At 47.7% G+C, this 61080-nt stretch overlaps 1 protein-coding gene across 1 annotated transcript; it reads right to left on the bottom strand.

The window, feature by feature from the left end:
- Positions 1-23257: 23257 nt before the first annotated feature.
- Positions 23258-36435, bottom strand: SPATA3 (spermatogenesis associated 3). The gene is made up of 5 exons (XM_044240873.1): positions 36151-36435; positions 35871-36078; positions 32445-32619; positions 30180-30323; positions 23258-23607 (listed from the first exon to the last, which is right to left on the bottom strand). The coding sequence occupies exons 1-4, from the start codon at positions 36298-36300 to the stop codon at positions 30218-30220; spliced, it is 639 nt and encodes a 212-aa protein (XP_044096808.1). The 5' UTR covers positions 36301-36435; the 3' UTR covers positions 23258-23607; positions 30180-30217.
- Between the last annotated feature and the right edge of the window lie 24645 nt (positions 36436-61080).

Here is a 61080-nt window from a genome sequence, read left to right as displayed (position 1 = left end):
CAAAGACCCTTTTGGATCAAGAGCTTGTTCATGCTCAGCTCTCTCCTTCTCCATATAACCCCCAATCTGCTCTTCAGTAACCCTATTTCCGGTCCCATCTAATTATGCTGAATTATGTCCTCCTGGAGAATTTATATGTCCATTCAATAAAACACACCTTTTCTTGAACACCTACTGGGTGCAAGCAGTGGGGATTGGAAGATGTACACACAGCACCTCTAAGTCTAATTATCCAACAGCTGTTTTAGCCAATGTCTGGAGTAAGGACCCTGTATCTTTGTTGTGAGTCTAGTTAATATAAACCTTCTCCCTCTGTGTATGGTCTTTGCTCAGGGCAGAGATCCAGGGGATTAGGTGGGAAAAGCCCCAGATTTGGAGCAAGAAGCCCTGAGCCAGAATCAGAGTTGGGTTTTAATACCAGGTCCCACTTGTCTTTATTGAACATCTCTGCCAGGTACTGCCGGTGCTGAGGACACAGCTGAGAATAGGCCAAAATCCTGCCTTCATGGAGGAGGGGCTGCTTTAGGGAGGGCTGGGAGAGAGAGAGAAAAAAACAAGCACATAACTAACAGCTTCAACTGGTGATGGGTGTTATGAGAAAAGTAATGCATGGCTGACAAAATGGTCATGTACTTGAGATGCTGGACCCTTCCTGTGGGTACAATCCTGAAGATACCACAGATGCAAGAGAGACTTTGGTGAGGATTAAGAAAGGAATGTAAAAACCCCAGAGAACCTGCCCTCCCCATCCTACCTTCTGGGAGGTAGCAGGTGGTTTGGTCCTGGAGTGTGGGAAGGAAGCAGCAGCCCCTCCCACGTGAGGGCTGTGCTATAGAAGGGGATAGGTTGAGTGGATGTCTTGAAAGGAATGTGTACTTCTCTTTGCCCACATTGGCTTGGATAGATCATTGCCCAGCCCCAGCCCCAGCCCCAGCCCCAGCCCCAGCCCCAGACTTATCGTAGTCATTGCCATGGTGCTTTGAGGCAGAAAATAGTTGAACTAGCTGGGAATGGTAACATTAGGCTGGGGGTAGAAGCAGAGAACAACGATCAGACCTGGCAGCCAGTAGCAGTCCTGGCTCTTCTTCCCACTGCCTGTGTCAGGGCATTCCACCCACATGACCTAGCTCACAAAGAGTAGTGGTCAGGAGAGAGTGCCAAGAAGTTCCCTGAGAAAGGTGCCCGTTAAGTTTGGGGGGGGGGTGTCAGAGGCATCCTGGGGGTGTAGCCCAATTTACATTGTAATAGCACAGGCAATTGCCCTGTCTTTACCCCCACCTTCTTTGAGCTCCCCAAGAGCAAACAAGGTAGAATTTAGGCTTTAGCCTCGTTCAAGGTAGCCAAGGTAGGTGATAACCAGGAAAACGTCAATCACTGGGAAAACTAATCAGAAATCTGGAAAGTTTAAGACGAAGCAGATTTACACAATACATGAATTAAGATTCATTTCAGATATTAATAACACAGATTCCAAATAATAGGCACTGATAATGCAGACTCCAAACACAATGAAAGTTTATTTTCCCTTTTGTAAAAGTGTGGAGGGGGGCCGTTCAAGGCTGATAGAGTGACTTTGTATTACCAGTTCTTTGAGGGCTCAGGTTTCAATCCAGCTCACTATTCTCCCATCTCATCTTCATAATCCAAACTGGCAGTGAAAATGCCAGCCATCACGTCTGTATTCCAGGTACCTGGATCACAGAGGACAGACGAAGGAGCAAAAATCAGATTGCCTTCCGATTTCTCAACAGCAACACTGAATTTAAGATGATAGTTGAATAATATTTTTAAAGTATTACAGAAAAAGAACTTTGAGCCCAGATTTTGATTTCTGGCCAAACTAGCAGGTATTTAAGGACTCAGAAGGTGTCTCACATAGGTCCCCTCTTGGAAAACATCGAAAACACTGTTAGAGGAAGCACTCCCAACAAGAAAAGAAATAAATACAGGTGTGTCCCACAGGAAGAAGAGGAATTCAGTCACTTGTTTAAATCACTCTTGTCTAAGTAAATGGGGCAGTGCAGGACCAGCAGAGCAGAGCAGAGCATAAAAGATGCAGAGGTTACAGAGGTGGGAGGTGGGGAGGGGAGGTTGGGGGGTTGGGGGACCAGTCCTCCCAAGTGAATGGAAAGGGAATTGACCCCATCTAGGTTACAGCTTTGAGGGAGAAAGGAAGACACAGCAGCTGGCAGAGAACTGGTTTGAGTTTTGGCACAGACTTTTCTAAAACCAGCACGTGGGACACCTGGATGGCTAAGCCAGTTTGCCTTCCTCTCAGGTCGTGTTCCAAAGGTCCTGGATTGAGTCCCACATCCTGGCTCCTTGCTCAGCAGGGAGCCTGCTTCTCCCTTGGCCAGCAGCTCCCCCTGCTTGTGCTCTCTCTCTCTCTCATTAAAATAATATAATAATAAAATAAATAAAACCAACACAGTCTGCCTCGAGCTATTTATTCTCCGGCTTGAAATTTCCAAGTAACAATTCCAAACCTCCCAGTGCTGGGATGGAGGATGAATCAGAGAGGGGGTGGGTATTAAGCAAAGGTCGGAGTCCAGGCCGGTACGTTTTATCTTTACCTGTGTTATTTACATGGCAAAGGTTTAGGTATTAAATTAACAGGAAACTGCAAAGACCTTAAAAGGGGTGGGGGGCAGGAAACCAAGATGATTTTTTCCTCCTCTGTGTCCATACCCTTGAAAACATCATAAAACAAATAGGCTTTTTCTGATTTCCCTGGTTTTCGATGAAGACGTAAAGTGAAACTGGATTTCTGAAGCAATTTGCTTCTCTGTGATCCCTCAAGGAGAACCTGGTGGGAAGAATGATAGAAACCTATTGATCTGAAAAAGAAGGAGTGATCTTGGTCTGGTTTTGGGTACCTCCTTTGCTCTCTTTTATCCCTGTCTTTCACGCTATCCTTCCTCAATCCTCTCTCCTCTCTCCTCCCTCCTCCCTCCTCCTTTTCCCCTCCCCCTTCTTCCCCCTCCTCACTCCTTCCTTCCCCTCCTTCCCTCTTCTCTCCTCCCTTCCCTTGTCCCTTCGCCTTTCTCCCTTTCCCATCAATCTTTCTTCACTTCTTTCCTTCCTTGCTCTTCTCTCCCAAAACAGTTGTTTTTGGAGCTTTGAGGAAGGAGGCACTGGAGGAGAGTGTGTGGGCTCCAGGGGAATCCCTATAGGGGGAGAAATATCTTAAATGTGTAGGAGTGCCTGGGTGGCTCAGTGGCTTAAAGCCTCTGCCTTTGGCTCAGGTCATGATCCCAGGGTACTGGGATCAAGTCCCTCATCATGATGAAGTTCTAGAACCTAGGTGAGGTTCGGTGGGCTGAGGTCCGGAGCCGATGACCAAGAAAGAATTCTTGAGACATCTTTGGAGCAAAATGGTGGTTTATTAAAGCACGGGGACAGGACCCGTGGGCAGGAAGAGCTGCTGCCCTGGGTTTTGAGGGATGGCAGGTTATATACCTTGTGGTTGGGGGTGTGTGAAGGGAAGGCAGATTCTTGGTGGGGTGTTATCATCCTGCTATCATTTACATTCCCTTCTACCTCAGCCTCCTCCAGTTTATGGTGGGGAGGGAGACATTAGGGCTTCAGGAACTGAGAGTTATTTGCTTCTGGAAATTTGTGCTATTGATAAGGTAACCTCCCTATTTGTAGATCTCTAGGACATCTGTAGAGCAAGGGAGATTCCTGTCCTGCAGGACTGTGATCTCTGCAAGTTAACTATTTATCATTTTATGGCAGTCAGGGGTGCCTGAGGAATGCTACACATATTACGGAGGGGAGCAGGTGGAGAGGGGGTGCAAGGTGCCAGCTTTTGCTGTCCTCAGCCAGCCTCCTGCTCCCTCATCAATCAGGCTTTCTGCTCAGCAGGGAGCCTGCTTCCCTTCCTCCCTCTCTCTCTCTCTCTCTCTCTCTCTCTGCCTGCTTCTCTGCCTACTTGTGATCTCTGTCTGTCAAATAAATAAATAAAATCTTTAAAAAAAAATCTTAAATGTGAGGAAGACTATGAACAGGAAGGAAGCTGGAGGGGTACCCAGGACCCAGAGAGGACCAAGGCTGGGGTAGGAGGAGGTTTCCAGACTGGGTCTGACTGGGGCCTGTGGGTGGGACAGTGAAGCAGCCCCACTCCCTTGTGTTGTGTCCTGGATGCTGGATGGCCCCAAGGGTAGCGCTGTACTCAGACTTAATTTCCTTGTTGTCAGGGTGGAACATTTCCATTTATTTATTTATTTATCTGACAGAGAGAGAAATAGAGAGAGGGAACACAGCAGGGAGAGTATTAGAGGGAGAAGCAGGCTTCCTGCTGAGCAGCAAGCCTTATGGGGGAGGGGAGTGGGGATCGATCCCAGAACTCTGGGATCATGACCTGAGCTGAAGGAAGGCAGATGCTCAACTGACTGAGCCACCCAGGCACCCAAAGCGTGGAATATTTTCCTTTTCTCCCTTCTAGATTCTTTGGCTGGTCTAAGAATTAAATTAACGTAAGAGAGATTAACAGGAGCCAAATAAATTTAATTACATCTATACTGCTGTCCCACGAAGACATAAGACTCAAAGGCTGTAGAACAATTGAGGCTCACATGATGTCTTGAGCTGAGAAACGGGACAAGGGATCTGGGGCTCCAGAGGGAGGAGGACAAGTCCCAGGAAGATGAGAAGAGCAGGTGTTGGGTAATCGGGTATTGGCCCTGTCATGCTGGTAAGTCTTTCTGACAAAAAACCAAAAACCAAAAAACAAAAAACAAAACAAAAACAGAAAAAGCTATCCGGTAATAGCTCTCTTTCTGGGTCAGGCTCCCTATCTAAATTCTTCCAGGCAGTTAAAGGAGAGGGAAAAAGCTTTTCCTGGGTCTTTGGGTCTTGATTGCCTTCAGCTCAAATAATCCACATGCCAAAGTGGCACATTTTGGGGTGACATCTTCTGCTCCCCTTCATCCCAGCCCAGCCTGATGGTTCCTGTTGGGTTCCTGGGAATGCAGATGTCTCCGACAGCTGATGCTCACAGGAGGATCAAGCAGCTTAGTTTTACCTGAACGTTAGGTAAATGAAGCTCTGTGGAAGTCTGTTAAGCTGGCCAGGCAGAAAGGCCCTTGCTCTCATCCCTGCTGTACACTTGCTGGGCCCAGGATGGGTCAGTGGTGTCTGGAGGAGAGTGGGCAGGCCCCTATCCCCCCTCCCAGGGCACAGCTGCACAGGCTGAAGGAATTGGGGGCCAGGGAGGCAATCCTCCACCTGCAGAAACACACCCTCAGCCTACCCTTGAGCTTCCGACCCTATCCACTGCCACAAGTAACAGCTGAAAGAGCATCCATGCAGAAGTGGGGAATGGGCTTGGCTCTGCCTGGCACCTGGGAACAGGTGACCAGCCCACCTGAGCACTGCTGGCAGGCCTACAGCTCCCGCCCAGTGCAACGTTGGCCAAATGCTGCTCCAGCATGCAACCCTGGGGAGGCTGTCTGCACCTGGTGCCCTGGCCTGGGCACTTCAAGGTCACCTCAAGGTGACTTCATAAGAATCTGCTGGCGTCTGGTCCCTGGCGTGGCAGGGAGGGGAGTGACAGCTGACTTGGCCTGCAGTGACACAGGGTGACCTTAAAGCCACTCAGCCTGGCCCTCCTTTACAAACCTCCTAGTCAGGGCAAGTTTGAGTTTGAGCATTAGTCTCTAAGATCTGGCCTTGCAGGAGGATGGCACTGGCCCAGAATGGCCAGGAAGTGGCTGTGGACTCTAAAAGCTGAATGGGGCTATTTCCTACCCTAGCCTCATTCATGGTGGCACCTTAATTGTCAGGCTTTCTGAGGTTTGAGTGGATCAGAAGGGGGCTGTCACTAGAGGGATTCCCCCTTCCTCACCCAGGGCTCAGCATGCACACCCCTTTCTAGGACAGTCTAATAGGACATCCGCTGTCCTACTGGGGTATCCGTGGGGTGGGCCTCGGGGCCAGCGCTCACCAGGGACTCCCTGACCAGGTACCTGTCTGTCTCATTCTGCACACTTTCAGCTTCCCCTTTGTCCCTGGCTGATAAGATCTAGAAAGAGTGTGTGTTTTTGGGACATGGGCAGTGGGGTGAATTTCTAATCGCTCTTCACAGGGGCCTGGCATCGGACAGGGTAACCATTAAATACTGATCTTACAATGACATTGTTTGTTTCTACCAGCTCTTGGCCAGCACCTCTCCTGCCCAGAGAGATGAATGGAGGATTCGGTCAGGATCCTGATGAGTGCCCCCAAACTCAGGTGTCATCGCCAGATGACAGATGACAGAGAGCTTCTGTGATTACTGACTTCAAGACTGCTCAGCTCCCCATTCTCAGGCTTTGCTGGGCAAAGGTGAGGGGGTATTGCCGATGACTGGAGAGTGGCATGACCCTGGCCAGGGTGGGGGGCAATGAAACCCTCACCATGTAGGTTTAGAAGAAGCCTCTTGTCACTTATCCTTGGTAGCAGAAGCAGTGCTTGCCAATAGAATTTTCTGTGATGATGAAGGTATTTTATGTTTGTGCTGTCTGGGACAGTAGCCATGAGCCACAGGTGAGCACTTGAAATGTGGCTTGTGTGACTGAGGCACTGTTTTTAAATTTTTATTTAATTTTAATTAATTTTAAGTTTAAATAGCCACAGGTAGTTAGTGGCTAGCATATTGGGCAGCACAGATCTAGAAGTAATGCCATCATTGGCTTACAAGGATGATTTCTGTGGCTTCACTGACAATTTAGTTTAGATTGGTTTTCACCTAGACAGGGACAGGACGAGGGTACTGGCTATAACAGACATCTACGTTTCCCTACTCACTGCCCCTCCATGAGCCCTGATCTTGTTACAAAGGGCCAGGGGTTGAATCACTGGTAGATTAAGCCACTTATGACACTCCTGCTCCTCTTTGTCGGTAATTGGTCTCAGGGTGGGTATGTAACTCAGTGTCCCCTGGAGATACTTCTGGGAACGATTTTCTTTCCTGAATAGGGAAGGTGAATAGTCCTTTTTAGCCCACCGTCTTCCTTCTTTTTGGGACACTGTTGTGTGGATTTGATATTTGGACCTGTGGCAGCCATCTTGTCATTTGAAGGCAAAGCCAAGACAGTCAATTTCTTTCTATGGATTGCTGGTAATATTTGGGGAAAGTCAGTGAACCCATGTACTATGAGAGCATCTAAGGCACCTCACTAAGTCTAAGCACAATATCATCAATGCAGTGAACCAGCATTATGTCCATAGTGAGTGAGGTGGGGAAGTGAGGTGATCAAGGCCCAGGCAGTCCAAAGCTTAGAAACAAAATGAAGGAGACTTGCTGTGTCCACTCCCTCCCCATGCTTCTTCTGCACTGGTTGGATAGGAGAGTTATGTAGGACTATAAGAGGAATCATCGCCCCAACACACACACACACACACCCCTTCAACACGTTTGCAGCAATACTAATAGCGATTTTCCCTTCTGGGCTTAGAATTTCCTTCAGATTTGCTGTTTGTTGGGGAGAGGGATTACAGGGGCTTCTCCCTTGTCCTTCCTATCATAATAGTCCTTATTTTTGGGTCATAGAGCCAATGTGTGGATTCTGCCTGAGGTTTAGGATATCTATTCCAACCCTACACCGAGGCACTGGAGAAATAATGGGTTCAAGATTCCAACAGTCCTTCTATGAGCAGGACTCCAACCAAAGCTCCATTTATCACTCAGTCTGGTGCTGTTCTGGTCCCCCTAGAATTACTGTTGGTTTGAGCTTTGTCCCAAATCCCCTGAAAGTTCTGATTCATTCCTTTCCCCAGGGCAGTTTCCTTGATATGTGGTCAAATCCCCTGTAGGAAAAGCAGGAGTAAGACAGGCAGAATACATTTTTGATGCTATCACATGGTGTTTTTTCAAGGGGACCCAGTCTCCATTCAATTTAAGGGGCTGTGAACCGATATATCAGAGAAGCCACTCTGCCACTCTGGGACCTTCTTCTGAAACAAGAGAGACCATTTTGATGGCAGTATCCTCCCAATAACAGTCTGCCTGGGAAGCTGACCCTGGCATTACTACTGCTCGCCCCTCAGGATTATGCTGTTAAGCTCTTAACTCTGCTGCAGCCACTGTGAATATTATCTGACTGACCACAGGGCCTTTGCATTACTCCTTCACAATTCAAAGTCCTTGGCAGGAGCACCTACCTGGCTAAGTTTGGGTTACCTGATATAAAGAAGCTGAATGAGAGAATATTTGATTCACCTTTGGCTTCCATACAGAGGAATAGAGGCTGGGAAGCCAAAATATTGGTGATTTTTTTTTTTAAGATTTATTTATTTATTTATTTGACAGACAGAGATCACAAGTAGGCAGAGAGGCAGGCAGAGAGAGAGAGAGAGGGAAGCAGGCCCCCTGCCGAGCAGAGAGCCCGATGCGGGGCTCGATCCCAGGACCCTGAGATCATGACCTGAGCCGAAGGCAGTGGCTTAACCTACTGAGCCACCCAGGTGCCCCAATATTGGTGATTTTTAAAAAAGATTTTATTTATTTGGCAGGGAGAGAGACAATTAGGGAGGGAACACAAGCATGGGAGTGGGAGAGGGAGCCACAGGCTTCCCACAGAAGCAGGAGCCCAACGTGGGGCTTGGTTCCAGGACCCTGGGATTATGACATGAGCTGAAGGCAGACAGTTAAAGATTGAGCCACACAGGTGCCCCATTATTGGTGATTCTTATCTTCACTTATTGCTTATCTATGTAGTTAGGTCTTTCTTTCTTTCTTTCCTTCTTTCTTCTTTATTGAGGTACAGTTTGTCGGGGTGCCCAGGACCCCGAACGGAAGTATAAGCCAAGATGGCGGCTGGCGACATGCCAATACGAGCGGTTTAGGAGACAAACAAGTGTCGTCCATTAAGGAAGTCGCTCTCATTGGCTTGAAAAGAGTGTGCTCACTGCGTGATCCCTGCATGCCCCCATAGGCTTCAATACACTGTCCACGTGCTTTTCACATGTACCTCTCCCTGATTGGCTCGCACAGCCTTTATTACTAGGGCGCTCGCTGAAGGCGGGGAATTTTTCCTCCGGAGAGTGTAGAAGAAGGTACGCTGAAATAAAGAGCTCTTAACATAAGTGTGTCGTGCTTCTCTGTGGGCGGAGAACGCGCGATAACAGTTGACATGTACCATGTTATTTTCAGGTATGTAACACAATGATTCAATATTTGCATATATTTCAAAATAATCTTGATAATTCTAGTTAACATCAGTTACCATACAGAGTTACACATTTTTTTCTACATTTATTACATGCATAGTTTTTAAGAAGGAGTCTGTCATTTTATATATTCTTCAATCAGCCAGTCCCAAAGTTATAATTACTATACATGTTCGGGGGCGGGGTGGACTAAAAATGGTTCTTGGACCTGAAAAGGTCAGGAATACTAGCCTAAGAATTTGAGGTGTCAGTCATTTGTGTGCGAGGATGAAACCAAAGTGGTCCTGCCTGGTCCTGTCTGGCCTCTGTGGGGGGACATCTGAAGACCTTGACTCTCAGAAGGGGTTGTTAACCCTGCCTTAGCTCAGCTGCCTGTTTAGACATTGACATCTGCACTCAACTGTCAAACAGAGACCATTAAGGGTCCTTGCCAGATCAGAGCCATGACCTCACACCCATTCTTGTTTGATACTCAGCAAACATTTGGTTGAATTAAACAACATTTAGTAAGACTTGTCTGAACGGCAGTCACACATTCAGTCATGTATGAGGGCTCTAGCCTTGTTAGCATTTACTTTGGGATTATATGCTACATCTCAGATGACCACATGCTCTTTGCCCTCAGGTGCCTTTGTAATGCCATTGACTTAAAGAAGGGCGACTGTTGACACCAACCCATGGCACTCATTGTTTTATTTACAATAAGGATGTTTTTAGGGCCTTGCTTGCTATATTACATAAGCCCTTTGTATGAAAGCATATGGAAGACATTCCTTTCTGGTCTTGGAATTAAGCACTTGATTTGTTTATATCTACTGAACACTGTGAGTAATATGGCTGGACTTGTTTCTTTCTTTGCATGGACTGCTAGTAAGTTCAGAGTCAAATTGCAGCCCATATCTAGTAAGTGTAGAGGATTTTCATGGTAAGTATTTTGTGTATCAATCTTATCTCTGGCTTCACATTATTTCTCCTAATCTAATCTTTTCTTCTTCCTAATGATTCCTGTGACTTTTTAAAAACAAGATTTATTTATTTATTTGAGAGCCAGTGTGTGCGTGTGTGTGTGTGTGTGTGTGCCTGCATGTGCATGAATGGGAGAGGGGTGGAGGGAGAGGAGAAGAAGACTCCCCACTGAGCTGGGAGTCCTTTGCAGGTGGGTCTCCATCCCAGGACCCCGAGATCATGACCTGAGCTGAAGGCGGATGCTTAACCAATTGAGCCACCCAGGTGCCCCATTGCAAATTTTGATGTGATTATATAAAGTACTTCTGTCCACAACCTTACACTAAATCTGCTCACTGATGCTTTTGAGGTGTGCTCAAGTCATCCTCAGATGCACCAATGTGGAAAATTGACCCCACATCACCAGTAATCTTTGTGGATTTTCTAACTCAATGACGTTGGCTGTACCTTTTGTACACAAAGTCTGACTTGCTCAGATCTAGCTGACCAGAGCTGCTCGGGAGATGACTGAAGAAAGTGTCTGATTTCATCCTTACAAGACGCTTAACAATTGAGCCTCCTAAGCGCCCCAACACCATGGATAAGTTAAAGATGCATGTTTCAGTTTTTAGAAAAAAAAAACAGCTAGAAGTAATACGAAGAAGCTTAGCTAAAAAGCTAATAGATGAGATAAGTGGCATAGCAAATGATAGTGCCTCCCAAGAGTGGCAGAAAAGGATAAAGAGAGAAAAAAACAAATCTCAGGGACAAATGAAAATCTAAACCAAGATGGTAGACTTAAACCCAACCATGTTAATAGTTATTTAACATCAATGAAATAAATACTTTTATATACAAAGTTGAGATTGTCAGATTGTGTAAAAAAAGCAATCAGAACACTCACCAAGAGAGACCATAGTCTGGGCCATAAAACAAGTCTCAATAAATTTCAAAGGATTGAAAACATGCTGAGTACATTATCTGAGGTATTAGTCATCAATCGCAGAGGTATCAAAATTAATAATCAATAACAAAACGACATCCAGAGAGTTCTCAAATATATGGGATTTTACATAACATCTTAAAACATCACATGTGAAATTAGGAAATAATTTTACTTGAGTTAGAGCAACAATAAAACACCAAAATTTGAGAGAGGCAACTAAATGTGTATGTGGAAAAATTTTTTGTTATTGTTATGGGCTTGTCATTATTATGTGCCTCCCTTTCCCGCAACTTTTGGATGAGAGAGTATCTATTATATTTTCCTGTCTCAGCCTTCCCAGTAGTTGTCAGGTGTGTGTTGGGGAGACAACTGGTCTTCGTAGTTCACAGGCCTCTGCACCTAAGAAACCAAACATGAAGAGCTACACTTGACGAACCACACTATGAAAGTATCATCCCACCTGGGTCTAATGTTCATGGTGAGATCCCGGACCTCAGGCCTTACTGTGGAGCTGGCATGGAAAATTACTTTGGAAGTTCTGTTTTGTTTTGAGGGGTGACTCTATTTCACAAGTGGATACAAATTATTAGGATTTGGAAGCTAGACTGGGGTCAATTGTGACACTGATGGGCCCCCAGTCCACCGAACCTGCTGGCATTCCCATCCTCATATAGTTCCATATTGACTCAGGCTTGGCTAATGTGACATTAGCAAGAATGATGCAGGTAGAGGCTTATTCAGGGCCTGCACAGTGGGGCTTGTCCTCTTGGAACATTCCCTGGAATTCAGCTGCCATGTGTAAGGAAGCCCATAGAAGGGTAGTTAACGTGGAGAGGACCCTGCAGGATAAGAGATGAATGTGTGTGTTCCAGCTGCCACCACACTGCTGACTCGATGCACCTGAAGGAGTGACCTCAGCTATACCATGAACCATCTCGTTGAGCCCCATCAACCCAGAGAAACACGGGCAATAACCAATCATTGTTTTCTGCCACTAAGTCTTGGGGTGGTTTGTCGTGTGGCAGTAGACAACTGGGACGCGTGGGGAGTTCTGAGGCTGGGATAGTCTTTCAGAGTTGTCTCAAAAAGAGACCCGAATCCAGGCCTTTTTACCCCCACATGAACCTGAAGGCAAGCAGAAGCAGAATAGCCCTCCCCCTCCCCAAACAGCTTGCAGATTATTTTGAATGCAGGCAATCAAGTCCCGACAGACTCAGGAAAAGCTTTTTTTTTTTTTTTAAACCTCTCCCTAACTGCTTCAAATAATTGGCACAGGGGTCCCAGCCCAGAGAGGGAGCTTTTATCAGTGATAACTCTTTTTTATGCGAAAGACATCTGCATGGCGGGACGTTTGATTACTAAACATCTGCTCTTCTCATCTTCCTGCGAATTTTCTTTCTCCCCTTTGAAGCCCCAGGCTCCCTCCCTTGCTTTTGCTCACCATGGCACAAAAACCTCAATTGCCTGACTGCATTTGAGTCTCCCATTTTTATGGGGCACCCATACATATGTAATTAAATTTGTTTTCACCTATTAATCTGTCTTATGCCAATTATTAGACCAGCCAAAGAACCTAGAAGGGAAGAGGGGAATATTTTTCTGTCTCTGCAGACCCGTCCTTAGGTTCATCTTGCCTCTTGGTGGTCTTGGGGGAGGGCATGATCTTGGGTGAAGCAATATGTTTCTCCCCTCCCCTCCCCTCCCCTCCTCTCTCTCTCTCTCTCTTTCTTTCTTTATTAGCTGAGGGCAATTCCCAGAGACGGGCACAGCTGTGAGCACTCAGGGGCCAACACTTCTGGCATCTAAGGGAATGGGTGTCTTGATCGAGTAGCACAGTACGGCATTCACTACCGTCAGATTTCTATCGACTTCCTCTATTTTCCCATGGGTGGGATAGAAGGGGCTACAGATATTTTATCTGATGCCAGGTCAGCCTGTAAGATGTGCCTGGCTTAAAGGAAGAATGATTAATTAGTCTAAAAAGACATGGTGGGTGGGCCCATGAGGGTATCTTTCTTGGATTTCTGGTCCGAGGGGAACACTTTCCCCCTGTAACTGGATGCCGTGGAGTGAGAATTGGACATCACATTCCCCAACCCTAGAAGGCCACCCTGACTCATTTCTGTGTTCATTGCTCCTGCTATGGAGGTCATATAAAGAAGTTTGATCTTGGGGCCACAAACTCACCAAGCAAGGGATCAGGCAAGTCTGAAGAAGGTACGGGGGGAGAAGTCTGGTAACAGATGAGCAGGTCATTGAGAAGAAATCTTACGCAAAAAGTTGGTATCTTTAGGGATGTTCGTTGTGATGTGAAAGGCTGGAGAAACTCATACACCCATCAGCAAGTGAACTGCTAAAAAAAGGAAAAACCAATTGAGAATCAACATGTATTGATCACCTTCCCAGCATTCCAGTCTTCCTTAATTAAAATAACCTAATTTTCATTTAGATATTCTGCCTTCCCTAGTGCCCCCTACTCAGGGGAAGCTAACCTCAGTCCACGCGGTGACTGGGCCCTGGGTGACCTAAGCCAATCAGCTCGGTCCATCACCGTGGGTCATGTGAGGCAAGGCGATCCAATTAGAGTGAATCGTAGGGCTCTCGCTTGGAATGCTGGGAAAGGGAGAGGCCGGTGGCAACTCTATTAGGATAGAGGCCATAGCCTGCTGCCACTGTAGGCGAGGCAACACTTCCCTTCTAGCTTCTTAAGGTTATTTTTTTGTTTGTTTGTTTTTTGTTGTTTTTGTTGTTGTCTGAAACTGAGAATTAGACACAGAGGGCAGGTTGGTGGGTGAAAGGCATACACATTTATATAAGTTTTATGTGACATGGGAACTCTTAAAAGGAAGTGGATACCCAGAGAAATGGTGGAAAGGACTTATTTTTCCATCAGGTTGAACAAAGAGAGACAACTGTGGGAAAATTGCTAAACTGCGTGGGGAGGCTAAAGGAAGATAAGAAGTATCTAGACAAAGGCTGTGGGTATAGAATTCTCTAGGTCTCAACTACTTGTCCTTGATGATAAGAATGTTACGTTCCCTCTGGTGGAGAGGGAGGGCATCTTTCACATATGGGTTTTTAATCTTCCAGAGAGAAAAGGGGAGGTCAGAATGCTTTTCCTGGAGCTGCATTCTTTAAGTGCTTTTGACTCAAAGTAATCCTTAAGACCAAAGTGGCATGTTTGGGGTGTCATAACCAGGCACTCTTCAGAGTCTCCTTTGATCAATTAGGAAACATTCACATGATGGGACATTATGCAGCTGCTGAAAACGAGCTATTGGAAAGATTTCCATGAGAAATGAAAAGAATAGGTCGCACATATGTAGTCTGAAGTCCTTATATTATCAGGGAACAAAATGTTCATTTTAACGAAGTGATCAGCTGGTACGGGGTAGGAAAGGTAGTGGGGGAAGTGGGGGGAATCCTCTGTTCCTCAGTTACCTCTGCTTGAATCCTGTCTGATGTTTGAGAGAGGAGAGGGCACCCCCTCCTCCAGGGACAGCCCTTTGTGGGAGGAGGGGCACCCCAGGAAAACTGGCAGAAGGTTGAGCCTGAAGTACTGGAGAAGGGGCTTCGTCTACAAATACAAGACCTAAAATACCCAATCTTATTGACACGGCAGTCATCCCACCACTGGGATTCGGTCCTCTGGGGAGTGGCTGAGACTAGAACTTCTGGGTTCTATGTAGTGAAAGGAGCAGGCGGGCTCAGGACCCCAGGAGAGAGGAAAATTTGCTCCTTTAGAGACCTGTCAAGCTCTGTGGATATCAGCTTCTGGTGGGCAACAGTTCTGTCTCATTGTTGGGCCCATCACCCAGGACTAACGTGGGCACTGGCACAAGGTGGTACTGAAGGGAGGAGGCAAGGCCAAGTTGGGGGAGGGGCACCGACTGCAAAAGTAGGGGGCTTCCCACCTGTGCACCCCCAATGAGGGGAGGCCCAGAGAAACCGCCTTTGGTTGTCTAGACTGTTTGCTTTCTGGCCGATTCCGACGTTCCTCCTTTAACCATAAATATTTTTAAGGGGCCTCCAGCCCAGGGAAGTCTGGGTCTAACTGCTCTCAGTGGGAATAAGCAGCTTGAAAGTGTTTGAAAAGAATCCACTTCGGAGGAATTTGCATTTGCAGAAAGCTTTCAATAGAGGACCAAGCGATGGAGCCTGGGAATAAGGTCTTTCTGTGTTTGCGGCTCCATGTGAACAGTGCAGGAGGAAGAAGAGGCACATTGCATTCTCCCCAGCAGCTGTGGCTGAGGGGGTGGGAGAAGGCGCATTTGCCAGGAGCCAGTGAGGATTCTGGGATGTGTGTGTTGAGTCATCTCTTCCCTGCAGGTTTCCAGGGAGCTGGTTTGCATGAGGTAAACTCGCGACCTGATTCCTAATTCCAAGGGCCATTCTTTCTTGCTCTCCAGCTTCCTCTTGCTGCAGGGATACAGCCTGGAGGGGAGGGGGAGGGGGTGTTGGGGCAGAGCCCGGCTGCTCTGTTGCTTATATAGAATTCAGCCCCACACTTGGATGGGCTCCTTTTCCACCCTTCTCCCTTCATCTGGGACCAGTGGCTGCTGTGGCCATCGGAAGCCCTCACTGTGTGGTTTGCTAATGCTCCCTTGGGCCCCACCCCTTGTTCATCTTCCTTCTCTGACAATGCTGAGAGAGAAAGTGGTTTGTCTTCAGTGTCTGAAGAAGCTGGGAAAGAAAGCCTAGGGGAGGAAGGTAATTTTAGAGCCCCACCTGCCAACGGTTAGCAGAAGGCTTCCTGCCCCCAGTATAGGAGCCCATCCTGGGTCCTTGGTTCATTCCTGGAAGCTCACCCTAGAGGTCCCAGTGACAAAGAAGGGGTGTTTGCCAACACTCCTCCCCGCAGGAGTCCTTTCCCTGTGGTCTGCGGTCAGCCTGTTGGGTATGTCCTCTTGGAAGGACACAGACCGTAGAGTACCAGAGGGACCCCCAGACACTGTGGGGTTGTCTCAATTCTTACCGCAGTACCTTTGAGTACTTGGAATCAAATTGCTGAGTGGGTCCAGGTGTGTAACTCTGAAGCACTTTGAAGTGACTGACATGCATGAGACATCATTTCAGGTGAGCTAACCCTAAGACCAGCCTATACACTAGACCAAGAAATTGCTCTTGCTTTTATTTCTGATATTAACCAAGCAAGGTAATAGACAACAAACTAGTAGAAGAAAAGTACCTCCAGATGAGGCCCCCTTTCCCCTAGAAAAATGTTACACTATTCCCCACTCTTTCTTCCTCCCTCCCCACCCCTTCCCTCTCTCCCTCTCTGCTTCTGCCTCTCCCTGTCTTTCAATTCAAACAAAATATTATTGACTCTTCCTATATGCCATTTTTATAGGAGCTGGCAATGTATTTGTGAACAACAAAATAAAGAGATCCCTGGTGGGTAAATCTTACAGGTTGGAGGAAGGAGATGGCAATAAATAATCACCATGAGCAATAAGTAAATTTTACAGCATTTAGCAGAGTACTGAGGACTGTGGGAATAGAAGTAAGCGGGGCTTTGTAATTCTAAGCAGGTGGTTAGGGTGGACCTCATTGGGAAAATGACATTTAAGCAGACTCAAAGACAAAAATGTAGAGGAGAAAAAATATCTTTCCTTCTATCCACTGGGGCTGCTGTAACATAAAGCCCATTAATAACAGAAAAGCATGAAACTTATTTAATCTCAGTTTTATTTGACATGGGAACCTTAATCAGGAAATGTAGACTTGAAGAAGGAGTTAAAACTGAGCCTTTTTTTTTTTTTTTAAAGATTTTGTTTATTTGACAGGGAGAGACACACTGAAAGAGGGAACACAAGCAGGGAGAGTGGGAGAAGGAGACGCAGGCTTCCCACTGAGCAGGGAGCCCAATGTGGGACTTTATCCCAGGCCCCTGGGATCATGACCTGAGCCGAAGGCAGATGCTTAACGACTGAGCCGCCCAGGTGTCCAAAACTGAGAATTCAATACTAGGTTTGAGAAAGAATGAAAAGTTTTAGAAAAATGTGATTGGACATCTGTGTCTTGGAGATAAGGATGCTCATTTCCTGTAGGTATAAAGAGACCAGCTCTCACCGGAGGGTCTTTATGACCTGCTTCAGGGAAAGATCATGGAGTCCTTCCTGCATCTGCTGTTCTTTAAGTTCCTTCAGCTCGAGACTAAGGGTCTCACAGCCATGCTGGGTTACACAGCCATGGGCTACAGGTAAGTGTGTGCCAGACACAGGGACCAGCCAGCACAAAGGCCTAGTGTGGGAAGATGCCTGGCACTGGCAAGACTCGGCAGGGAGGTCCCCACAGCTGGAGCGTGGTAGGTGGGGTAGAGCAGAAAATACAATTGAAGAGAGAAAGGCCTTGTAAGTCCCCAGACCACTGGGGGATTTTTAAAACACTTAAAATTTAAAGAATAAATTTAAAAATTAAAAATGTCAAGAATAGAGACACCTGGGTGCCTATTAAGCGTCTGCCTTCTGCTCAGGTCATGATCTTGGGGTCCTGGGATGGAGCCCTGCATGGGGCTCCTTGCTCAGTGGGGAGTCTGTTTGTCCCTCTCCCTCTGCCCCTCACCCCTGCTCAAGTTCTCTCTTTCTCTCTCTCGCTACTCTCTCTCTCAACTAAATAAATAAAATTTTACAAAAAAATAAAATGTCGGGAATACACTGGCAAAGGCTCCCTTCTTGACCTAATTAGAGCCAGGCTCCTCTGGCCCAGACCTTGGCCCTGCTCAGTCTGGTTTTAGTGGGAATCCTGCTGGGTCAGTTTACAGAATTTTCTACCTTTGGTATCTGACCACTCTTGATATCTGATCAAATTCCTCACCCATCCCTCTTAACATCTTTCACCAAGATCTTCAGCAAGAATCTTATCCAGTTGGTTCAGCCAGAATGTTCCCTTTTCCCCCATGTTTCTCCTTAGTAATTTCCTGTCCACTGACCCCACCTGGCTCCTTGGCTATAAATCTCCACTTGTCCTTATATTCAGAATGGAGCTCAGTTCTATACTGAGGTCTCTCCCCACCAACCCTCGCAATATTTCCTGAATAAAATATGCCTTGCTTGCTTTAATTTCCATCTGGCTCTGGTCTTCCTCCAAAACAAAAGTAGAGAAAAGAGTGTGATATCTTCAGCATGCCCCAATCACACAGGTTCCACAATGACCCCCTTGTGGCCACCTTGTGTCCTCTGCTCCCTGTTGTCCATCTCCTTGACATCATAGTGTTTCATCCTGGGTAAGTATTTCTGTGTATATCTCTGATGAGGACTTCTTTTAAGCTGAACACCAAGTCATTTTCACACCTAAAAATTTGTAATTGTTCCCTATTATAATTAAACATTCTGTCGTTAAGTCATTAGAGAGTATTTTACAGAGGAGCGACATGATTTGATTTACCTCTCTAAATGTTCAGATTACATGGCGCACCCAGAATTTTTACAGTCTAGTACAGGAAGGTCAGATGGGGGAACCACTTTGGAAGTATGGCAGTTCCTTGTCAGGTTAAAACACTTGCTTACCTTCACACCCAGAAATGCCCTTCCTAAGTACTTACCAAAGAGAAATGAAAACTTTAGTCTACCCAAAGAATCATACAAACATATTCATGGCAACTTTATTTTAAAATTCCAAATGGTAAACAACCTGAATGTCCATTATAGGCAAGTAGATGAACTCATTGTGGTAGGTCACACATGGAAATACTCAGAAAAAAAAAAGGAATCAATTATTGATATAGATGAGAAAATGAATCAGGTTTAAAACATTGTTGAGGGACTCCTGGGTGGCTCAGTGGGTTAAACATCTGCCTTTGGCTCAGGTCATGATCCTAGTGGTCCTGGGATGGAGACCCACATGGGGCTGTCTGCTCAGCCGGGAGTCTGCTTTCCCTCTTCCTCTCCCTTTGCCCTTCCCCAAACTTGTGCCCTCTCTGTCAAATAAATAAATAAAATCTTTTTAAAAAATGGTTGTGCAGGGACGCCTGGGTGGCTCAGTTGGTTAAGCAGCTGCCTTTGGCTCAGGTCATGATCCCGGCGTCGTGGGATCGAGTCCCACATCAAGCTCCTTGCTCGGCAGGGAGCCTGCTTCTGCCTCTGCCTGCCATTCTGTCTGCCTGTGCTCGCTCTCCCTCTCTCTCTCTCTGATAAATAAATAAAATCTTTTTAAAAAAATGGTTGTGCAAAAGAAGCCAGCTGCAAGAGTGCATGCTGGCTGATTCTACTTACATGAGTTTCCAGAGAAGGCAAAACTCCGCATCTATGTGTCTATGCTGACAGAAATCAAACGAGTGGTTGTCTTGGGTGAAGGGGACACAGATATTGACTAGAGAGGGGCTGGTAGGTGGGGAGACTTGGTGCTGTGGTTAGACGACAGAGAAGAGTATCAGGGAAATGTGAGGTGATTCAATCCTGCCAGCTCTACTTAGAGTTCAAGGTCATGAATTTAGAGTGATTCCAGCAGCACAGTTGTGTTTACCCAAGTTCCACTGGACATATACAGAGACAGAGAACTGGATTGAACAGGGTACCTGGTTTTGCTAAGTGAGTAAGATGAACGGAGATGGACAAATCAATTCTTAATCCCACCAGAATGAAAAGACTTTTCTTTTGCTTGTTCCTACAGAGAAAGCAACATCCCCAAATATGCATGAAGCACAAATCAGCAAAAGTGCCAAGTAGACCCAAAAGGATCCCCTGTCCCACTTCTTCTAGTCAGCTCTGTCTGACTCCAGGGCCTCACCCAGGGACCTGCTGGGCTTTTTGAGCAACTCTCTATCTGTGGGATTCTTCTGCTCACAGGACCTCCTTGAAGATGCTTCATTAGCTCATGAAAAGCATCTCCTACCCCACTTGCAGAATCAGGCACCAGCTGGTGAAACTCAACCCCAGTGCCATTCCACACAGACTGCTTGCTGTCCAAAGAGCTGTGTCAGGTATAATCAGCTTTCCCAGAATGTGTACAAGCAGTTCAACCTTTACCACTGGAGGTAGCCAGCCAAGAGAAAGGCAGAAAGAGTGGAAGGTGGGAGGAGGAGAAAAGTATAAAGGAGAACACAATCCCAGGGGTTTAGCCTCTTCAGGAGTTGGTCCACACAGACCTTTCATCCTGAGCCTAATGGAATACAAGCAGACTTTCCCGTTCATCTGTTTTATGAACTTCTTCACTGGGATCGGTCACCCCAGACTGAATAGAACTCATTAGCTCTCACCCTCCAAGAAGGGTCTGAACCTGGATCCCTTGCTTCAGTCCTGCAGCTGAGACCAACCGGCCCTCTTCTTTGGATACTTCCCTCCTTGGCAGCCGACAAGCCTACATTCTTAGCAAGGAGGTGACTCATGACTTCTCAGCTCCAGTCCTTTTACCAGCTCATGGCTCGGTTCCTGGCTTTGGCCAGGAATGTATCATGAATCGTTCCCTGAGGGCACTTCGCCAGTTCAAATTTCTGCTCCCAGTCTCTGGGACTGCCTGTGTGAAATACGATAAGAATATAGCGTCTGCCTATTATTAAGGTAGATGCCGTCCTTGCACATGCTAAGAAGGAGGTGTCTGGGGAGAGAAGGTCTTCCAGAGTCTCCTAGTGAAGATAGAACTTGCAGCCGCTCCAGGCCTGATTTACTGCCCTGCCAAACATGGCACTGAGCCTGGAACCCCAGAGGCGACAGAAGAGCCTGCCCTTAGGTGTTCCATCTCAGTTTTATGATTGGATTTACCAGTTTAGTTTCCTGGATCCTGGTTACTCATTCTACCTGTAACCCACCAAGCTTCTTCATGGTCTTCCACTCTTAGAAGGACCGCTCCAGTGGGACAGATGACTTTCTCATTAACAGCCGGTCTATGGTCTAGAAACATTCAGAGCCAAGGTCTGAGTCCAACCTGGGGAAGATGCTAGACCCACAGGCCTAGCCTTGACCAGGATGACCCCAAACTCCCAGCCATAATAGCCTTAGTTAGTACACTGTGTTCAGAAATACTTGGTTGCGCTTCTTTTTAGCACAACATTTCCTTCTCCAAAGCCCCTGTTGGGCTGTTGCTTGTTGGTGGTAATGAAAATGTCTCAATCCAATGATCACATTTATAGACCACTCTGAATACAGTGGTCTAACCCAAATCTCAGCTTATCAAAAAATGGCCTCAGTCAGGGCAGCCTTATTCATTCTACTCCGATGTGTCAGGAAGGATTCAAGAGAGGAAAAACACCTGGGGGATCTGCCTCCAGGACCTAACCACAGAGGAAGGAGGTAGACATGCCAATAGAACGGCTGGATGAGGAGTAATGGGCAATGCTCAGTACGTGACCATTTATCACACATGGTTTCCACTCTTCAAGAGTGATGCCCACAGCCCATGACAAGTACTACAGGGCCCCGTGCAAGGGCAGGATAGGTTGGGCCCCAGTGGCACTGATGGCCAATGAAAATACTATTGGCGTTTTGGGTGGGACAACTCTTTGTCATGTGGGACTGTCCTGTGCTTTGCATTCTCAGCCTTCATCGCTGACAGCTCATAGCATTCCCCCAGTGACCGTGACAACCAGTCACGTTTCCCAGAGGTGGGAGGGTCGGACTGTCTAGGTCACGACTGCCCTGAGGAATCCGAACACCAGGGGCTGTGGCTCAAGGCAATGGTGAATTCTTGGCTCCTAGCTACTCAGGCATTCATTCTGGTCAATTGGGGAGGAGGGGGCAGAGGGGAAGGGGGCAGGCGTGGATGGAGCACCAGGGCTCTGTCTGTAGGCCCAAATCCAACTGGAATGGATTATCTGTGGTTTTTAGGTGTTTGGCGTCTGTTCCTACTTCTTTCGGTAACAGGTTACCAACATTACTGTTTGGCCTCTTCCTGTGGGTCAGGAGGGATGCAGGACCCAGTGAGAGGCTGATCAGATTCTTTGCTGCTGGGAAGCAGACCACCTTCCTGCCAGACTAGACCTTCAGAGGTGGGCGGGGAGTCTCTCCCCGCCACACCCCAGCCCCGGCCCCCAGTTGCTGCTGAGGCCGTATGGACTCCCTTGTGGGAAGAGTCTGCCAGAGGATGGAAGCTACCATGCAAAAGCAGGTAGAAACAGGTTTGGGGGCACGGCCTGAGCCCCTTGGAAGAGACTACATCTGAGCTGGAATTCTCTCTTGATTTTTATAGGATTTAATACATCCCCATTTGTTCAGGCCAGTTTGGGTGAGGTTGTCCGACATTTATGAAAAGGGACCAATGCCGAGGCCAGGAAAAGGAGTTACTATCTTCAGTTGGAGGACCCAGGGTGAGCAGAGGCAGAAGCCATGGGCCCCAGTCCTTACCACCCCGTTTCTGGTCCCTTTCATCCTGACCGGTGGGACAGATCAGTAATATGACCCTGCCCCACCTGGGACATCTGTATTCTTCCTGGGTAGGCTGCTTCCCAGGGGAGGTGCTTTTCAGTTCCTGTACTCTCTCCCCACTGACTGGTGCCTGCTTAGGAAAGGAAATCCTGGGATTGGGAGGTGGTGAGTGGGGTGCAGGCTTCCTGGGAACTGGCCTGGACCACCTTGCCCAATCCTACCTTTCCCATTTCGGGTAGACCAGCTCCCTGCCTCCTCAGGGGCCGTCGTGCTGGCTCCCAGCCTGACCAGCTATTGGAGGGAGCTGCAGATCTCTTGGACAGGGCTCTATGCACTCACTTGAGTTCAGAATGGTTCTCCTCCCCATTAACCACCACCTGGTATCCCCTGGCATGACTGAGGGCTTCAGTGCCTTCTGGACTTCCAGTGGTAGCCATCTACATTTCTTTGTCCACGGCATCATTTCTGGAGTGAACAAAAGTCCCAGGGAATTAACCACCTCCCTTCCAACACCCCTTAACTGAGGACCAATGGGTTGGGTGTATAAACATCCAGCTTTCCTGTCTCTGCCAGGATTACTCTGAGGTTTATGGTCTCCCCTTCTCAATCACGGCACCCCCATACCCAGGCTACCCCAGCAGATCTAAGCTTCAGTTGTCCCCAGTGGCCACTGCTCTGAATTGACTGTCATCTCATTTTGCCTCAGCTGCTCAAGGATCCCCAGAGTCTAGAGGGGGGCAGCGAAGTTTCGGGATAGACCCCAAGGCTTCAAGTTGCTCCGTGCCCTGCCCCTGTGCCTCTCCTATCACAGGTGAAACCAAATGAAGTAATTTCTCAGAGACAAAGTGTTCCCGGGCATGGATCCTCTGTTCCCTAAGTTGCAGGCCTGGAAAGGGGCCAGGGCATCCCTCCTGTTCCCACTAACCGGGATCACCACTGGACAGAAGTGCATTTGACTGGTTATGTTAGGTACTGAATCGAGTTGTATAATTCTTGCTTTTAGAGTGGGGAAAATCAGAAGCAGTTTGTTCTGTGAGTATGGGCAGAGAAAGTTGCCCCCCTCGGGTCCGTGGTCCCCAACAGGAACAGGAGGACCCCACCCTCGTTTGCCTCTTGCTCTACAAAGTCATCCCACACTTATCTCCCAAACCCATTTGCCAAGTCCAACTTTGTGTCTCTGGGTAAAACACACTAATGAAACAGAATTCTTTTTTTTTTTTTTTGTTCTATTTTGGTGACAAGAGAGATCCTTGATGGAAACTGGATCTGTAAGAAAAAAATAAGGATAGAGCCGTTAGCTTGGACAACATTCCATGACCTTGGAATTTTGGTGGCTTTCCAGTTTTACAACCCCATGGGTGAGGAGGGTTCAGCCGTTGAGGTCTTCTTGGGGAAAAATGAATTATATAGGATTCAAATTTCTTCCATTCTCTTGTCCAGTCTCCTTTTCATCCAAATAGCCACTTGGAGCCTGGTGTTCCCCTTCAGGCTGTAACGCACTTATGCAAAATGCCTGGCTCACACTTGGCTCAGTCAACATTAGTGTCTTCTATTCTCTCCCCACCCCCAGAGCCCCTAGCAGCTGCGGTGGAGCCTCCCTTCCCCAAAACTGGGCCACGGCAGTGAATTTTACTGTGCTCGATGCCCGAAAGGCGAGGGGAAACAGCCCCTTCCTTTCGGTGCCTCCTCATTTCCAGTGGGATGCTAAGAGAGAGGTTTACTAAGCTTTAAGAAAGAAGGTTCTAGAAACACCTTTTACCACATAGGGGGTTTTGCCACTGCCATTAGATGGTTCTTTAGGCTCTGGACTGAGGAGGACACTAAACTATTTCCCTTCTACAAGGTCTAATTGCTAAGCCTTTGGAACTCAGGATGTCTCAGTGCACCTCCCCCAGGCACACAAACCCTCATGGGGCTTTCCGGGGTTCAAGCACTTGTCCAAGCCAACAGGTCTGGACATTGGAGTTCATCTGTCACTCTGCTACCATATCACCTTCTAAAAGCACCCTTGCCTCTTGTCGGTGCTGCTGGCAGGGTTCCCACCTAGTTTGCTCTACTCCTTTGTGCAGTAAAGGGAAGCAACCTCAGCCCCAGAGTTGGGGTAGAATAGAGGGGAGCTCTGGATTGGTCTAATGCAGTCAGGGTAATTTAACTCCCCTCTGCCATTAATTTGTTGAAGAAGACACATGAGACCCAATTCAGGGGTATGCCACCCCAATTAGAGGGCAGGTATACCAGGGGCAGGGGCTTCTGGGAAAAACGTAACACAAGAAGAGACATAAAGAGGAGGTGGCCTTTTCCCTGACTTCTGAGGGTCAGGTATGAGGATGAAATCCTGGGAGCTCTTCCAGATATCTGCCCGTGAGGGGGAACGAGCCCCTCCTTTGCTGAGGGGTGTCAGAGCTGAAAGCCAGATTAGTCCCCAGGTCCCTGCTGACCCTGTTGAGTTAACCATCCATGTGCTGCTTCCCAAGTGTTCCCTGAGATAATTTCCCTGTTGCCATTTAGAATTAGGTGTTCTTGAAATTTGTAGCACCAAAAAATCTTAAGCCACATTCCACTTATCAAATCAAGTCTTAAAATGCCTCGTGGCATTTGGAAACCTACCAAGTCGCACTGAATTAAGGGGAGAGAAGTCCGAGGGGAGCACTTTCCTATTTACCAAGCACCTTATCCATTAGAGGTAGGTATTTTTCACCCTGCCCACAAGTGAAGGCATTCTTCTCACGGGGCAGTGAAAGCTTTTTGATCAGGAAGGATCAGCATTGAGGGCAATGGTCAAAAATGCAGGATGTGTAGGAAGTAGGAAGGGCGAGTCTAGGAAGCACCTGGGTCAGCCCATCCATCCCAGGAGGGGAAGAGGCTGTGAACCTGGGTGTGGGTGCAGGGTCCCCCCTCTGTTCACTTTACAGATGAGGGTGGGTCCCGGCCACAGGATAGGGAAGCACATGTCTGTCTGTCCGCACTCTGTGAGGCACAGAAGAACAAACAGACATGTAGTAGCAGGTCCTCACAATCAGGTCTCAGCCCTGCTCACCAGCGCCTTCTGCTGAGATTCTCTCTTTGCTGCCTTTTCCTACCTGTGGATACCACTTGTTGACCTGAAACCTACCTGCTCTTCCCTATCTCTGAGAACTTACTGGGACCCTGCATGCTTGCCTAGACCCAGAGCAAGCCCACGGCAGGTGTCTTCTCCACTGGCACCTTCCTTCACTACCAGACTTCTAAATGGCATCTTCCTGGCCTCAGTTCCAGGCTCTCGGCTCTATCTAGGTCTTCTCCCTGCGTCATCTTAGCCACTGCCTGTGGCTGTAGATTTCAGCTCTTATATATCACTCCCTTGCTTGGAGCTAAGACCTGGCTTTTCCAGTGACTTCCATATGTCCATCTGCCTCTGTGACATGTCCCTTTGTAGTCCAATACCTCAATAGTAACAACAGAATAGAACAGAACTCTCGATTTCCATCCTCTCCTGCGCCTTTTGCCTCTGGCAATGGCACCCCAAGGAGTCATCCTTGAGGCTTCCCTTTCACTCATCGCTTCATCCAACCTATCAGCAAGACTTGCTGGTTCTGTAATGTCCCTGGTCACTTCTCCTCTGCAGCTATCTCCTTGATCCAAGTGCCATCTTTGCTTGTCCAGCCCAGTGCAGATGATTCCCACCTGGTCCTCCTCCCCCTTCCCCATCCTCTATCCAACAGGCACTGCGATTGTTTTGAAATCTTTGAAATGAAAACCAACAGCTTGAGAGACCTCTAGAACACGAAATCTTCAAGGCTGTACCTGACCTTGGTCTCCCCTGTGATGGCATCCCAACCGCCAGAGCTCCAGCCATATTGGCCTCTTCTCTGTCCTAAAACATGTTACGTTCCTTCCTGCCTAACTGTTGGATCTGCTCTTCTGTCTGTAAGCACCCTCTTCCCCCAGATTTGCACTGTCTGTCTCCTTCTGCCCTATATGTCTCAGCTTAGAGAGGCCTTCACAGACCAGCCCATTGCAAGCAACATCCCTGCCTGCTCACCTGCCCTTCTCTGCTCTTTATCAGCTCTACTTTATATCTTATTTCCTTGATAACACTTGCCGCCAAATCGAGTGATCTTGTTTATTCATTAAACGGGTCAATTGTCTGTCTGTGGCCATTGGAATGCAGGCTCCCTGGGTTGGGGGATGGATCTTTGGTTCTGTCTTGGTTTACTCCTATAGCACAGTGGGAGGGACCCAAGAAATACTAATGAATGAATGCAATATTTAACCAATGAACATGCTCTCTCGTCATTTGGACTCTGCCGTCTAGCTTGGGTGTCCCATAAGCATTTGTCTCCATGGGAATTACTATCCCCTGCCCCCTTTGCCTGGGAGCCTTGGCCAGTCTAGATCCACAGACTTTACCGGACTTCCAAGCCCGAAGCCCTTGCCTTGGCCTGTGGGTGGGTGTGGCCAACCATTTCCCGCTGTGGTCATCGTGTCTCACAGTCCCCAGTGTGGTGCCGGGCACATGGTCAGTACTGACACACGACAGCTGTGCTAACCCACTTGCCTATTTACAGGGGTTCCTGCGGGGAACCCCAGGGTGTTGGGGTGGGAGACCCCATGTTTGACTAGTGTACAGGAATTGTCACTGCAAGTTCTAGGCTTTTAGAAAGTCCTCTCCTGACCCCTGCTGGTGGCACCATAATTAGACCTCAGACTCCTAGTGTCCACTGAATGATGGGATAGGACACTGGAGTGCGGGCTCTGGCAGAAGCAAGTCTGGAAGAAGCCAGGTCTTGCTGAGGGTCAGTTAAAGAACATTTCAAGGGCCCCAAAGCCAGTGAACACCCCATCCCAGTGCTGGAACCAAAGTTCAACCAAAGCAGTGGGTCACGTGGGGGAAAGGCCACTGCATCAGAATTGCCAGGCATGGGCTACAGGGCCTTGGAAGAAGCCTGTCTCAGGCGGCAGGTGCCTGTCTCTTCCTCAAGGGACACTGGAGTGGTCAGGGGACAACTATGGCTGGAGAAAAGAAGTCCATTCCTGGGAGGACCAGCCTGTCGGATGTGAGCTCTGTCGTTGGACTAGTTTTATCTGGCCTGGAGAAGGCAGGTCCCCAGGCCTGCCTCCAGGCAAGGGGTCCACCTTAAGAAGACATAAGGAGTCACCCTTCAGAGCAGAAGGAAGAGGTGAGCGGTGCCAAGTTCGGGCACAGCATGCATTGGTCAGTTTGTTAAGTGAAGTCAGCAGTACAGAACCCCACAGGCCACTTGAACCCCCACCTCCAACACACTCACAGCCTCAGTCTCTGGGGAATCTTGTTGGCTTTGCCACCGATTCACTCTCAGTGGCAGGGACGTGACCTACTCCAGGCCCTGGATGGGGTTCCACTCTACTCCCCTCTTCCCGTTTTCCCCCTCCCCATCCCCTTTACTCACCCTCCTTGCTGTCTATAAACATCTCCCTCCTCCCCTCCCTGAGCCCCTCCAGGCAGGGCCCCCGACGCCACATTAAGTCGCCAGGATCTCTGCCACTCATCTTTCAACGCTGGTTAAAGCAAAGACAGCGTCCTGGCGTGCAGCGGCCGGTCTTAGGGTCCAGCACATGTCCTTGGAGCACACAGGACACAGCATTGAAAGCTGAGCCTTTCTTGGGCACCCTCCTCTCCTAGAAGTCTATGACATTTGGGATTCATATCTCCTGTGAGTCTTTTTATGGCAAGCAATAGGGTTTTCCATTTATGGCCACACTTAAATTTGCCTTGAAAATAAATGCATGTAAGTTCAAAAGAAAGCTAATTTTAAAAGGAGTAAGGCTATTCCAGGTGTCAAAGTTGGCCGAATTTGGGGAACACTGAGTTACGAGGCGGTGTTGATCCAGATGGGGCAGCGGCTGTGTGGAGGGCCTCATCTGGGCAGGGACCTCTGCTGAGTGTTTGACATGCGTGTTTTTCACCTACTCCCTCAACAACCCAGTGAGAGGGATACTGTTATTACCCCCATTTAACAAGAAGGAGATGGCAGGAGTTGAGGAAAACTTGCTCCAGGCCCTAGAGATCTTGGATGTGGGAGGGGAATCCAATCTCAGGCTTGCCTGCCGCCAGTGGCAGAACCCAGGGGGACACCATGGCCCCTGTTGTAAGGAGCCTTTAGGACACAATGCTTTTGCTCAGGGCCATTCTTCAAACTGCTCATCAACACCTGTGACCCAGCCTGGCGAGTCTGAACATCCCCTCATTAAATCCTCAAAACCGCTGCCCCGGGAGGTAGTTATTATTCCTCCTTCTTTAGCAAGGACATGCCTCTTACAGAAGTTAAGCAAGGCATCCCCGAAGACCCAGTTACCGGGCCCCGTCTCCGAAGCCTGAACCTTTCTGACCACTTCCATGATGGTCATAGTCACGAGACTGGCCAGCTGGCCAGCCCTGTCCTCTGAGCACCCTATCTCTGCCTCTCAACAATCTCAGGACAGAGGTCCCATGACCTTCCTGGTTTATAGACCGGGAAACTGAGGCCCTCAGCTACTCTGCTATTTCATGAAGCTTAAGGTGCTTTTATTCTTCCATGAAAGTCCCTTGATCAGGCAGCAGAGCCCCAGAGTGGACGGTGAGTTTCCTTTTTGGGTTGGGCTTCTGAGATGCTTTGAGAATCTGTTCCCACCACATGCCCTACAATGGCCATTCCTCGTCCACTCCTATGGCTGGTGGAGTTTGGGAGTGAGTTGAACAGCTGCCATTACTATTATCCCCCATTATTAGGCATTCACTGCCAGTGGATTTGACAATGGCAAAAACCATGGGTGCTCTTGGTGCCCACCTAGATCCTCTTTCTGGGCAGGTGCATCCATTCCCCAGCTCCTGTGAACTGTGAATGTTGGCTGCTAATCACTCAGAGCTGCCTCCTTCCCCAGGATCTTTCTCCAAAGAGGGCAAATGAGATCTGCTTTTCTCCAAAGACATACACTCCTCACTCCTACTGCCAATCACTCAATGATGGAGGAGCACAGAAGACCAAGCTTCTCGCTCCAAGGTGAGACCAGCTCTGTGGTTAATTCACATGCCAGAGCTCCCCTGGGATCAGGCTGAGGCTGGACTCCAGCCTCTTCTCCTTGTCCTACTACTTCCTCTGTCCTCTCTCACCTCCTTCACTCCTATTTTCCCTCATAAATCCTATGCACCAAATCCCTGTCTCAGGTGCTGCCCCTGGGGGCCTGGCCCAAGACAGGGGAGGACTGGAGATACCATGTAAGGCATACTCCTTGCCCTCAAGGACTGTGCAATGTAGTTGGAGAAACAGGCCACATAGGTACCAAGAAATCGCCCACAGTACAGGGTAGAAAAGGCTGGAGAAAACAGTGTTAAAAAGATGGGGAGATCACTGGAACTGTAGGGGGGAAGAGCTTATGGAAGAAATGGGACCAGGTCATGAAAGATAAGTAGCACTTCAGAAGGGAAAGTTCTCTCGGCAGAGAGAAAATTCCAAGGGAAGTCCTGAAGAGAAGTGGGAATCTCTGTCCAACCTCTGTCCAACCTCTCCGGCTTCATCCTGCCTGGGATCTGTGACTAGGGACCCCCCCCCCAGTGAATGTTGGGGGAACTCTGATTTGACAATACCAATAATGGGTCTAGCATTTTCCAAGAGTGTCAGGGCTGCTTGAGAGAGCCATGTCAGATGACCCTGAGGCCAGGAAGTCACTCAGTTCTTACGCTTTCCCTAAGAGGCTGGAGGCTTGGTCCACCCATAAATTATTCCTCCTTTATTCCCAGAAGGGACAGATACTCCCTCAGCCCTGCACTGCAGGCATGGTGACCCAGTGGGCTTGAGCATTACCTGTGCAAGGGGACGGAGACACAAAGGGGGTACACGTACCTGCCGGACCGTGGGCCTGGGGGGTTGCTTACAAGGATTCAGTGGTGTAATAGGCAGCTCCTAGGGCCCCCAGAACTACAGCAGCAGTCCCGAGAGCTTGGAGCACGCGAATTACGATGAGTGGAGTGTTTCCTTGTAGGTTTTCTGTAGAGCAAAGCAGAAAGCCCACAGGTTGGGAGAATCTGGACTCTAGTGCCTGTCCACAGACAGGGGAGGCAGAAACTGTAGGATCCCCTCAGCAGTTCAGAAATGCCCATCTCCCCACTACTGATGCTCCTCCCAAGGGAAAACAGCTCTGTCCCGCCTCCTTCCGGTGACTCCCTGCCACAGGACCCCCACCTCCGAGGATGGGCAAGCCTGGGATGCCAGCTTCTGGGGACACTCAGGAAGCAGGATATGAAGGCAGGGAAGGCTGTGGTGTGCAGGCCCGAGCTAAACATCTTACACCCAGTGTCTTCCTCTAGCCTCAAAACAACCCCGTGAAGTAGGTTCTATCATGGGCCTCTATTTTGGAGAAGAATCATCTCAGGAAGCCGCATGGGATGCCCACCACACAGGCAAGGAAGATGGACCATTGTGCCAGCGACTGCGAGGAAGGATTTCCCAAAAGGCAATATCCATTTGGACAACAATCCTGCTGAGGTAGGGAATCTTCTTTGATGTGAATGTGTATTTAAAACCAAGATCCAACATTTGGCTCACTGAGAAATGTAAAGAATATGGAAGCTGATGGTGTGATTTGAGTGGAATTAAGACTAGAGTTCTCACCCGGGCCAGGCAGCATCTCTGCCCCTCCCTCTCCTTCCCCTAATGGGGAACCACCTTGCTTTCACCTTTCCCTCCACATTTTCACAGTAAGCCAGTGGAAGATCCCAAGACCCTTCAAGACTCAGCGCAGATAGATACCATAGACACTATAAAGTCTCTGTGGACCCCAACTTTGGAGGGAGCTCCCCTTTTTTTCTGAAGCTCTTTGAACTTCTAAGAAGCAGGGCTCACTTCTTGGCTCCCATCTTAGTTTCTGAACGTACACATCTCACCTTGCCACATAGACTGCACGATTTTTAAAGGGTCAAGTTCCCTGTTCTGGTTTTCCTCACAGTACCTAGTTTTCTATGCCCAGGAGGGGTTCTCACTTGTTGGTTTTAAAGCGACATGAAATCTATGGCATGGCTCGACAGATGGACAGATGGACGGAAATACTAAGTGTGTGTGAGGAAAATCAGTAGAGGTGAGCGGCGGGCAGGTCGTTCCTTGATGGGACTTACCGGACTGTAGATTATTTTTAGCTCTACACATGTTCTCTCAACACACTGGGCTACCTGTATGCCTCTCTCATGTCCGAGAGGTGGTGATTTTCAGGGATGGACAGGAGAGTGGATTTGGTGGGGGAGGGAGCAGGAAGAGAGTGAGGCATCGGTTCTGCTCCTGGAGTAGGGGTCTGAGATCCCCAAGAAGGGAGTCTATTCATGGACATTGGTGAGACCTTTGAGTATAGGTATAGCTAGTCTGGGGCCCAGCCCTGGGGACAGAGGGAGGCGTATCGCCTTGTGCTACGGGGAAAGTGGACTGACATCTTTAGTTCCGTTTTCTGTACAGGGTTCTTCTCATGAGTGGAAGCAGCAGCCACCAGGTGACTTTCTCCTGATGGCTTCGTGGGAGAGGAAAGGAAGGGCAGGTACCTCGGAAGATGCTGTGGGAGCCTGGGGGCGTGTCCCCTGTGGAGACTGTCAGAAATGGTTGTGAAACGTGAAACCCTCTAAATGGGGTGGAGGTCTGGCTCTTACCAACCGGCCATGTGAGTTCCAATCAGTATTTATCACTGAATTCTGGGGGAAATTCATAAGCAGGTCAAGAACCTGAAGCTCTCAGGTATGGCGTGGGCCACAGAAGGAGGCTGGTGGCCCAACAGAGCACTGAATCACAGTACTCTGAGTGAGAGGGACTTTTCTAAGGGCTGCGAGGGAGTGTGCTCTGAGGAAGAAGGGGGACCATGGAGAAAAGAACCACGAGCCTCCTAAAGAAGTCATTTCCGGTAAGGAAGAAAACTGGCCCCTCTTTGTGCAGATGGGAGACCCCTGGGCATGGGTCTGGTCAGAAAGGGCAGGGCGCCAAACCCCAGGAAGTGGCCACCCTGGAGAGGCTCCCTTTCCGCCTGGGATTCTCAAGAAGGAGTTACAACATGGCAGCTAATAGGGTCCAGGACAGAGCCAGGCCCTGGGACCCGAGTGCCCCGAGGGTCCAGCCCCCCACGCGCTCCAGAACCTGTAGAAAGTGAGGAGGCTTGGGGATCCTCTCCCTGGCATGGTGGGCCAGACCCGAGGAAGGAGGACATCAAAGATGCGGCTATGACACAGGCCCAGACGACGCCAGCAAGCAGAGCTGCCGGGGCAAGTGGAACAGGAACAGAAGGCCCGCGGGCCCGCACGAGTCACAGCCCCTGGATGGACAGAGAAGGAGAGAGATGAGGGAGCCCTGCCTCTAGGAGGCGTGGGAGAGCTAGGTAGACAAGGGAGGGAAGACTAGGAGGGGAACCTGGTTGTTTTAGAACCTGGAGCTCCGTAGGCCATGTTGAAATAATGGCGCTATTATTTTTTTATTCTCAGTTTATAAACAGGGAAACTGAGGTTCAAAGAATAGATGGGATGTGGCCTTGTAACACAGAGTTTGGAAGAAGTGGGTTTCAGCTCAGGGCTTCTAACTCGTCTGGTGCTCCATCCATGGAATTCGCAGAAAATGACAGCGGTAGGAGAGTGACTCTGAGATTCTACTGGAACATGGTTCATTCTTCTGCAGCTTATTGACTGATCCAGAAGACAGTGGCTGCTCCAATTTACAGTCCTTGAAACACTTTCCCAAACTTCTCTCCCATTTGTCCTCTGCTGAGGATGCCAGGAGTCCTCAGATATGGCGCCGTCTGCTGTTACACAGGAGGACTTCCGGCGGACAGTTTCCTCCTCCTCCTGGCTTGGGTCCTGGCTTCTTGACACAGCTACACGTTCTTCCAACATAAGCTCCCCAAAGCCAGTGATCAGTGGGGCAGACAACACACACTTCCTCCTTAGACCTGCCTACCACTGTTATTTTCCTGGAATGGAGAAGGAAGGGATTCTAAAAGGCAAGCCTTATCTTTTTTCTTTGTTAATTTTTTTAATAGACATTTAATTTCTGTGTCATAACATTTATTCTTTAAAGTGTTCAGTGGTTTTTGGCATATTAACAAAGGTGTAAATCCATCATTACTGACTAATTCCAGAACATTTTCATCTTGCGCTCCAAGGAAACCCCATGGCCATTTGCGGTCACTCCTTTCCCCACCTCCCCCCAGTTCCGATCAATGGATTTGCCTATTCTGCACATTTCATAAATGGAATTGTGTACAACATGTGGGTTTTGGAGGGCTAGCTTCTTTCACTTAGCCCAATGTGTCTCAGGCTCATCCATGTTGTAGCATGTGTCAGTGGTGCCAAATAGGATTTCATTGTATGGACATACCACATGCTGTTTATCCATTCATCAGATTGTTGATATTGAGTTTGTCCCACTTCTTGGCTACCATTAATTAATGGCGCTGTGAACATTCATGTGCACGTTTTTGTATGGATGTTCTATTTTTAATTCTCTTGGGTATGTCCCCAGAAGTGGAATTGCTCGGTCATACAGTAACTTCGCATTTGATCGTTTGAGGAACTGCCAGATTGTTTTCAACAGTAGCTGCACCATTCTGTGTTCCCTCCAGCCATGGATGTGGGTTCCACTTAGATTTTAGGGGCACCTCGGTGGCTCAGTTGGTTGAACGTCTGACTTGATTTCGGCTCAAGTCATGATCTCAGGAATCGGGCCCCACTTCAGGCTCTGTGCTTGACTCAGAATCTGCTTGAGATTTTCCCTCTTCCTCTCCCTCTGACTTCCCCGCTTCAAATAAATAAATAAATAAATAAATAAATAACATCCTTAAAAAAAAAAGATTTGGATTTCAGAAAATGGCGCCCTTACGTACAGGCCCTCATCCCTTATCATCCACCCTTTTTCACACTCTGGCTTGAAGGAATAAAATTCCCCTGGCAGAAAAGTGCAGGGTGTCCACTCTAACCACGGGCAGGCCACCCCTCTCACCTGTGTGGCCTTCTCAATAAGCAGAATTCCTCCCCAGGGGTGAGCCACATGCATTCCTCAAAAGATGTGGGGATGGAACATTTTGCTTTCTACAGATATCAGTTCTGAAGGCCATAATCCAGAAGTGTTTCCACCAGTGGTTGATGATCGCAATATATGCAATATGTAACACTCAAAACCATTTCTACATATTAAGAATGGGTTGATTCTTAGCCACCGAAATACCATTGTCCATGCAATCGCTTGGGGCTAGCTCTCTCACTCACACCTCACTTGCAGTTTATATCCACACCATCCCTGAGGAATAAGCTGTGGCCCAGAGAGTGTGGCCCATTTGGGATCATAAAGCCACTGGCACTGGCTCATGGTGAAGCCAAAAGAAGCTCAGAGAAGGGTGTTCTTCCTCCTGGGGAAACTTGGGACTCTTGGGATCAGAAGGTCAATGCTGCAGTTAAGAGTGAAGATTATAGAGTCAGAATCGACGGAGGTCCTCCTCTTGGTGTTACCAATGCCTGCTTGAGAGTGTGTTGTTCGATTTCTTTGAGCCTCAGTTTCCCCATCTATGAAAGGGAGACCATGATGATAATATCTCCTTTATAGGACTGTTAAATGGGAAGATGCACACTGACAGCTGAGCTGAATGCTAGGTACATGGTAAATGCTTGGGGGTAATTGTTAGTTCGTTACTACCATTATTATTATTATTAGAAGTAGTAATATTAACCAGCCTGTCTCCCCAACTCCACTTAATTCCCTCTATGCAATCCAATGCTCAGTCAGATTCTGGCTACCCAAGAAGATGGAGGGCCACTTTTCCTAGACAGCCATTCCATTTTCAGACAGAACTAATTGTTGTTAAATGTCTTCGTGTTGAGCAGAAATCTGCCTGTCTCTAGTATCTTCCATGGGTAAGGCTGCCAGATTTAGCAGATAAAAATACAGAATGCCCATGCAATACCTGGGACTAGAAAATTACTTGTTTATCTGAAATTCAAATTTAACTGGGTGTCCTGTATTTTATCTGGCAACCCTGAGTCAGACCTCTGAGACCAACAAAGAACAAGTCTACTCACATCTTTTACTTGACAAATTTCCTCCAATTCCTTCAACCAAATCTCATACATCACACGGTTCTTGCTTTCCCAACCCCTCAAACCCCATTATCTTCTTTGGACTAGATTGCTAGGCATTTTTCACAGCACACAAGAGTATGAATGACCACCTCCCTTGTCCTAAACCATATACTTCTATTAACACATCCTTGGTTTTTATTTTTGAGCAGCCACAGGGTGCTTCTGACTCCTAATAAGATAGTATCACCATGGAGCCAAGCACAATGTTGATTGATGTGTATGTGTGGCTGTCTTCACTGAGACGCAGGGTGGTGAGGACTGGCAAAATCCAGGAATCCTGAAGTCCTAGGTAACAACAAAACCCCAAACCCTCACATTTCACCAGCACGTTCCAGAATACACATCAACCATGCACCATTACCCGAAATGAACCCGCCTCCCAGGGACCCTAGGACTCCACCAGCAGGAAAGCTAGATGTTCTTGAGTTAGAAGCCTGCCCACCTGTTTTCCTGGATCGAGAGGATGCTTTCGAGTTAGTGTCCTGAGGTAACAGGCCCCGGGTGGAGGAGTTGGTTTCGGTAGCTGGGAGAGCCTGGGGCGCAGACTGTCGGGGGGTGCTTACGGAGCTGGGCTGGGGGGTAGATCTGGGGCTGGCCTGCTGCGGGGTGGAGGCGGGGCTGGGCTGCTGTGGGGTGGAGGCGGGACTGGGCTGCTGAGGGGTGGAGGCGGGGCTGGGCGGCTGGGGGGTGGAGGCGGGGCTGGGCTGCTGAGGGGTGGAGGCCAGGCTGGGCTCCTGCGGGCTGGATCTGGGGCTGGGCTGTTGCGGAGTGGATGCCGGGCTGGGCTGCTGCGGGGTGGACTCGGAGCTGGTGCGCTGGGAGGTGGAGCCATGGCGTCTGGATTCCGGCTTCTTCCTTTTGCCCTTCCTCATGGTGGGTTCTCTTCACCTAAACGTGGACCTACATGGAGCTGCCTAATCTTCCGGCTCCCTCCTGGAGGGGCCGTTTGCCCCTGCCCTGGGGGAAGGGTCTGGCCTCGGGAGGGACCTAAGCCCCGCAGAGAACAGTCACCTCCACCCCTCCTGTGAGGTCACAAACCCAGGGTGGTTCCTATGGCAGGGCTCTGGGGACAGTCTTCTCTGCCTACGCCAGCCTGCTGTCCTCCCTCCTCCCCAGCAACCGGAATAGGCAGAAGGCCCTCAGGGACCTGGGTCAGCCTGGCTACGGGAACGGGGACATCCTGGACCCCCCAAGATGTTGCGACCAGAGCGCCTCCTTCAGGCACCTCTCCGCTGGTGCGCTCCTGGGTCCCTAAGCGCTCTCTGTTCGCTTTTAGACACCCCCACCACCCCACTCTGAAGCTCAGCTCTGCTAAGGGTTTCCACAACCCAAAACAAACTACTTCACCATGCATCCTGTGAGTTTTAGGTAATTTTACTGAAGGTTTGGGGGCCCACGGGAGGTCCGCAGGCTTCTCCCATCTCAGCTGTTTCCTCCCCATTCAGAAGATCTTAAAGTAGCTTCACCCTTCTTCCAAAACCTGCCCTCCCCACTGTAGGAAGGGGCTAGGGATCCGCAACTTGGATAGGAAACTCGCTTTTGCAAAAGAATTTCCCTTATAAGACATCACAGTTTGGAAAACTACACTTTCTTTTAACTCAGTCGCGGCAATGATGGACTACCTCTCAAACCCCAAACTCGTCGGGTCAATTAGGAGACTATGAATATTACTTCAAGGTAAAAATATGATTTTCCTTTCAGGATGGAAGCGGAAAAGGCGTTTTTAAAAGACAAGCCTAAGCTTCACGCTGTGACCGCAACACAGAATGTGCTCACCTTAGAATACTCTACCTCTGCCATAAATGCATCAAAAGGTGGGTGAGTATTCAGCAGCGAACCTCATGCTCTTGGGGATAGGGGTGTGTGATGCCCTTGGCCAAGGATAGGGTTTAGGGCAGACATTGCTAGAAGGCACCTCCATGCAAGGCCAGACCCGATGTGAAATGTGAAATGACAGAAAGTATTTTGGGATTCTAGATCCTGAAAAGACCATAATGATTCTCTTTTTCGCAGAAGAAAAACTGAGGGAAACTTAGGGAAATTAAATCACCTTCCAAGATCACCCAGCTAGTTGGAAGCATTGACAGGGCGAAGTTCCCATTTCATTTCATGATTCCAGAAAGCAATAGGGAATCAGATCATTCTACAGGCCTTAAAAATCAATGGGCTAGAAAGATCCCTTGAGTGAGAAGACTGAATTCTTTTTAAAAAAAGGCACCAAGAATTAGAAGTGGAATATCCCTCAGATCAATAAAGTCAGATTGGATTTGGTTGACCATCAGCACAAAGTAGTTCAAGGAGCAGCTGAGTCTACAAGAAGGTGGTAATTCTCTAGAGTCAAGAGCAATGGATCCCTCTGGGGGAGTCAATTTAGAATCAGAGAGACTGGAAACTGGGGTCAGGGACCCTGTCCAGATTTAACAGACAGGTCGGGAACTCCAAAGGCATTTATCTCTGCAAAATTAGATTTCCAGACACCAGTGGGCTTTTGCCTGGGGCTTCAACCTGATTTAAATCAGGGGTTCTCAACTTCAGCTCTATTGACATTTGAGGCCGGATAAATCTTTGCTGTTTGAGCCGGATGATTCTCCTGTGTATTGTAGGAAGTTTACCGGCAGCCCTGGTGTCTGCCACGAGATGCCAGTAGCAACTGCTTCCCCCACCAAAAATGTCTATAGACAATGCTAAATGCCTCCGTGTGTGTGTGTGTGTGTATGAAAGAGAGAGAGAGAGAGAGAGAGAAAATTGCCCCTGGTTGAGAACCCTGTTTTTTAAATGAATTAGATAAGGGGCGAACATGCATGGGTAGTCTTTCCTGGTAGAGATTAAAGAAGTGTGTCATTTCACACCAAGGAGCCAAATGGCACAGAAAACAGGTCTCTCTTCCTGAGGAAAGTGATGGAGAAAACATAGAGGCTCAGACTTCGGGAGGAATGGAGAGTTTTTCTACGGCAGTGGAAAAAAATATGGGTGGGTTCTTTCATAAGGGTGATTCCAAGAAGCAGGGAGACAGCACTCATGGAATGAGAGTTTGGCCCAGAGGGATGAGGAAGAACAGCACTGTGATACTTTGCTAGAAGGTCTTCCTTGGCCCCCACTGCCTTCCCACTGGAGCACAAGTTCCCGGCTGGAAGTCTGACTTCTCTATAACATGGTCACAGACCAGCATCCCAGGTATACTGACCAACTCTCTGCTACCCTTTCTAGCTCTTGCCAGCTGTGAGAGTGGAGGCTTGCTTTCCTCCATCTGTGAAAGCCCTTCCCCTCTCTCAGGCCCCTCCCTCTCTGTCATTACACTTCCCATCATCAGGTTCCATCCCAAGTGGACCGGTCTCCTTGAGGTCCCCAACTGGAAGAGACCCTTCCCTCCCTGAGTCCCAGATCACATACCACATGGTGTTAGAGTGATGGGTTTCCTGTCTTCCCTCGAGTTCCCTACTCCCAGGCTGTGAGTACCCTGGAGGGCTCGAGTCCAGAGAAGAAGCTCAACACAAGCTTCTCCAAGGCGAGGGTAGGAGGACAAAGAAAGCAGGAAACCACCGAAGGCAGGGTGAGCATGGAATGTGAGGGCCAACAGACTGAATCACGAAGGGGTTACTTTCCTAAGATGGGCTGGGGTTTTCTGGCCTTGCCTGAGGATCTTGGAACAGTCCACAGGCAAGGGGCTCTCCTACTTGACCTGGCAGCCACGGGACAATCTCGTGCACTATTTGGCAAGGTGAGAAGATGGAGTCTAGGGGGAGGCGAAGTGAGGATGAGGTTCTGAGCGTGTGAACATCCACCCCCGGTGGTTCTGGATCTCTGGCTGCTTCCAGGGCGCTAAGAGCAAGCGTGTCAGCATTTGCCCCTAAGCTCGCATCTTACGGTTGGGTGACACCTCAGACACCAGCTGTCCCTTGGCTCCCACCTGTGAGGAACGGGAGCTAGTTCTCCAAGGGGACAACCTGCTCTGGTCACCAGTAGGAGGGTGGCTGAGCTTTGAGCAACTGGGTATTGGAACTCCCCGTCCCAGGCGCTTCCTTCCCTGCTGCCGCCGGCCTCTGGAGAGGACTTCCCGGAGACAGAGGGCACCTGGTGCTCATTCCAGATCTCGGTGTCCAAGGCCCTGGACCCTCCTGGGCCATAGGCCTGGATTCCTTGATAGGCATGCACTCAAGAGCGGAGCAGGAATCCCGACCCATCACCTCCTCCAAAGCTTAGCTGTGAGGAGGAGACGTGAAAAGCCCTTAGGACAGTGCCTTCTGCACACCAGGCAGGGGTTTCTTGTCAATTATGCTTCCCTTGGAGGAGAAGCCTCCAGAACCAATCAAGGAGTAAGTGGATGTGGAGAGGCCGGGGTGGGCCTGGGTCCTAGAAACTCCCAAATCTGTACCTTGCAGAAGTATGATTCAGGGTGCAGGGGAAGAAAGGGGCTGGGTGGATGGGTGGGAAGAGTTTAACTCTACAAATTCAGTAAATGTGAATAATTTTGACCAGAGATTGCCCCAGCGAGCACACCTGGGCTGAGAAATCTAATGAATCCTCATCCAAACCGGTGTTAAGTGGAGGCTCTAGGAGTGGGCCCGTGACATGGGGGATGTGTCCACTCCCCTGGACCAGGACCGCACTCCCTCCATCCTTGCAGTTTCCATTCACCCCCTTCCCCGATCCCCGCCCGCTGTCGGGACCCTCACCATCCGTCTGGGTCTCCTGATCCACGAGAAGGACGCTGCCCCGCGCCCTGGCATTGCGCCCTGTGCTGGCGGCGGGCTGGACGTCCAGGGCGCAGTCCGAGCGGCTGGGGCGGAACACCGCTGTGTGCACCTCCACCGAGGGTCTGTGCGGCGCAAAGGCGCTGCAGAGCAGGGTCTCCATGCGGCGGCGCGCCTCGGCCTCCTCTTCCGGCCGCGGCTGCACCACGATCCCGACGAGCGCAGCAGGCGGCTGGCGGTGCCGCGCGTGCACCTGCTGCAGGAGCAGCTGCAGCCGCGGCAGGTTGGAGCGCAGCGCCGACGCGCGGCACAGCACCAGGAGCAGCCGGGGGCTGCGCTGGGGCGCCGGGCAGGGCACCCAGCCTCCCGACGGCGGCGGCTCCGCCGCCTCGCGGCAGGAGGTCTCAGACCCAGCCCGAGCCGCCCCGCACTCGCACGGGTCCGTGGCCTTGCACCTGTCGCACCGCCTCTCTTTGGCGCAGCGCCTGGACTTGGCGGCCGGGCAGTCGGCGCCGTCCCACCCGCTGTTGCCGGGACGCTTGCGCTGCCGCGTGGCGCAGCTGCTGTGGTAGCTCGCGGCTCGAGTGGACGAGGGCCCGGCGCAGTGATCGTCCGGAGCCTGCTCCAGAACGTCCTGCACGGTCAGGCAGTCCTCATCCTGCCTCCAGAGCTCGCCGAACAGCAGTATCCGGCCGTGGCCCTCGACGGTCTGGGCCCGAGCCTGTTGCTGAGACTCCGCCTTCCTGTCCTGCGGGGCCCTGGAGGGCCCGGCCCCAGGCTCCATGCCCGGTCCCGGCTCTCTTGCCCCTCTGGGCCCCGGGGCGTCTGTTGGCCACGGGACAAGCCGCCCTTCCCTGGAGCATGTCACAATACCCCTGCGCCCTCCCTACCTCTTCCTGTCCTGACCTAGGGCCTCCGCCCTCTATTTTTTGGAAATCTTCTAACATAGGGAAGTCGCTGCTGCTTGCCGCGGAAATGCCGGCTGTGGTCAGTTTCTCTTGTCATTTTGTGTGTCTTCGGTGTCAACAGGGGAAATCCTTTTATCTTGGGGTTGGACCATTATGCCCAAGCCTCCAAGTAAAACAGATTTTCCTGCACCTCACAGGTACTTAAAAAGCAGTGGGGGAAAAAAAATAGACGATAAAAGGCAGTGGATCCTGGTGCTCACTGCTCCTGGGACACCTGAAAAGCGGTAAGGAAAAGCGGTAAGGAACACCTGAAATACTTGCTGGATGAACTGGGAGCCAGGGTCCTGGGTCCTGCCTGAACTGGCTGGGGCTGCAGGAGATGGTTCGCGGTCCCCTCCCTTCTTCAATGGGTATGTATTTGAAAAATCCAGTCTTTTCCTTCTGTATTTCTCCTTCACTCTTTACACAGAACTGTACTTTGCTATTTCCGGTCACCAAATATGTGTGTGTTTTCCCCACACTGAGCAATTCTGTGACACCAGCTGGGTGTCCTGCAGTTTAACTCAGTTCTGACACCGTCTTCCTAGGTATAGGATCCGATCCTCAGATCAAGGGTGGTGTCCGGAGAGACTGCCCCCCACCTTCAGATGCCAATTACAAGTCCAGGTTGTTACCCTTGCTTCTGAGCAATTGGCTGTAAATCTGAGATTCCCATAGTCCCCTCCTCAGGTTCATTTGATTTGCTGTGAATGGCTCACAGAACTCAGGAAAACAGTTTACTTACTGTTGACCAGTTTATTATCAAAGGATGTATAGAAGGAGTGCCTGGGTGGCTCAGTAGGTTGAGCGTCTGCCTTCAGCTCAGGTCATGATCCCATGGTCCTGGAATCGAGTCCCACTCGGGACTCCCTGCTCAGCGGGAATCTGCTTCTCCTCCTTCTTCTGAGCCTCCCCCTGCTTGGGTGTGTGAGCTTGCTCACTCTCAAAGAAATAAAATCTTTGAAAAAAAAAAAGGTTATAGAAGACCCGGATGAACATCCAGAGGGAGGAGATGCACAGGGCAAGGTGTGTGGGACACAGCGCAGATCTTTCATCCCACGTCTGGGCACACAGGAATCTCCCTGAACTTCCATGTGTTCATCAACCTGAGAGCTCCTTGGAATCCCAATACTATTGGGATTTCATGGAGGCTGTCTCATGTAGGCATGATCAAGTATTAACTCCAGCTCCAACCTTCTTGACCCTCTCTAGAAGGTGGGGGATGGGGCTGAAAATCCCCAACTTTTAATCATGGCTTGGTCTTTCTGGTGACCAGCTCCCATGCAGGAGCCCATGCAGAGTCACCTCATTAGAAAAAAGCCACTCCCATCACCCAGGATATTCCACCAGATTTAGGATCTCCATGTCAGGGACAGGGTTAGTGACCCAATATTAGAACAAAAAATGCTCCTAATGCTCTTATTACTTAAGAAATCAAAGGGTTTCAGGAACTGGAGGCAGAGACCAACAGGTACTTCATAGGGCACCAAAAAGCCAGAAAGATCTTTAGCAAAATCAAAACAAAAATGCATAAAACTCCTTATCTGCCCTGGGGAGGTGGGACAGAGGTATTCAAGAGAGCCAAAGTGATTGGAATTCAAGGGTAGGGAAAAAAATTTCCCTTTGTTAATTTTTTAAAAATGAGCTTTATTAGGTTGTTTTAAAATTATTTTTTAAAAATATAAAAACTAGGGGCACCTGGGTGGCTCAGTTGGTTAAAGCCTCTGCCTTTGGCTCAGGTCATGATCCCAGGGTCCTGGGATCAAGCCCCACATTGGGCTCTCTGCTCAGCGGGGAGACTGCTTCCTCCCTCTCTCTCTCTCTGCTTGCCTTGCTGCTGACTTGTGATCTCTGTCTGTCAAATAAATAAATAAAATCTTAAAAAAAAAAGGATGTTATGTTCCTTCCTGCATCCCAGCCATTTGTGGCCAGTCAGACGTGGGTTTAGATCCCAGAACTACCACTCACTAGCTGATTGAATTTGGCCAACTTACTTAACCCTTCTGACCCTTCGTGTCTGCATCTAGAACTTGGAGGTGGTGCCTACCCATTGCTGGACTACAGAAAAAGATAACATATGCATACACCCAGCACACGGAAGGATCTCAATTAATGGGGACAATTATTACTAGACACAAAGGGGAATCTGTTAAATGTCCCTCAATATCTTTTTATCCCTTCTTCCTTTTTGTGACAGAAGAATTAACTGGGTGCCTGACCAGAGGCCACAAGTCCCAGGTTCTCCCAAAGCCAAGGTGGTTACGTGGCTAGTGCTGCCCAATGGAACATGAGTGGAATTGATGCACCCAACTTCCGAATCATGCCCTAGAAAGGATGAGACCTTTCCCTCCCTCCCATCTTTGTATCCTCTGTCTGGGGGCTGAAGAGTGCTGGGCCAGCTACCACAGAGGCAGCCATCTTGGAAGCTTTCAGCTCTAGGCAACCTTTCAGATGACCCAACCCCTGACTGATACCTTGTGAAAGACCAACCCTGGACTACTCAGCTAAGCTGCTCACTAATTCCTGACCCTCAGAAGGGGGTGAGATAATAATATTGTTTTATGCCACTAAGTTTTGGGGTAATTTGTTACGCAGCAATAGATGATTCATGCAATGTCATCCCTGAGTCCCACTCTAACCATTGTAGGAATTGCACTTTATAGAGAAACAGAGATGCCAACAGACACATGGAAAAATACTCAACATCACCAGGAATCAGGGAAATACAAATTAAAACGGCAATGAGATACTACCTCACAGTGGTCAGAATGATTAAACTCAAGTCAGGACACAACAAATATTGGCAAGGATGAGGAGAAAGGGGAACCCTCTTGCACTTTTGGTGGGAATGCAAGCTGGTGCCGACCTTCTGGAAATCAGTATGGACGTTCCTCAAAAAATTTAAAATAGAGCTACCCTACAACCCAGCAATTACTCTACTAGGTACTTATCCAAAGGATACAAATGTAGTGATCTGAAGGGGCACGTGCACCCCAATGTTTATAGCGGCAATGTCCACAATACTAAACTATGGAAAAAGCCCAGATGTCCATCAACAGATGAATGGATAAAGAAGATGTGAGATATATCTGTATCTGTATCTACCTATCTATATATTTTTATATATAAATAAATATTATGCAGCTATCAAAAAACCCCCAAATCTTGTCATTTGCAATGACATGGATGCAACTAGAGGGTATTATGCTAAGTGAAATAAGTCAATCAGAGAATGGCAATTATGATCTCACTCATATGTGGAATTTAAGAAACAAAACAGAGGAGCATAGGGGAAGGGAGGGAACAATAAGACAAAACAGAGAGGGAGAAAAACCATAAGAAACTCTTAACCACAGGAGACAAACTGAGGGCTGTTGAAGGGAAGGGTGGTGGGAGGATGGGGTAACTGGGTGACGGGTATTGAGGAAGGCATGGGATGTAATGAGCACTGGGTATCACATGCGTCTGATGAATCACTGAATCCACTTCTATAATTTTTTTAAAGATTTTATTTATTTATTTGACAGAGAGAAATTACAAGTAGGCAGAGAGGCAGGCAGAGAGAGAGAGGAGGAATTAGGCTCCCTGCCGAGCAGAGAGCCCGATGTGGGGCTCAATCCCAGGACCCTGAGATCATGACCCGAGTCAAAGGCAGCGGCTTAACCCACTGAGCCACCCAGGTGCCCCTGAATCCACTTCTAAAACCAATAATACAGTATATGTCAGTGAACTGAATCAAAAGAAAAAAAGAAAGAAAGAAAGAAAAGAAAAGATAGAGAGTCTTAGAAGTTATGTAATTACTCTAGGTCACGATGGGTCACGATGGGCAGCATAATGGTCCCCCTAAGATGCTGTCCACATCCTAATTCCTGTAACCAGTGACTTTGTTAGCTTACCCGGCAAAGTGAATTTAAGTTTCAGATGGAATCATGGTTGCCAGTCCCTCACTTTAAAATAGATTACTTTGCATTATCCAGAGAGGCACAATATAATTAAAAAGTCCTAAAAGGGAGGCAGGAGGGATGAGTCAGAGGGAGATGTGACTCTAGAATGCCAAGAGTGTTGACTTGAAGGATGGGAGAGTGAGGCCATGTGCCAAGGAATGTGGGGAGCATGCAGTGGCTGGAAAAGGCGAGGGAATGGTCTTAGTCATCTTGGGCTGCTATAACAAAATATCATACACCCCCGGTGTGTGACCCCTGGTTCAGGGATAGTCATCTTCTTGTGTCCTCCCATGGTGGAAGGGGTGGGGGAGCTCCCTGAGGTCACTTTCATAAGGGCACTCATCTCATCCACCCTTGAGACGTGACCCCCTCCAGAGGCCCCAGTTCCAAATACCATCATATTTGGGTTTGGGATTTCAATTTTCGAGGACCACAAGCATTCACTGCACAGGAGAAATGGATTTTCCCCTGAGCTTTCAGAAAGGAACACAGTACTGCCAACAGCTACATTTTAGTCCAGTGAGAACTGTGTCCAATTTCCACCCTACAGAACTGCGAGATGACAAATTTGTGTTGTTTTAAGATGCTAAGGGTGCGGTCATTTGGAGCAATAAGAAACTACTAGAATTCACATAGCCAGAAAGGGGCAGAGCAGGGATCCACGTCTGGATTGTCTCATGGGGAGCTCACCCAGACTTTGGACAGACTTCCCTTTTCCTCTGCAGAAGGAGCTCTCAAAGCTACTGACTGAGTTACCTGAGCCGGAAGTATGGGAGCTGTGTTATTGTGGGGAGAAGCAAGGTAGGCTAATCTGGTTGCTCAGGAACCTGTGGTTAGAATGCAGGTCAGATTTGTTCAATTAATTCAACAAGGAAGCCATTAAGCTAGTGTGTCTCCAGTGCTGTGGCAACCTATGTCAGCAAACCAAAATCTAAACCCATAAATGCCTCAGGGTTAAGAATCAAAATCCTAAGGACAACCAATCACGAACAGCCAACGAGGCTTTCAACTACACTCAATCAAATAACTTCCTTTCTCTGATTCTGCACTTTCTCTATCTTCCTCATGGCTCTGACCAGGTAGGTGCCATAACCACTCCCAGTTTAGTGCTGCCCAATGTGGGTTGATTTTTTTGCTCAAATAAATGCTTAACATTTTTTAAAAAGATTTTATTTATTTGACAGGTCACAAGTAGGCAGAGGGCAGGCGGACAGAGAGAGAGGGGGGGAAGCAAGCTCCCCATGGGGTAGAGAACCCAATGCGGGACTCGATTGCAGGACCCTGAGATCATGACCTGACCTGAAGGCAGAGGCTTAACCCTCTGAGCCACCCAGGTGCCCCAACGCTTAACATTTTTAAGACGCCTCAGTTTCTCTTACAACAGATCCTAAGAGCTTTGTGCCATCTCCCCCAGAGTGGACAGTCACACTCCTTCCTCCCGTGGGAAATCATCTGAAATTGGCTCATTTGGTCAACACATTTTTTGAGTGCCTATGATGTGCAAGGATGAAATGTATTCTATCAGGATATGGTGGTGACCGTGATGGATCTGGAAACTTCTTGCCCACCTGGAGGTGATCATCTCATGAGGCTAATCATCCCAGTAACCCTACCATGATTGCTAGCCCCACTTTGCAATCAGGGAGGTTGCCGCAGAGCAACTCTAGGCAGTGTCCAAGACCCTGGCACTGTGGCAGGGAAGGTTTTGACCTTGGAGTCTAAGTTCTGAGCCGGAGCCCTAGTGCTTCTCTGAGGAAGGGCGCACTTGTCACCTGTGTTAAAGTGTTCAGGCTGGTTCCTACCGCAAGGATAGAGGACAGCGAGCCTGGTGGTGAATTCCTGGGAACCAGGGAAGAACCAGGGAAGTCAGGTCCTTGAAAAAAAGAAGGGGATCAGGATACTATAATTATGTACAGATGTCTAAGAGTCTTCTAGTACGTCGGCGTGGAAAACTAGGCTATAAGAGAACATTTGATGCTATTAAAAGAGGTTCACGGGATGTGGCTAAATAGAAAAATGAGGTTGTTGAACAGTCTACCTTATGAACCTCTCTCCGCTTTTTGGGTAAAAAATGTACATACAGAGATTTAAAAAAAGCTGCATAAATACACTTCAGTGTGTTAACTTGAGTGTAACTAGGTTATGGGTATAGAGATGCCGGGTTTTGCAAATAAAAAAATAGGACATCCCGTTAAATTTGCATTTCAGATGAACTGCGAATAGTTTTTTAGAACAAGCAAGTCCCACGCAATTATTCGTTGTTTATTCGAAATCCAAATTTAACGGATGTTCTGTGTTTTTTTTTTTATCCAGCAACTGTCTATGTGAGATTTTGTTTACCAGTGTTTTTTTTTTTTTTTTTATGATGAATATACACTACTCTTGAACTAAAGAGGGGGAATCAAGAGGAGCCTGCTGCAGTAAGAAGAGTTAGTTACAGAGATGTGCACGGGGGGATTCCTGGATTCGCGGTGACCTAGTCACCTGCAGTATAAACTCTCTCCTCGCACACAACACAGGGGCCCTGGCCTGCGCAGTCTCTCCGCGAGATCTGAGCGACGCCGACCACCAGGTGGAGCTGCCGGGCTGCAGTCCCGAAGGACCCAGCGAGGGAAAGATCAACAGTGCTTCCTCTTGGATGCGGTGGCTTTTAGTCCAGCTGGTCCTGAGGAGTCCCCAGTGGCAGGGCTAGGGGTTCAGGAAGAGCTGGGTGCAAAGTTGGAGCTCTGTCTCCAAAGCACACTCCTCTCCCCTTCCCCCCAGAACTGCTGTTGACTGTGGATGAGTCCACGGGGAGAATCGAGATGCAGCCACCTCCCCCAGCCCCGTGTTTCCTGTTCCCTTTCCTCCAACTTCACCAAAGGTATCTCCTCAATGACTCAACTCAACAGCCTCCGGGGACTCAGGCCTTGCCCTGGGATGGAGGGCAAGGACTAATCTTGTTTCTTGCTGGTCCAGGCTGGCAGTGATGCTATGGGGAAGGAGGAGGGGGCAGGGAGAGGTACCCAGGCACAGCCACCAACTCTTGATTCCATCTAGAGGGACTTTTGGGGGAGAATGTAATTCTGGGAACTGCCAAAGTATTGGGAACTGCCTGGCTGGAAAGAGAAAGGTCGAGGAATAGGAGTTCAGGTACCTGGACCTCTTTGGATAGAATTGGGTGTGGTAGAGCCTCAGGGTCAGCCCAGCCTGAAAGGGAAAGGCAGAGAGAATGAGAGGGAGAACCAGAATCCTCAGCGATCCCCAGAAGGCCTTGGCAGAGCAGGTGTTGGGGAGTGTGATGGCTAATTTTATGTGTCAACTTGGCACCCATATGTTTGGTCAAATATTATACTAGATGCTTTTAGGAATGTATTTTTTAGATAGGCTTAACATTTATATCAGTATACTTGGGTAGACTGCTGGCCATAATGTGGGTGGGCCTCACCCAACCAGCTGAAGGCCTTAAGACTGCCCTCCCTCAAGAGAGGGGGAATTTGCCAGCAGGATGCCTTTGGACTCAAATGGCAGCATCACTTCTTCCCTGGATCTCCAGCTTACCCTGCAGATATTGGATTTGCCAGGTTCCAGAATCATGTGAGCTAATCCCTTAAATCTCTCTCTCCCTCTCCCCATCCTATTGTTTCTGTTTCTCTGGAAAACACTGACTGATACAGGGAGCACCAGGGCCCTGACTGAGATTGGCAGACCTGAGAATTCTCTGGGATGGTCAGCACTGGATGAGCATCTACTATGTGTTGACTTCAATGTCAGGCACCGGGCACAGTGACTTTCTGGAAAGGCACTGGACCTGGGCAATGAGGTGAGGAGAAATCCCTCTCTCAGCAGCTTGTCCCAGAATTCCTCTTGGTGAGAACAGTCTCTGCATGGGAAAATATCTTAGAATCACTTGGATTAGTGAGAGCCATGGGTGTGAACATCTCCCTTCCTCCCTACTTTGCCTCAGTGCCTTTACGAAGCACCTGATCTGCCCAGCCTTGCACAGAATGTTCTTTGGCGCATTTGAGGTGGGAAGATTAGGGGCATTCCTTCTGCACTCAGGGAGTTTGGGTCAGGATCATAGAAGAAGAATACACAGGAGTTGCCATGCATAAGTGTATACTACAGGAAAGCCAACTGTGAAATCTGGAAATTGAAAAAGAAAAAGAAAGAGAGAGAGAGAGAGAGAGAGAGGGAAATCCCTCTTCCCTCCCCCCACTGCCATTTGCAAATTAGATCTGTCCCAGGGCAAGGAATAGCCAACTTACAGTGCAAGGACCAAATTGAGTTTTGGTTTAGAGCCTCAAGTTCTGGCATTTGGTGGTTTAAAGGTGATCTCTGAGCATGGTTCTGGCTGAAGGAATTTTAGTTTCCTGTACTGACCTTTGAACCTTCTGCTCACCCCTCAGGAAATCTGGGACTTCACAGAACACAGTCCAAGGCTAGCATGCTAAAATCATTAGCAGGATTAATTGCCAAATGGGTTTTCTCAGAAACCTGGGTCCCATATAAAGTGGGCAGCCCGCAAATGCAGATCCAGGATGGGGATGGGGGGGGTCAAACAAGACTCTGTGGGCCAATGTCATAGAGTCCACTGGAAGATGAGCTAGCTGGGGTCTGGGGTGGCTGGCCAAAGTTGGAGGGGTGCTTGGAAGTGGGCCCTGAAGAGGGGGTATCATTTGCATAGCTGGGAAGGGGTTTGAGGCCCAGAAGCATTTCCCAGAATGCCTTCTGTTTCTTCTTGAGAAGTGGCAAGAGCCCGAGGGAGCAATGGGTTTCTCAGCGCAGTACTGGTATGAGTGTCCCTGACCACAAGCTGCTAGTACCACGCCAGAAAGAAAGAAAGAAATCGTAACCGCTGCCTCCCATCCCCCGTGTCCTGTGAGAGTCTCATCCTGTAGTGGGTTGAATGGTGGCCCTCAAAAGATATTGTCCACATTAGAATTCGTGGGACCTGCGAATGTGACCTCATTTGGACAAAGGCTCTTCACAGACATAGCTGAGGATCTCGAGATGCAGAGATCTGTCTATGGGATCATTATGTGGATGGGCCTTAAATCCAATGACAAATGTCCTCGCGAGAGATGCACAGAGGAGAGACACCGAGACAGAAGAGGAGAAGGCTGTGGAACATGGAAGCAGAGACTGGAGTGCTGGAACCACCCGCCAGCGAATGCCCAGAGACCCCGAATCTGGGAGACACAGGAGCAGTGTGTCCTCTAGAGCTTCCAGAGGGAGTGTGGCCCTGCTGACACCTTGGTTTTGGACTTGCAGCCGTCCGAGGGGCAAGCCATTCACTTGCTGTGGTTGTGAGACTCCAAACTGAGAGTCGTTGGTTGCAGGAGCCCCGGGAAATGAATACTCATCCCAACGCGCATCTTCTCCGAATTCCGGGGGTTCATGCTCCTGAGACTCTTCAGCCACGTGTGCCCAGTTTTGCCCCATTTTGCTCCATGACCACCTGCAAGTGAGATGGTCCCCTCATCCTGCTCCTGCTCCGCGTGAAATGTACTAGCACCAAGAATTTCTTGTTCTTAGGAAACCGTGGGGCAGGAGTGTAGCAGAGACAGCTTCCATTCTCCAGCACAAACACTGAATCTTCCCTCCTCTAAATTTGGCTAAATGAAACCATCCCCCACCTTTATGGAGTGAATCTGACACCCGTGGGCTAGCAGGTCCTGAGAAATGGAATCGTGCACATGAGTGTGTGTGTGTGTGTGTGTGTGTGTGAGACAGAGTGTTAGCGTGTGTGTTCCCCCACTTCTCATCCCCACCACCCTCACTTCCAGGGGAGGAAGGAAAGGCATCCTTTCCAGCCAGGAAGCCAGAGCCTGGCCATCGGGATAGGAGATGTACCCAGAGTCTGCTTCTGGGGACATCTGAGGACAAAGAAGAGCGAAACAAAAGAAGACTGCCCAGGACTGAAGAATTTCATGTGTCGTTCTGGCCACGGTGGTGGAGGTTTCTGGAGGATCAGGGCAGGCTCTGGCCACACAGAGCCTCCACAATGACTTGCAGATCCGCGGCTCGGCTCATGCCTCCCCTTTGTGTGCCTGACTGTCGTGTGGTGGCCGTGTAGCTGTTGGTCACCCCACTTCACTGCAGGCCTTTTCTAGGATGTCCCTTTGAGGCTACAACCATTTTGCTGGTTATACAAGTCAGAACCCTGTGAGTGCCCCCCGACCCCCTCCTCCTCATCATCCCCCAAGCTCATCCCAGCCCCAGAGCCTCAGATTGTTTATCTTGCTTGTCACTGAAATGTCACCTCAGCAGTTCTCCTCTTATCAGCACTGTTGGCACCCTGTTCCTCCCTCCGTGACCCTTGTGATGGTTGCTGTTCATCTTGAGAAGGGAAACCACCACTGCTTGTTCTCTGTGAGTGTCCCTAGTGTCCCCAAACAGTGCCTGGTGCTCAAGAAGTACTTGTCAAATAATTGAATAAATGAGCAAATGCTATGTTGAGCTGGGGTGGTTCTGGAAAGAAGTAGAAAGAGTCCGAGCAGAGTCCGAGATCCACCCAGGAAGAGCCCCAGGTGCCCTGGATGATAAGAAAGGGGAATCTCTGGAATGATGGGTAGAACCCTCCCCCCAATCTGAGCACAGGGCTGGAACCAGTCAGAAGCCTCACAGGTCCCAGAAGCTGGCACAGGTGTGGAACGCCCATCCCAGTGCTTGGGGCCTTGGGAAACCCTCTCCACCTGGCTGATGTTTGCCAGCTGTATTTTCCATTCATTAAACTTTTCCAAAGGCTGTTGAGTTCCGAGTGTCTGTGAATGGTGGGTGCTGAATGGGACAAGGGGGCTCAGGGAACATGACATGTACACCCTTCCTGCTGCCTTCAGGAAGACTTCAAAGGAGCCTTAGTCCAGTATAATTTAGGGAGTCCTTCTAACCTTCCGGTGTGGGCGGCAGCCTGTCTTGGGTCCAGAAGCAAGCCCTATTACAGCTCGCTCCACCCACTCTGCAATTGTGCGCACCCCGACATTTTATTTTGAAATTGTCAAAATTGAAAGAAAAGTTGAAAAAAGACTACATGAAATAACTCCCCCCACACACCCTCCCCTAGATTCTCCAACTTAACATTTTGTCATATTTGCTTTCTCTTTCTCGCCCCCTTTCTCTGTGTATTTTACATACTTTTTATTTTGCTGAACAATTTGCAAGCAAGTTGCTGACATCTTGATACTTCTCTTCTGAATATCTCAGCATCTCCTCCTAAGGATGTTCTGCCACAAAACCACAAGACCATTTTCACAACCATAATAGCATCCAGTGTACCATCTGTATTCAAATCTCCATTGTTGTCCCCCAAATCTCGTTTAAAGTTGGATTTTTTTCCTGCCTCCCAGAGTCCAGTTGAGGTTCTCGTATGATATTTGGTTCTGTCTCCTGAGTCTCCTGAGATCTAAAATCGTCTGTCACCTCGATGTCGTTGCTGTGGCTATTGGTTTGTTCCAGTGATCTTGGCTCTTTTGAAGAGTCCTGGGCGGTCAGCATGTGGGATGCCCCACATGCCAGATTAATCTGCTTATTTACTCATGGATACATTCAGGTTTAAGACGTTGGACTAGAGTATGACCTAGGTGATGGTGTGTACCACTACTTGAATCACACCAGAGGACAGATGACGTCAGATTGTGCCCTCTGGGTGATGCTGAGTGATGTTCTCCAATTTCTCCTTTGTGATTAAGAAGTAGCTTGTGGGATCCTCATGTGGGCCTGGACTCTACTGAGTCTCCTGTTCACCTAATAGTTTTGGAGACGTCAGTGGCGAGCCTTGCCTGAATCATATACCACCGAGGGGGGCAGGCATTGCAAAGTGGTGGTGGTTCATTCTTTCATTCCTTCCACCTTTATGAACTGCAATTTCCCCCATCTCTTTCCCTAAAAAATCACTGCAGATTCATGGGTTTAAAAAAAAAAATGTGTTATAACCTGACACTATCATTATCCATTTGGGCGTTGACCTGGTCCCACATCGAGCAGCGGGAGTCCTTCAGGTCAAGCTCCTGTATCCCTTGCACGTGATCACAATTTGCCTTTGGCTCCCTGAGATGTTCTGGGCTCCTGCTGTACATTTTTAGCTCCAGGCCTAGAATTAACCATTTCTTCAAGGGGTCCTGGCACCTAGAACGACAGCTAGAAAACAAGAACACAGGGGTGCCTGGATGGCTCAGGTAGTTAAGCATCTGCCTTCGGCTCAGGTTATGATCCCAGTGTCCTGGGATCGAGTCCCATATCAGGCTCCCTGCTCAATGGGGAGTCTGCTTCTCCCTCTCCCTCTGCCTGCCGCTCCCCCTGCCTGTTTCCCGTCTCTCTGTCAAATAAATAAATAAAATCCTAAAAAAACAAACAAACAACACAATGTGATATGTATTCATTGGTATAGGAGTGTTGTTCCTTCTAGGTCTGTCAGTGAACAGACACTGAAAGCTCATTTTTACAAGATTTTTTATATTTATGTATTAGAGAGAGAGAGAAAGAGAGAGAAAGGATGAGTGGAGGGGGTGTTGGGCAGAGGGGGAAGCAGACTTCCCGATGATCAGGGAGCCCAATGCGGGGCTTCATCCTAGGACCCCAAGATCATGACCTGAGCCGAAGGCAGCTATAAAGCAACTGAGCCACCCAGGCCCCCTGGAAACTCATTTTTCAAACAATCATGAGTTCAAACTGATATTTCCACCTCAAATTTAAATTGTAGGGTTTTTCTTTAACTTCTTTTACTTATTACTAGTTTTTTTTCTCTTCAGTAAACTATGTATGTCCTTAATACTATATTATGCATAAAAGAATTTCAGAATTACAAGACCAATGGTATTACTAATAATATACCTAGCAAGTAAAACCTATATAATTAATTTTGTTCTGTTTGTGTTTGCACTCTATAGTAGGGTTTGCTTTATCCCGTCCTTGCAAAATTTAATTTTATTTTTTTGTACACATGAAACATTTATAAGGTTCAAAGCTAAAGTGACATAAGAAGGTATACAAGAGAAGTCTCACCACCATCCCTCTTTCCACATTGTTCCCTCCCACCAACATGGTTAGCTTCTTTTGTCAGTTTCTGTTACACTTCCTGTGTTTCTTTTAATGAAAATAACACATTTTCTCATTTTTTCTTCTTTCTTATACAAAGACAGTAGTGTATATTTCCTCTTTGTGTATTACCCTGAACTTTGTTACCCATTTAAATAGACCTCCCGTGCTCACTTTCGTTTCCTCCTGTTTGAGAACGTTCTGACTTCACATGGAATCCATTCAGTGTTGGTTTTTGTTAACCGGTGCTGAGAATTAGCGAGGGCCCTCGCTAATTTGATACATTTGGTATCAAGGCATTGGAAATACCTGGGTCTTCCTGGGGTTTGTGTGACCCCCAGACTCCGAGAATGATGGAAAAACAGTAGAATGGAAGCCCAAGTTCAGGTGAAGGTCATGCAGCAGGCTGACCTCTCCCTCTTGGAATGCAGTGGCTTTAGAGATGGGGCGCTGACTCCAGAGGATTAAGATTAAATATTGCAAGGAGAGAGGCACCTTCTGTGACCAACACTTGCCTTAGTGGAAATGCACACTTAAAAATTTTGAGATAAAATTCACATCACATAAAACTCAAAGCTAATCATTTTAAAGCGTGTATTTTAGCCGCTTTCAGCACATTCACAATGCTGTATAACCACCTTTTCATCACCTCCAAAGGAAATTTCATACCCATGAAGCAGTCATTCCCCATTTCTCCTTCCTCCCAGCCACTGGCAATCACTAAACTGCTTTCTGTCTTTATGGATTTGCCTATTCTTGACATTTTCTGTAAATGGAATCATAACGTATGTACCCTTGATGTCTGGCTTCTCTCACTTGCCTTAATGTTTGCAAGGTTTGTCCACGTTGCAAATGTATGGGGACGTCACTGCTTCTTATGACTGGACACACCACGCTTACCCATTTCCCAGCTGGTGTACAGCTGGGCTGCTTGGCCTTTTGTCCCTACAGATAGCATTGCTGTGAACCACGTTACATAAATCTTATCTCAGTCTGAACACCTGTTTTCCATTCTTTTGGGCATATCCCAAGGAGTAGAGTGGCTGGGCCACATGGTAAGTCTACGTTTAACCCTTCAAGGAGCCGCCAGACCCTTTTCCATAGCAGCTCCCCAGTTTTCCATGCTCACTTTTCCATAGCAGCTCCCCAGTTTTCCATGCTCACTAGCAATGTAGAAATGTTCTGATTTCTCCGCATCCTTGCTGACGCTTTTTGTTCTCTATGTTTTTGGTGATAGCCATCCTAGTGGGTGTGAAGTGGGCAAAGTACATGCTTGTGTCACGAGCTTGAGATGTACGTTACTCGCTTTCGTCATGTTGCCCTTTGGTTCTGCCTAAGGCTTCCATTTCCCTGTAAGATGCATCTTTGTTGTCTTTTAAGCTGGTGATCCCGGGGATCCATGGCTATAGGAGAGGAATGCTGGTACATACAAAGCATGATGTCAGCTGAACGTTTGCAAGAAACCTCAGATGGAATCTTTACTGCATAGAGTCACACCATGTACTATGGGGGTACAGGAACACAGAGGTGATATTGTTAACTTGGGGTTTGGGGTGTGAAGTACTGAATGAGACAGGTGACCTTTAGGACTGTTTTTGAATCTATAGCAATTGGTGTGATCAAGGTAACCTGGCCCAGGCCTGAGGTCTCCAGGCTCCTAACAAAACCACATGAATGGGTAGAGTAGCGCTTCTTTAGGCCAGTTGGCTGCCCACTTGGGGTAGCTTTTCACCCAGTCAACTTAACTGTGTTGCTCGGGGCCTTAGCGGCAAGGAGACCATGCCCTGGGGGCTGGGAGACCCAGTGAGTCAGAGACCAAGACCAGGGAGGGTGAGAATTACCACTTCCTGTATGTGAAAAATAGTCAGAGGGATGTCAGTTGTGTCCCTTCCTTCCCACCCCCCCAACCCCCCGCCCCCAACTCCAGGCTGTGGCCAAGAATCAAACTGGATTCTTTCACCAAGACTCAGCCTTAAGCTCCCCACAAACTCCTGGAAACTCAAGGAGTTTGAATAGGGGAGGTCCCAGGTAGTTTTCCTTATGGCTGTTAATGATTTTAATTATGGCTATTTTTCAAGGTTGGCGGCTGAGCAGATGAGCATAACATTCATTCAAGAATCAAGGTCATGGGTGCCTGGGTGGCTCAGTCGGTTAAGCGTCTGCCTTCTGCCCAGGTCATGATCTCAGGATCCTGGGATCGAGTCCCACATCAGGCTCCCTGCTAACGGACAGCCTGCTTCTCCCTCTGCTTTTGCCCCTCCCCCTGCTCATGCTCTTTCTCTCTCTCAAATAGATAAATAAAGTCTTTAAAAAAAAAAAAGAATCGAGGTCTTATCTCCTGTAATTCTCATGCCCAGTAAAGTCCAGTGAGGTGTGAAATCAGAGGAATTCTATCTCGTGGACCAGGCAAGCCTGGACAGATGTGGGGGGGCCTGTGTGGCGGATCTACCATAAAAGATGGATGCGACTGAGATGGAATCAAGGGAAGTAAGGACAGGAAAGAGGTAGGAAGGAAACGTGGGTCCTGTATTCGCATACTGACTGAAGCTGAGAGTCCCAAAGTAGGAGGGATTTCTAGGATAAAACTGTGAATCTGAAATATATGTAAAAATTATTGTGGCAATTTTATTCTAAAAGTTTCACAGCCAGTGGTGCCTGGATGGCTCAGGGGGTTAAGCAGCCATCTCTTCATTTCGGCTCCGGTCACGATCTCAGGGTCCCAGGATCCACTGGAACCCCAATATGGACTCTGTGCTCAGGGCTCAGTCAGGGAGTCGGCTTGAGGATTTCTCTCCCTCTGCCCCGCACTCCATTCACACGCAAAATAAATAAATAAATAAATCTTTAAAAACAAATAAAAGTTTCATGGCCAATTTTGAAAGTTTGAGGTTTTGAAAGAGGAATGATTATTTCTTGGTGTTGTTAATTGTGAGAGCCCTAGTTACTGAACATTTGCCAGACTAAAAAAGACGCTCCCTTTCAACTGAGATAGGTAGTTATTTTTCAACTGAGTCAGAGCAGGATATTTGAGGGATACCTGGGCTTCCCAGGTCCGGTCACTCCTGCTGTCCAGGTCTAGTTGTTAAAAGCATCTACCTCCATAATCCGAAGTGTCCTGGCTTGGACAATAATTAATACGGCTCCGCTGTTTATCATGAATTATCATTATTATTTATTTAAAAAGTTGTGATGGAAAAAAAATTGTGATGGAATATAACATAATATAAAATTTACCATTTGACCCATTTTAAAGGGTACAGTTCAATGGCATGAAATTCATTTTCATTGTTGTGAACCATCACTACCATTCATGTCCTGAACTTATTTTTTTTAACCTTGCAAAACCGAAACTCCATAGTCATGAACCATTAACTCCCATTCCTTCCTTCAGCCCAGGCCCTGGCAACCAGGGCCTCTAACTCCTGTGTCTGTGAATCTGGTTGCTCTAGGTACCTCATGAACTGTAATCATACAGTATTTGTCTTTTTGTGACTGCCTTGTTTCACTTAGCATAAGATTTTCAAGATTCATCCATGCTGTAGTATATGTCAGAAAGTCCTTCCTTCTTTAAGGCTGGATAATATTTCATTATATATACAATGTATGTATGCAAATATATACATTTTTACAATGTGTGTGTGTGTATACACACACACACACACACACACATTCACTTCCTTTATCCATTCATCTGTAGAGGGACAGATTGCATCTACATTTTGGCTATTGTTCCTAATGCTGCGATAAACACAGGCACACAAGTATCTATTGTGTCTCTGTTTTCAGCTCTTTTCAATTCCTGAAATGTAACTGTTGGATCATATGGAAAGTCTATTTTTAACTCTTTGAGGAACTGCCCTACAGTCTCCAGTAGTGGAGACACCATTTCACATTCCCGCCAGTAAGGCACAAGGGTTCCAATTTCCCTGCATCCGCATCAACACTTGTTACTTCCTGTTAGTTAGTTAAACGATAATAGCCATTCTAATGGTTTCTCACTGTGGGTTTTTTCCTCTTTTTAAACAGCTTTTTATTTGAGCTCTACTGTAGTTAACCCACAATGTTTATATTAGTTTCAACGATTCTATACATTACTGTTGCTCATCATGGTCAGTGTCCTCTTAATCCCCCATTACTGATTTCCCCCATCTCCCCACCCACCTCCCCTCTGGTAATCACCTGATGTTCTCTGTAGTTAAGAGTCTCTTTCTTGATTTGTCTCTCTCACTTTTTTTTCCTTTGCTCGTTTGTGTTGATTCCTAAATTCCACACATGAGTGAAATTGTATGGCATGTGTCTTTCTCAACTGACTTATTTCACTTAAGCTAATAAACTCCAATCCATCCATGTTGCAAACTCCAGGATTTCATTCTTTTTTCGTGGCTGAATAATATTCCACTGTACAAATACACCACATCTTCTTTATCTGTTCATCTATCAATGGACACATGGTCTGCTTCCATAATTTGACTATTGAAAATAACACTGCAGTAAACATAGAGGTGCATATATCTTTTTGAATTACTGTTTTTGTATTTTTTTTTAAGATTTTATTTATTTATTTGACAGACAGAGATCACGAGCAGGCAGAGAGGCAGGCAGAGAGAGAGGGAAAGCAGGCTCCCTGCTGAGCTGAGAGCCCAATGCAGGGCTGGATCCCAGGACCCTGAGACCATGACCTGAGCCGAAGGCAGAAGCTTCAAACCACTGAGCCACTCGGGTACCCCTGTTTTTGTATTCCTTGGTTAGATACCCAGTAGTGCAATTACTGGATTATAGGGTATTTCTAGTTTTAATTTTTGGAGGAACCTCTATACTGTTTTCCACAGGGGCTGCACCAGTTTGCATTCCCACCAGTAGTGCAAGAGGGTTCCTTTTTCTCCACATCCTTACCAACACTGGTTTCTTGTGTTTTTTATTTTAGCCATTCTGACAGGTATGAGGTGATATCTCATTGTACTTTTGATTTGCATTTCCCTGGTGATGAGTGATGTTGATCTTTTCATGTCTATTCCCCATCTGTATGTCTTCTTTGGACTCAGTGTTTGTATGTATGTTTAAGATTTTGTTTTTAAGTAACCTCTGCATGGAACACGGGGCTTGAACTCACAACCCTGAGATCAAGAGTTGCATGCTCCATCTTCTGAGACTGCCAGGTACCCCTGGATTCACTGTGGTTTCAATTGCATTTCTTTAGTGGTTAGTGATGTGGTGTATCTTCCCATGTGCTTAGAGGCCATTTGTATATCTTTTTTGGAGGAATGTCTATGCAAGTTGTTTGTCTAGTTTTGAATCAGGTTTTTTTTTGTTGTTCTGTTTTTGAGTTTTAGGAAGTGTGTATTTATTTTGAATATTAATCCCTTATCAAGTACATTGTGGATTTTGTTTTACATGAGTTTGCAACTTTTAACCTTGCAAAATTTTGAGATGTATATATATAAGATATAAAGATATAAAGAGATATATTTTGAGATATAAAGAATCCCCAAACTAGGCTTCTGCTTGAGTGACTCATAGTGTAAATGTATAATTGAATTGTATAACTAGAGCCCATCTTAATGGTTATTTAGTTTGATGTTACAAATGCAAGTACACAAAACAATTTTTTAAAGATTAGAGTTATAAAATTTAATCTGTTATTCTGCCTAATATTCTCATTTAGGTCTGCATTATGTGTTGCACTGTAAAGGATAAGTTGTTTTTTAAAACTGTATCTAGCCCACACGTTCTCTCAACTATCAATCTACTTCCTGATGTATGCATTGGAAAGCTCTTGATAACTGTTTTGGTTTATAAAATAAATGTCTTTCCCAGCCATCATTAATTCTTGCAACATTTTTCTCTGTCAGTTAGATCTTTTTTTTTTTTTTTTTTTCCTTATATGTTTGGCAGAATTCACTAGTGAAACCATCTGGGCCTGGTGCTTTCTTTTTTTGAAAGGCTTTTGATTCCTATTCAACTTCTGAGAAGAGATTTATTCAGATTATCTATTTCTCTTTATGTGAGTTTTGGTATATCGTGCTTAAAAAAAAAAAAGATTTTAGGGGCGCCTGGGTGGCTCAGTGGGTTGAGCCGCTGCCTTCGGCTCAGGTCATGATCTCAGGGTCCTGGGATCCAGTCCCGCATCGGGCTCTCTGCTCAGCAGGGATACTGCTTCCTCCTCTCTCTCTGCCTGCCTCTCTGCCTACTTGTGACCTCTCTCTGTCAAATAAATAAATAAAATCTTAAAAAAAAATTTTTTTTATTTATTTATTTAGAGTGAGAGCACAAGGAGGGGGAGGGGCAGAGGGAGAGGGAGAGAGAGAGAATTTCAAGCAGATTCTACACTGAGCATGGAGTCAAATGTGGCGCTCCATCTCAGGATCCTGAGATCATGACCTGAGCTGAAATAGAGTCAGATGCTTAACTGACTGAGCCACCCAGGTGCCTCAGATCGTGTGTTTTAGGAATTGGTTCATCTCATTTAAATTATTAAATTTGTGGGCATAGAGTTGTTTGTAATAGTCCTATATTCTCCTTTTGATGTTCATTGGATCAGTAGTGACTGCCCCTCTTTCTTTTCATCAGACAAATAAACTCAGAATAGTTTCAACCTCAAAGGAAGACCCGAAACCATAAAAACCTAATATTAATTAATAATTATAAATATGTAATATTTACTATTATAATTAATATATAACATATAATTAATATTAATCAACGATAATATTATAATCAATCATATAATTAATTATATAATTAACTATAAATCAATAAACATGATTAATATTATAACTGATATTAGTTAATTAATATTAAATTACTAATATTACAAATTATTGATAATTTGTGTCTTCTCTCTTTGATTAGTTTGTCTAGAGGTTTATCAATTTTATTATCTTTCCCCCCCACCAAAGAATCAGTTTTTGGTTTTAGTGATTTTGTCTATTAATTTATCATCTTTAATTTTATTGACTTTCACTCCAATTTTTGCCATTGTTTTCTTCTGCTTGTTTTGGGTTTCTATTACTCTTCTTTCTCTAGTGTCTCTAGGTAGAAGCTTAGATTATTACTTT

The sequence above is a fragment of the Neovison vison genome, chromosome 3 (genome assembly GCF_020171115.1).
Source record: "Neovison vison isolate M4711 chromosome 3, ASM_NN_V1, whole genome shotgun sequence".
In the NCBI taxonomy this organism is placed as follows: Eukaryota; Metazoa; Chordata; class Mammalia; order Carnivora; family Mustelidae; genus Neogale; species Neogale vison.
The sequence above is the reverse complement of the archived record's forward strand: the minus strand, read 5'-3'. Positions and strand labels throughout refer to the sequence as shown.

What these genes read in the sequence shown, in the direction of transcription:
- SPATA3 (XM_044240873.1), bottom strand. Translation starts at nt 36,300, where the DNA reads ATGAGGAAGGGCAAAAGGAAGAAGCCGGAATCCAGACGCCATGGCTCC. An exon ending in GCCCGCAGGAGCCCAGCCTG is followed by an intron (nt 36,079 to 36,150) that starts GCCTCCACCCCT and finishes ACCCCTCAGCAG; the next exon opens with CCCAGTCCCGCCTCCACCCC. An exon ending in CTCTCGATCCAGGAAAACAG is followed by an intron (nt 32,620 to 35,870) that starts GTGGGCAGGCTT and finishes CTGTCCATCCAG; the next exon opens with GGGCTGTGACTCGTGCGGGC.